Source organism: Accipiter gentilis, chromosome 16 (genome assembly GCF_929443795.1).
Source record: "Accipiter gentilis chromosome 16, bAccGen1.1, whole genome shotgun sequence".
NCBI classification, from domain to species: domain Eukaryota; kingdom Metazoa; phylum Chordata; class Aves; order Accipitriformes; family Accipitridae; genus Astur; species Astur gentilis.
Window position 1 is genome coordinate 27,252,273 of NC_064895.1, and position 52,620 is coordinate 27,304,892.

At 50.3% G+C, this 52,620-nt stretch overlaps 3 protein-coding genes and 6 non-coding genes across 9 annotated transcripts; 6 read left to right on the forward strand and 3 right to left on the reverse strand.

Moving 5' to 3' along the window:
* Nucleotides 1–2,950: 2,950 nt before the first annotated feature.
* On the reverse strand, nucleotides 2,951–3,022 carry TRNAW-CCA (transfer RNA tryptophan (anticodon CCA)). Its single transcript has one exon. It is a non-coding gene; the product is annotated as a tRNA-Trp (tRNA).
* A 680-nt stretch (nucleotides 3,023–3,702) lies between these two features.
* TRNAW-CCA (transfer RNA tryptophan (anticodon CCA)) lies at nucleotides 3,703–3,774 on the forward strand. The gene has a single exon. It is a non-coding gene; the product is annotated as a tRNA-Trp (tRNA).
* Nucleotides 3,775–4,718: 944 nt separating this feature from the next.
* TRNAR-ACG (transfer RNA arginine (anticodon ACG)) lies at nucleotides 4,719–4,791 on the forward strand. The gene has a single exon. It is a non-coding gene; the product is annotated as a tRNA-Arg (tRNA).
* A 983-nt stretch (nucleotides 4,792–5,774) lies between these two features.
* TRNAR-ACG (transfer RNA arginine (anticodon ACG)) lies at nucleotides 5,775–5,847 on the forward strand. Its single transcript has one exon. It is a non-coding gene; the product is annotated as a tRNA-Arg (tRNA).
* Nucleotides 5,848–6,721: 874 nt separating this feature from the next.
* Nucleotides 6,722–6,794, reverse strand: TRNAR-ACG (transfer RNA arginine (anticodon ACG)). Its single transcript has one exon. It is a non-coding gene; the product is annotated as a tRNA-Arg (tRNA).
* A 944-nt stretch (nucleotides 6,795–7,738) lies between these two features.
* Nucleotides 7,739–7,810, reverse strand: TRNAW-CCA (transfer RNA tryptophan (anticodon CCA)). The gene has a single exon. It is a non-coding gene; the product is annotated as a tRNA-Trp (tRNA).
* Nucleotides 7,811–14,591: 6,781 nt separating this feature from the next.
* Nucleotides 14,592–16,897, forward strand: LOC126046567 (gallinacin-11-like). Its single transcript, XM_049819134.1, has 3 exons — nucleotides 14,592–14,649; nucleotides 15,618–15,746; nucleotides 16,770–16,897. The coding sequence occupies exons 1-3, from the start codon at nucleotides 14,592–14,594 to the stop codon at nucleotides 16,895–16,897; spliced, it is 315 nt and encodes a 104-aa protein (XP_049675091.1).
* Nucleotides 16,898–20,397: 3,500 nt separating this feature from the next.
* On the forward strand, nucleotides 20,398–21,289 carry LOC126046545 (gallinacin-12-like). Its single transcript, XM_049819088.1, has 2 exons — nucleotides 20,398–20,530; nucleotides 21,141–21,289. The coding sequence occupies exons 1-2, from the start codon at nucleotides 20,398–20,400 to the stop codon at nucleotides 21,287–21,289; spliced, it is 282 nt and encodes a 93-aa protein (XP_049675045.1).
* Nucleotides 21,290–27,100: 5,811 nt separating this feature from the next.
* Nucleotides 27,101–28,687, forward strand: LOC126046633 (gallinacin-13-like). The gene is made up of 2 exons (XM_049819306.1): nucleotides 27,101–27,253; nucleotides 28,410–28,687. The coding sequence occupies exons 1-2, from the start codon at nucleotides 27,196–27,198 to the stop codon at nucleotides 28,529–28,531; spliced, it is 180 nt and encodes a 59-aa protein (XP_049675263.1). The 5' UTR covers nucleotides 27,101–27,195; the 3' UTR covers nucleotides 28,532–28,687.
* The last annotated feature ends 23,933 nt before the right edge of the window (nucleotides 28,688–52,620 follow it).

Consider the following 52,620-nt stretch of genomic DNA (forward strand, 5'->3'; position numbering starts at 1 on the left):
GGCTGGGCAGGAGAAGCTGAAAAATCCTTGACTTTAGTGTAAACATTACTTAGCAACAACTGAAAACATCAGTGTGTTATCAACATTCTTCGCATACTGAACCCAAAACATAACATTGTACCAGCTACTAGAAAGAAAATGAACTCTATCCCAGCCGAAACCAGGACACCCTGCTCTACAGTAAGGCAGGGATGAGCCTTAGATGTAAATAGGGATAGGGATAAGAGCCTCCAGGGATAGGCCTGACCAGAGAAAACAAGAGACCCAAAGCTTGGGAATTAGATCTTACCAGATTCCATCACTTCTCCAGCAGCCGTACCATTGGTGATTCAGATATTGAGAGAAAAAGGGACTAAAGACCTTGTTATTGTCACCAGTGCCTAGGACTTAGCCTCCCTTCACAAACAGGAGGATCTTTATCCTTAAAAAAGGTCCAGTAGAACAAAAATGACCTTACCTTGATTGCTAATAGGGAGATGTGACCTTGTCCTCAACTTAGACACCGAGCCTTGAGTCACCAGGGTGGAGGGAAATGAAAATGAAACTTCAGCGTCCAGCGCAGCCATGGGATCACGCTACAAGTGGGCATAGCCTGGTGACACAGGAGTGGCACACATGCTTATACAGCCAGAAAAAATTCTCGCTGCCTGACAGTATATTTAAAGTATCTGTAATTATTTTCACCAGACACAGAAAATCCAGAGCTGGTCTCAAAATAATACTTCTAACCAGAAGTATACCAGAATAATACCATTCTTTCAAGTGCTAGCACTCCCACCAAAAACATCTAGCAACCTGTACTATGTTGTGTTTTTTTCAGCTGTGGAAGATCTGCAAAAGGAAATACCTGAGTTTCTTCCCATTCAGAGCAGTCAAAGGGACGGAAAATCACATTACAGAGACAGAGTAGTGGTACAAATCTTGCCCCTGGTTCAGCAGCGATCGCAGCTGAGTGAATGCACCCAGCACATAGAGGATTTGGCATGTACAGATTCCAGCTGCAGTGTTTTCCCCCATGTCACAGCTGTGTGCATTTGTCAGCACAGTCAGGAGACATCTCCCCTGCCTTCGGGTGCTCCCCTTGCTTATTCGTTTTTGGAAGAGCCGGGGACATCACACAGCAGTGAGGTAGCGACATCTGGAGGACAGCCACCAGTGAAATCCTCCTCTCGCTCAACCCACCGGTGATGCACCGGGAATTTTGGGACATGGGAGAGAGGCCCTTAGGTCTACGTTCATCAGATAAGTGAGAATGAGAGTCACAGAAGGAGCTACACTTAGGGTTTTTTGGCACAGGGCTAGGAGCAGCGGAAGCACCCTGAGGACCTTGCCCTCCTTGGTTCATCAAATTCTTCTGCCTTCTGTCTGTGGCTGTGATCCCCAGGCAATGTCAGGCTTAGGGCATCCCCAGGGCTCTCTAGAGCTGTGATGCCCAGCCGTGGGATGGTCTGAGCCCAGGGGTTGTCTATTTTCCCCTCTGCCCCCACTCCCAAAGACACTTGTAGATGGTGCCAGGCAAGCTATAGGCAGAAAGGGGGTCTCCCAGGGCTGGGTGGTCAGACAGGACAGCCTGTGTCCGGTAGATTAAGCTCCTTGCACTTTCAGGACAGCAGCATTGCCAAAGCCCATGTGCGATCCCATCACCCATGAATCCATGGAAATTACCTTTTTGAGACACTTCATCTACCAGATACCCTGAACTGATCTTCCTCACTTGCTAAATAGCTACATGAGCTTCTGGAGATGTTAGTCTAGTACTACGTTCAGATATCAGCATTCAGCTGTTGTCCAAAACATCAGGAACGCCTGAGTTCATTGGAGGTGCGAGCTCAAGGCTGCCTTGTTAGGTGAGTCCAACACTTGCGTTGTTCTCACAGACTGTTGGTCAATGCCCTCCTCTGTGTGCAGGATGCAGAACTGTAGGACTTTGCTTCCTGCTAAATGCTCGAGCCTGGACCTGCTGTGGGAGGGTGCACCCCTGGTGTGGGTACAGCAGGAGAAATGCCCCCCCCACACACTCTTTTCTTGCTTTTCTCATCGCCCTATTGTCTCTTTTCATTATATATCCTGTTTATGTCTTTTAAAATTCACCTTCAAAGAGCCCTTAAAAAGTTCAACTACATCTAATGAACTATAACTCATAGAAGGTCATTCCCATAGCTCTGAGTCTCCTTGTTTTCCAGCCCTCCATCCCCTCTGTCCATCTCACCAAGAAATGCATGGGGAGCCAGGAAGAGAGTAAGTAGAGAGATAAAGACCCTGATGACTAGTCCTGACAGCTTGGTTTCAGTTGCCCACAGCCAGGTGTTTCAACAGAATCAACAAAAAGACACTGACGTAGAAAAGCAAGTCCAGTGAAAGCCACCAAGGTGACGGGGGACTTGAGATATGGAAAGAATCGGGTTTATTCAATCTGAAGAAGAATACGCAAAGGGATCTTATCCCAGCTTTCAACCACTTAGCAGCAGGTTATAGATGGACCTAGACTTTTCTCAGAGCGCACAGTGATTAGATGGGAGGAAAAATCACAAACAGCAACAAGGGAACATGTTGCCATGGGGTGCCAGCCTCGCAAGGGCCAGTGCTGCAATGGATAATGTGCCCTGCTAAAGAACAGGAGACTGCAGGCTGGGGTTTTTGTAGAAGTCCTCATCTGGAGTCAGATGCCCTTGCCCTTCTGGAGGGGGATTTGGATGAGAAGAAGTGGTACCCAGATGTGGAGCCACAGATGGGATGGCAACTAATCCTATCTCCTTTGTAGACATAGGACGAGGGAAGGCTGAAGCTATCCAGATACTTCCCAACACTGGTCCAGCAAGGAAAGACCACTCTGCCGTGGCTCATTTATTGCCCTTCACCAGGGCTGTAGGGTACAGAGTGGGAAGGCAAAAACAATGGCCCACGAGATGCCCATCTCACAGTGCTACCCGTGGAGGTGGGACATCTCTCCTGACCCCGGTGTGATTTGAACACACAGCCTTCTGATCTGGAGTCAGACGCGCTACCATTGCGCCACGAGGTCAAGGCTGAGAGATGCTCTGTCCAAATGTCATCCTGGACTTTATGGCCATGGCCTGTTCTTTGAGGACAGGTGACTTTTGATTCACCTGACAGAGGAGTGGGAGCATTTTTGCCAGTCGCCTTGCTAAGCCTGCAAAGAGGGCTCTAAATGAGGAACTTCGGAGGAAGAAGGCCAAAGCATGACCATCACCCAGAGCAGCCCTGCAGGGCCTCTCCCAGCAGAAACAGGCTCCTGAGCGTGGTGTCTCCAGAGGGGCAGGAGGGATGGTGGCCCACCAACTCCCTGGGGAGAGACGCCCCATTCACCCAGCAGATGCACAGCACCCACCTCAAGCCCCGTGGCAGGAGGGACCCTCATGCCTTTTGCACAGCCTGGCTGGGGTCACCTTCCCCCTAACAAGAGAGTGGAGTGTGCTTTGAGTTCAGCTGCCCCCACATACCCTGGACCCATGCTGGTCATTCCGTGCCTCTGCCCGACTCCTCCCCTGGCTTTCACCCTCCAGCAGGGTCACCGTGCTGTGGGGACGACTTGGCCGACCTCTGTTCAAGGCCTGGCTCTGTCTTCTCTACCTCCACAGCCCTTCTCTTGGGGTTCCTGGCCACCCCCTGGCCACCCCCCTGCAGAAGACATCCTCCCTGCCCAGACCGGGGCCGGGCCAGGGTCCAGCACCCCTCCGCCCCGACCTCGTGGCGCAAGGGCAGCGCGTCTGACTCCAGATCAGAAGGTTGTGTGTTCGAATCACACCGGGGTCAGCCTGGCCGCAACGCTCCGCACCCTCCCTATTGACTCTGCTTTTCTCGGGGGCTGCTCGGATGGAGGGGCACCTCGGGAACAGCTCAGAGGGGAACACGACGCCCAGACCTTTCCTTTCGCACAGCCTCTGCTGCTTGCAGGTGATGGAGCACGAGCAAAGCACATGCCAATGCAGCAAGGTCTTGGGCTCTGCTGCAGGTGGCCTCATCAGCAAGATGAAGGAGCTGAACCCTTCCTCAGGAAACTGCAACAAGATTCATAACTGCATGCTCACTCGCTCCGGGGGGACCTGGACTTTTCAAACCTCAGGCAATATTTCCCAAAAAGGGTAACATGAGGACTTCTGGAGGGGAGCCAGGGCAATTACTCAATGACAGGTCATGGCAACAGGGACAGGTTTCCGAAGAACAACATGACAAGTTTTTTCAAGAAGAGTCAGGAGCGTCTGGGGAGCTCTAATCTGCTCAGCCTCACTCACCTAAGAGCCCGCAAGAAGGCAACGGAGGAAATACTCCCCAAAGCCATGCCCAAATGAAGGAAGGCTGTGATGATGACTGCAGACAGACACCATGGATTTACCAAGGGCAGACCGCTCTTGGCCAACGTGACGGGTTTCTTCAAGGAGATGTCTTCCTCGGTGTTCAAGAGGACACCAGGGAACATCGTTCATCTGGACTTTGGTTTGACCTCTGACAGGGTCTCCCACACTGTAGCGGGACGCGGAGACGGAGCGCCTGAGCCGAATCACAAGGCAAAGCCCAGTGGCGGGACCAGGGGGCCGAGGGGGCGGCTTGCGGTCAGCGCTTGGCGGTCCGGCTGCCGTTCCTCACTGCTTGACGTCGCATTGGGTGGTGTTTGGTGTCTTGGTGCTGAGCCCAGAGGGTGTTCTGCAGAACGAAGGGGGCGAGCAGCCTGCGGGGGGCACAGGGGTGGCCAGGGGCTGGGGCCAGTGGCGCAATGGACAACGCGCCTGACTACGGATCAGGAGACTGCAGGTTCGACTCCTGCCTGGCTCGACATTTTCCTGCCCACGGCCTGGCCGTAGTACTGATGGTGACAGGGCACCTCTATTCTCCATGGTGGCCTGCCTTTGCCTGGAGTTTCTCCCTTCTTGCTGGGCTTCCTGCACAACAAAGCTTCCCTTGCATCAGGGAAAGCTCTGACTGGATACACTGGCAAAAAAATTTCACCACGAGGGTGGTAAATCACTGAAAGAGGGGCCCAGAGAGGCTGTGGACTCTTCATCTTTGGAGTTATTCAGAGTTCAAGCAGGCAAGACACTGATCTGAATGTCATAAGTTGAGCAGAAATTTGGACTAGAGACCTCCACATGTAGTTTCCAACCTGAATCACTCTATTATTCAATGGGAAGTTCCTGCTTCCATGTTCTTTTGCTGCTCCATCCCATGTTGTCAGACTCATGGGCTTGTCACCACCTCTGTGGTACCTTCACGCTGCATGTGGCTTGGAAAAGGAAGGTCAAAGTTGCCCATGTACTGGCTAGCCCAGACCAATTGGCCATCAAACAAGATCTTGCTACCCACAGCTCACCTGCTTTGCCCTCTGCCATCAAGCAGGACTAAGTGGAGGACAAAACTGGTGGCCTTGGGCTGAGCTCAACCCTCAGCTGTGCACCGCAGCTCCAGAGAGCCCTGGGCTGCTCCAAGCCCTGCGTTGGCTGGGAATTGTAGCCATACCTCCCATGGGGCAGGCAAGATGTCACCTCCAACCCACCAGAGCAGCTGAGGGGCTGCAGACCACCACCTGCCCTTGCTGCCTGGCCTCCTTGGTGGGGGGTGCTTAGCACAGGGACCACTTCTCCTGCGTGGTAGGACCAGTGGGACCAATACTGACCTCTCTCCCATAGATGAGTAGGGCAAGGCTGTCATGGATGGGGCAGGAGAGAGCTAGGTGGGGTCTTGCCACTTCTCTTTGACCACCAAAACATCCAGGGGGTACAGAAAACATGGGGGGGGGCACCAGGAGTGACCAGGGGCCGGGGCCAGTGGCGCAATGGACAACGCGCCTGACTACGGATCAGGAGACTGCAGGTTCGACTCCTGCCTGGCTCGCCCTGAAACTGTCTGGTTGTTGTGGAGGTGACAAGGGACAGCTGTCTTCATGAGATCCTTCCCTTCCAGGCTTTTGATCCAACTGTCTGGCATCAGCATCACAGGAATGTCATTTTTGCAGCACGCTACATCAAAGCTGCCACCTGCTTCAAGAGCCAGCGCTCCTCAAGTCCTCTTTGGCCTGACCTGCTGATTTCTTAGACTACCGGGCAGCAAGATTGCCCCTGAGGTCTCTGAGTGTGTGTTTTCTTCATAAGCCCTGTGCAGATCTCCTCTCTGTCTTCCTGAGCACCACTGAGTAAAAGCTGCCTGAAGTCTCACTAGTAACCGTGGGTAAGGGGTGGGTGGAAAATGGTCTGGGATATTGGCTTGAAGGGGCTGGAAGGGCAAATGGTGGTTAATTGCTCCTAGCGCTCCTCCGGGGTCAATGCTGACACTGATGCTATTGGACACCTTCATTGACATACTCAGCAACAGGATAGGATGAAACCTATCGTGTTCATGGAATTTTCACCAACGACACCAGTGGGGAGGGAAGCAGCTGACACTGGCAGACACAGCTCATTCAGAGTGACCTGGACAGGGTGAAAGAAGTTCAGCAAAGGCAAACAGCACCCTGTATCTGGGATGGGATAACCTCATGCAGCACTACAGGCTGGGGGCAACCGTCAAGAAAACAGCTGTGCAAAAAAGGGCACAGAAAGTCCTGGAAAACAACAACTTGAACAAGAGTCATCAGTATACCCTTGCACCCACGAAGGCCAACTGCGAGGATATAGCCACCAGCTCAAGAGGAGGGATTATTGCCATGGACGGATGGTGGTCAGGAGGAGAAAAGCCCTCGCAGAAGCAGCCGCCTCCAGGCTAAAAGTGTCGAGCCAGGCAGGAGTCGAACCTGCAGTCTCCTGATCCGTAGTCAGGCGCGTTGTCCATTGCGCCACTGGCCCCGGCCCCTGGCCACCCCTGTGCCCCCCGCAGGCTGCTCGCCCCCTTCGTTCTGCAGAACACCCTCTGGGCTCAGCACCAAGACACCAAACACCACCCAATGCGACGTCAAGCAGTGAGGAACGGCAGCCGGACCGCCAAGCGCTGACCGCAAGCCGCCCCCTCGGCCCCCTGGTCCCGCCACTGGGCTTTGCCTTGTGATTCGGCTCAGGCGCTCCGTCTCCGCGTCCCGCTACAGTGTGGGAGACCCTGTCAGAGGTCAAACCAAAGTCCAGATGAACGATGTTCCCTGGTGTCCTCTTGAACACCGAGGAAGACATCTCCTTGAAGAAACCCGTCACGTTGGCCAAGAGCGGTCTGCCCTTGGTAAATCCATGGTGTCTGTCTGCAGTCATCATCACAGCCTTCCTTCATTTGGGCATGGCTTTGGGGAGTATTTCCTCCGTTGCCTTCTTGCGGGCTCTTAGGTGAGTGAGGCTGAGCAGATTAGAGCTCCCCAGACGCTCCTGACTCTTCTTGAAAAAACTTGTCATGTTGTTCTTCGGAAACCTGTCCCTGTTGCCATGACCTGTCATTGAGTAATTGCCCTGGCTCCCCTCCAGAAGTCCTCATGTTACCCTTTTTGGGAAATATTGCCTGAGGTTTGAAAAGTCCAGGTCCCCCCGGAGCGGGTGAGCATGCAGTTATGAATCTTGTTGCAGTTTCCTGAGGAAGGGTTCAGCTCCTTCATCTTGCTGATGAGGCCACCTGCAGCAGAGCCCAAGACCTTGCTGCATTGGCATGTGCTTTGCTCATGCTCCATCACCTGCAAGCAGCAGAGGCTGTGCGAAAGGAAAGGTCTGGGCGTCGTGTTCCCCTCTGAGCTGTTCCCGAGGTGCCCCTCCATCCGAGCAGCCCCCGAGAAAAGCAGAGTCAATAGGGAGGGTGCGGAGCGTTGCGGCCAGGCTGACCCCGGTGTGATTCGAACACACAACCTTCTGATCTGGAGTCAGACGCGCTGCCCTTGCGCCACGAGGTCGGGGCGGAGGGGTGCCGGACCCTGGCCCGGCCCCGGTCTGGGCAGGGAGGATGTCTTCTGCAGGGGGGCGGCCAGGGGGTGGCCAGGAAGGGTGGCCAAGGACTGGCTGGAGAAAGGAGTCCACAGTGGGAGATAAAAGTGCAGAATGGGATGGGGTGTTCTGCAGGGCCAGGAGTCACCCAGGTGTACGCACCCAGAAATAGCGGTGGACGGTGTGAAGAGCAGACAGCCCATGGGCTCAGCCCAGTCGCAGATGGACACTACAGCTCCTGATGTAGGTAACCAAACCCTGGTTTAGCCGGGAATGGCAGCTGGACCTTCTGCAAGGAAGGCAAGAGATCTCACCAGTGCAGGCAAAGTTCACCCCCAGTTCTGGCTGTCCAGGCCTTTCCCCATGGTGGTCAGTACAAGGTTGTCATGGACAAAGGTGTCAGAGAGGAGACGAAACTTTCCTTCTTCCTCTCCAACTCCATGCCCATCCCAGCATGCTGGAGGAAGTCTGCTGGGTACCAGGCTGGCTGGGGCAGGGACGTAGTGGGGGCATCATATGGGCAGGGGGCTGGGGCCAGTGGTGCAATGGACAATGCACCAGAAGACTGCAGGGTTGAGTCCTGCCTGACTCGACCTAACCCTGCCCACAGCCTGGCCATGGTGGAGGTGATGGGAATCAGGTTGTCCTGGTGTCCTTCTGGAAGTGGTGGGTAACAACCTTGGGTATTGCCCTGGCTCTGGCTTATTCCCTTGCTTTGTCGTGTATTCTGCCAGCACTAAGACATTTTTCTAACAGAAATCCATCAGGCATTTTTCTCAAAACCAGCTGTTGTTACACCTTGTTCATCAATGTCCCATTTCATCTGGACATCCTGCAGGACTGGATAGAAGCAGGGTCGCTGCGCCTCCATCTCTCCCATTCCCTTTCTCTTTCAGAGCATGTTTTTTTCTGCTCAATCCATCTTTGCTTTGCTCCACCTCCATTTCATCCCGCATTGTTCCTCACTGCTCTACCTTCTGCCTAGTGTCACAAATTCTGACATCTTTGCACTCAGTTCCTGCTTGCCCCAGAGGTCATGTTAAAAATCTTAGAGGTCTGACACTGTTGCTAATACATGTCTTTCTTTTTAAAGAAAATAAACTATTTAATATAAGTGTACAAGTTTGTGATGCAAAGCAGAATTTAGTGTTGTTATTAAGAATGATCCATTTCAGAAAAATCCTTGAGAAATGAGGACAAAAACTGAGAAAATGGTTTATTAATGCAAATGAAAATTACAGCACCCAAATGAGGAATGGCATAATTGATAGTTTAACAGATTCATTTATTTTCTGCAGTGGATATAGTTATCTAGCAGTTTGCTTGAACTGCATAGCCAATGAGCTACTCGTCCACTATCTGTATGTATTGCGTACAAACATGAGATATACGATATTCATTTGGAGGGAAAGACCACTGCTGAACTTTATTAGATTTCTGTTTGTGGATAATTGTTTGGGAGCAAGTCACAGCACTCTCACCTGGGCTAGTGGTAGTATACTTTTCTACATGGAAACGTTCTTCTTTTGTGAAAAAAGGAATCTTGGCAGAAGACTCTCTGAAATCCTGCATTTTCAAGCTTTTAAAAATGAGTTTTATTTAAAAAAAAAAACAAAACCAAACTGGTATCATGTGGTTACTGCTGTCTGACTGTACAAGGCAGCATTGATTAGCAAGGCATGAAGCACTAGGGGAAGGTCTCCTGGGGTGGGATGCTGCTTTAGAAACTTGGATGTGTCTACAAGGAAGATACCTGCCTGCGTGCTAGGCAGCAGCGCTCCCATTCTTACCGCAGTTACAAAGTTTTTTAAAGTTATGTAAGTGATATAAAATCACATGAAGTTAGAAAAAAGTTAACTTTATAGTGACACACTTCTCCTGGATGTGCGCAACTCACTCCAGTCCCTAAAATTGGATGCCTGAAACCAAACCCCATCCCTGCTCCTCAAACTTATTAATAATTGTCCCGCATTCCCTCTGTGAGTTATCCCTGCTGAAGATGGAGCAGAGAGGCAGTCACCTATCTGTCCATCACCAGAAGGACCTTGCTGTCCATTCCTCCTCCAGCCTCTCTTCCCGCAAGAGGGAGCCATGAACCAGCCCATGGGCTCCACAACCCGCGAAGCCAGGCTGGAGATGCGTTTTGCTCAGTGAAGGACCCTCCATCCCTAGGCCAGGCTGAAAATTCAGCTTGTTCCCTTCCTGGGAATACAGTTCTTTCTCCACAGCCCTCACCACTCCTTTTTTTTTTTTTTTTTTTTTTTTTTTTGGCTATTCAGTACCACTGGTCTCTTTTAGACTTTCTCCCCACCAGCCCACAGTTTTGTAGAAGTGCAGCCTCAGATGTGACCACGGGGAGCTTCGCCTTCTGCCTGTGCCCCTCTGACCACCTCCCAGTGTCACCTCTCCTCGTCTATCCCACTCTGGTACTGGCTTAATTTCCAACTGCACGACATAACGGGAGAGATTCAGCTGCCTAAATTCAGGTGTCTAGTGTTGTCTCGTGGGATATGCTGCCTGGTCTCTATTTGCCCCCTCAGAAACATTGAGTATCCCACAGATCTCTGTCCCTTGCAAATATCTTGGATGTTCTACGACATCTATAGTGATATTATGTTCAGGCAACTGAATCCTGCCTGAGGGTGGGAGTCAGCTCAAAAATTTGGCCATTTAAAGTAGGTGTCTCCGCACAGGTGTGTATTCGTGTGTTAGATAGTTGATAGATTACTAGGGACATAAAATACCTTGAACAGATGCAGGAGATATTTCTGGATGCTTGGCTTTGCTGTGCTCATTTTTATTTTTAAGCAGAATATATTGATGTCTGTATGAGATCAGTTTGATAGTATATTGAAATTTTCAAACTTCTCAGCAGAACACCCCATTTTCCCCCCAATACACCTTTCCAATGCCTTACAATGTTATAAATAAGGTCAGGGTTTTCAGCTAGTTCAAGGAGCACTGCAACCCAACTGCAATCAAATTCTGCTGATTTACATTGCCATAATGCAAATCTGTATAAGTTCTTGGGGGAAGCAGATGTTTCCCATAATTTTAGTGTCCGAGGTTACTTCAGAGCTGTCCCAGGCCCATTGACTGAAAATTTCAAAATGAAAGGGGAGTCCTCCCTTCTCATGCATACTCCCTTCCTCATACTCTCAAAGGGATGGGAGTCCCAGGGAAAGATTCATGGTTTTCAGAATAGACAGATTCAGAAACAGGTCGACTTTTTGCAATTTAAAAAATAACTTTGCAGAATTAGAAAGCTGAGTTCCTGCTCCAGTCTGACAACGTACAATGTTAGGTCCTGTCTGAGAGCTGAGATACTCCCCTTGGCTTCAGTGGGAACCTGAACCAACTGAAGTTTTCTTGTCAAGGTCTTTGTTTTATCCATTTCCCTGGAGTTCCTGAAAATGGACACAAATAGCTCTCTGACCACACGGCTGCCCGGGACACTTAATGGCACCTGTAAATTTGAAATGAAAAGCTAACAAAGAAACCAGAAAGGCAGAGAACAATGCACACTGACTAAAGGCGAGGTTTATAGTGTTGATATCAAGGCCACTGGGTCAGAACAACATTAATAAATATCACGTATAGGAACAGGCTCAAGTGACGGTGGTTTCTTCTGCTCTGAAGGAGAACCTGTGCTGTCAGCTCCCGTTTCACTATGGCTGCTGGTAGCACAGTTCAAACACTGTACAGACAGATCCTTATGAAAACTGTGTCATCAATCTCACTTGTCCTCTGCTCTTTGTACACCTGCAAAACTGAGAGTGCTGCTCATGATATCTGCAAACTCTGATGCTCTGCGCCTCATGTATGACCCTGCTGTATGTCCTGTGATGCAACACTGATACCCAAGAGAAAGCAACAAGGGGTAATGGGCAACACATCTATAAAAATAGCAAATAATTTTATTTTGTTTTGTGAAAGGTGTTGTAAAGAAAAAAAAAAAATCCTTTTTGTTTGTCAAACAATCCTTGAAAAAAACAGAAAAGTGACAAAGCATTTCCTCAGGACTCCTTGGAGCAGAGAGTGGACAACAACTCATTTCTAGTTTATGGGCATCCCTAAAGCATTTGAGGTATGGTATTGGTCAAGCCTCATACCCACGGGTGCCTGAAACATCACTAGATGACTACCTCGTGGCCACAGAAATCCCCTACCCACTGTTGAAAACGGGAGCTCAGACACCTAGATTATATTGAGACACCTATGACCACGTGGCTGAAACCCACCTCTGTTTTCTGAGCCATGCCCTGCACTTTTCTTCTTTAATACAGAAGGAACAGCAGGAGACATCACAAGAGACTTGCTCCAGAAGAGCCTGATGGCTAAGGCAACCTCAAAAACTAGCAGGAGAGAGTTATGGACCGAAGTCTGCCTGAGGGCTATCCCAGAGTAGACCCAGGATCCTTTCTTAGTTAAGAAAGAATAGTTTGATGCTTGCGTGAAGTTTGCAAGGATCTGGTCCCAAAGTTGTGAGGGGATCTGCAAACTGTTTGCAGATATTGTTTACATTTATTAAATAATTCTGGAGAGAAAATAGCATGGGTGATACTTCAGTTGGAGATGCTGACTGTTCCTCAGCTGTTTTCTGGATACAAAAGACAGGCTGGAGTTTGGTTCTTTCTGCTGCTGAACAGCCTGGATAAAACTAAGGCAGCACCACTTCATGAGGGGGTTTCCAAAGACCCAACTCTTATTTCCTTTGTGTCTTACACCTGCACAGCGCAAAAAGTTTCATTTCAGTATGAACACAACTTTTCACGTTAAGTGAAGTAATTTTTTTTTCCAATGGCAATTTCATAGCAGTAACCTGGAGAAGTCCCAGTTCACTTAAGTCCAAATCAAAGCCCTTTTTGTTTTCCAGCTTGGTGCATCACTCAGAAGTTCAGCTATGCATGCAACACAGGCTGTAGGTTAGGAAAAAACCTAAACCAGCTGGGTATCTAAATCCATACACATTCAGATACAGGAAACTAGATATCCAAGCATGGAAAATTAGGGGTAGGCTTTCTCTTTACAAATAAATTTGGATTTTGTTACACAAAGGCAAGTTGTAGATGCAGCTTACATTCACTGCAACAATTCATACGGAAGACAGACTTTTCAGGGCTGTTTCATACAACACTGCTGGATAAGAGGACATTATTATTTCTTTTGTCTGACAGCTCTGTAGCTAGGATATGTGAGACCTAGCTCCAGTTCTGTTTTTCCCTGGGGTCCTTAAATCCATTAGTGCTCCTTTTCAGACTAGCATGTACTAAAGAAAACTGTTCATTTTACCTTCTTTACCCTGTTGTATGTCGTATTAAAAAAAAATCATACATCTACTGGAGTGGGGACAGTACCCTGGGTCTCCTGCTTACACGGGGAGTGGTCTAGCTGACACAGTGGTGTTTCAGAACAGGATTCCTTGCTACTAGAAGTACTTGATTTTGTATCAAACCTTTTGATTATTGCATCACAAAGCAGGACTTTACAAGCAATTCTATAACCTTCTCTTTTTTTCTTTCTTTTTTTTTTTTTTTTTTTTCCTGCAAAATAGCAACAACCAAAAGTTCACAACTGAGAAGAACGTTTAGGAATTGGCCCGGTTGCACAGACATAGAGACTAGAGCTGTTTGAGAGGCCCTGTGGCAATAAAAATATCGATGTCTGCCTGAGGCTGGCAGATATCATGCAGGAGCTATGGGGGATCTGCACCCTCATGGAGCAGCAGCCGGAGGCCAGATGGGATCCCTGAGGCATCTGTAATGACAATAGATGCTCTTAGCTCTGGACTCGGCCAGCTACGTAAAACTATCTACAGTGCAGGTTTCTGCACATGTGTTGGCTCCTGAGGTCCCACTGTAGCTAAACAGGTGATTTGAGTCCTAGAACCACTAATTAAACATCTCATTCCCATGCAGCCACATCCATTGTAGTTGCCTACATCTCGGTATCTGAGTGTGGCACGGACCACCACCACTGAGCTTCAGTCAGTTGACCACACGTGAGTGTCCAGTGCCATTTTAAATAAGTTAGACCATACACATGGCCATCCATTTGCCCCTCTAGTCGTATGCAGATTGTCTCAGAGGTCCTGTGTCTTACCAGGTAGTCCCATGAGATTCTTTGGATACCCTAGGGCAGGCACAGGAGTTAGGCCTATATATTTGGGCAACTGAACTGAGTCCATAATATCAACCAACTAATATTTTCAGAAAGAAAGTTGGTTGTTTAGGTGGTTCAAGGTTTATTTTTCAATTTGGGAAATGATGCAAAAAAAATAATTTCTTTGCATGGATGAATGGAGACTGCAAACATTGCCGTAGCACCTTGGACCCTCTGCTATACTCAAAATCAATGACAGTCTTCTGATACTCCCAGGTGCCTTCTCTCCCACCAGAACGATGGCTAATTGTCTCTGGGTGGTCCATTACCAACCACCCTGATCTTTGAAGTTACAAGTAACGATGCTCTCTGGGTGGGTCAGTATTGAGAAACAGCCTTCCCAGTGGCCACGTAAGGAGATATAGTTACTTCTCGGCTTGGTTTTGTGACCCTCTGCCATTGTTCAGGTTTAGCCGTGTGCAGCGGTCAAGCTGTCCTCATTGCCTTCCGCACTCACCACTGCCAAGGTCCCCTGGCGAGCCAGGTCTGTTCCCACAGCCCTATAAATGCAAGAGTGCTCCCTCCTCCCCTGCTCAAAGGTTCTGGCGTCGTGGCCCTGTCTCCACACTGCAGCTGAGACCTTCCACCATGAAGCTCTTCTCCTGCCTCATGGCTCTTCTCCTTTTCCTCCTCCAGGCTGTTCCAGGTAAGGGGCAAGACCCACGCTGGGGTCTGCCTGTGTAGGAGGTACGGCTAGCTTGTGCGGTGGTGCAGAATATACTCCTCCGTGCTCTTCAGCTCCTTTCGTTAGAGCTGTTCCCTATTTCTCAGTCTAGAAGCAGAAGTGAAAAAATAACCTATGGTGAGCAGATGTCAAACCAGAACTTCCCTACAGAAGCCACTACTGGCTGTTGGCTCCATATGACTATTTGAAGTCTCTTTATGCCACTTTGTGGCACTACTGGAAGATGGTACCATGGAAATTATCTGCCTTTTCTTACCCCAGGGTCATAAATTGTCTCCTTTGTGTACAGTAGAAGAGTGGCAGAGGTGTTCCCTTGTATTACTCAAGTTGAACTACACCAGTGAAGTTTACTTAAGCTCTCTGGATATGCTGGTTCCCCTTCCTCAGCCCTCCGGCTGCACTGACTCATATACCGATTGTGGTTTTAGCCTAGGTTTTCTTCATGCTTAATGAAACTCCCCATCTTGGATTAAAGCTTTCAGAGAAGGAAGGAACTGGGCAAACCGTTTGTCCCTGTTAACTGGGCCAGATCCCAGCTTTTGATATTTATTTTTTTAAAGGCAGTCATAGGTACATCTCAGGGCATACAAGCATCATGCTGTCTCTTGCATGACCGGCCTGCAGCATTGCAGTCCAGAACTCAGAAGCGTCCAAAGGCTGGGCTGTCCCTACCCACTACAACATGCATGCCCAGAGGATGTTCAGAAACTTGCCATCAACAGCTACATTTTTCTCTAGTTTTACAAAGGCTTTCCTCGGAGTCCTCTGAGTTCCCATGAGGCTTCTCAAACCTTTTGGAAAAGCTGCCTTGGGCTTTGGGGGTATTTGTATCAGAGCCCTGATTGGGGTCCGTGGGGTTTCAGCACGAGGAAGACCATGAGAAATGGACTGATCCTGCAGCACAGCTGGGAATCCCATTCTTCCTGTAGGTCTCGGCTTGCCCAAAGACACCTTACGTTGTGTTGGATACCATGGTTTCTGCTTCCATTCAAAATCCTGCCCAGAACCATTTGCTGCTTTTGGAACTTGCTCTCGGCGTCAGAAAACCTGCTGCATAGGTATGTGTGGCAACCCTGCCCAGGCAGGCAATGTTGGAGAGGACATTACTAAAGTCAGCAAAACACGCTCTTACTCTCTTTGTCTTCAAATGGCCTAAGCCATCTCCTCCCACCTACAAAGATGGACCTGTCTGTTCCTCCACTAACGTCGGCACGGAGCACAGGAACAGAATTGCCATTTTGGGCTGGCCAAATACCATGTAGCCCAACATCTTATCTCCAACAGAACAGATGCCAGGGGAAATAAAATAAAAATTGTGATCCACACGGAGTCTTCCTTCCGTGATATAACTTCCCATAATCATCTGCTGGGGGACTGCTGGCTGCATCCACACTGCTATGTTTAATAGGTGCTGGCTGACCTCTTCCTTGTAAATTTATCTAATTCTTTCTGGACTTGCTTATTTTTGGAGTTCCTCAACAGTCAAAGTATATCATTAATCAATATATGCTTTATAGCCAACTGTGCTAATCAGACCTAAGGTTCATCTGATGCAGCATCCTGTACCTGTCCATGGCCACAAGTGGATGTTTCTATACAGTTACTCTGTGTGTGTAATGGGACTATTAATGAACATCACAACCATATAATTACACGTCCTTATATATTCTTCTGGCTTTCATGAATTTGCAGCTCAGGATTTTTAGATTTAGGCATCTTTGTGTTTGTGTTTAAAAGTCTTTACTGGATTTCCCCCCTTATTAGGAAGTCCTTGTTTGTTTTAAAACCTCTTCCCACATAATTTTATTCAGTACCACCTACGTCTGTACTGCAAATGAAATATAGTCATTCTGCATCCACCTTCTTCATACCTTTACAATATCCCTCTCAGTTGTTTCTGTTCCAAGTTGGTGGGTCACAAATTCCTCTTTTAACAGAAGTGCTCTGATGACCCCCATAGTCCATCTTTTTGTGTCTCTTGGAGACACAGTTACCAGAACTTCATGACACTTTCCATGTATGAGCTGGTTTAGATGGTGGTGTAATGTTTTCTGTTTTGACTTAAATTCTTTTCATTGCAGACACGACATCAAACTTCCATACTTGTCAAGATGAGGGGGGTCATTGTGTACCTCCAGCAATCAAATGTCTGCAAGAACAAGTGGGACTTTGCCCTCACGGAGAATGGAAGTGCTGCACAGAAGTGTAATAAAGACCTCACGGAACTGCAGAAAAGTATACAAACAAGTTTTCTTCCTCATGTTGTAGAGAAGATGTCTGGTTTTCTCAACATGCAAAGTGTATAATTAACTAGAGGTGACATGTTTCTTTATGTAACAAAGGCAATAAACATTAGATAAACAGGTCTAATAGCCGTATATATAGGGAAAGAGGCAGAATGTCTCTCTGTATTACACCCACACACAGAAATCCACAGAAACTTTGCTGTAATGTCCTTGGAAGCCACATCCCCTCGTAACGCAAACTTCACCTCCCTCCCTTTTCTGTCTTCCTTTCTTCCTTCCTTCTTTTCCTTCCTAACAGAAGGAAAGACAATGTCTTTTCCTTCTATTAAAGTGATGGAAACAAGGACTGTCCAACAGGCATGGTCAGACCATGTCCACACTATTCAGCTCCCATTCTCCAAAGCAGGGTGCCAGTCAACTGCTCTTCCCCATCTCTCTGTTTCTCCCAATAAACTGTACCCATTGGAGCACAGGTACTACCTATGGGAAGTCTTCATGTGTGACTGGGCAAATCTATCTAAAACCATTTTATGCAGTCTGTGCTTCCCTCTGTGGTAAGTCTGAATTTATTAACTGCAGAAGTTTCATTCAAAATGTAGATGAAAAAGTGTTTGCTTCTGAGCGTCATCTCCATGTGCTCCCAGTCACGACTGCTGGCTTTCTAATTTCTCCACTTGAAGGCTCAGTAGCTGGACGTCTTTGCAGAGGAACACGAGGAGGGGTAGCATTCACCTCCCAGCCATCTAAAAATGACCTTTGGAGCTCAAGCCATGGCACCTTCCTTGGATGGGAGGATTTCAAACCCTTCCCACACAGGACAGAAAGCCCCTAGCAGCAGCAAACTTCCATCATCCTGTATCTCAACAGCTGAGACATCCTTTCCTCTGGCCTGAACTAATGCAAATGGCTTGTTCACTTCCCCAGCACACACTTCAGAAAGGTCATTCTCTAAGCCATTGTTTTAACCAATCTCAGCCAGTCACCCTATGCTGCTCTTCTGAATGGCGGAGAGGAACAGATCCGCTGGCAAGGTCATTGCACTCATCCCTCACCCAGTATCTTGTCTTTGCTGCCCCTGTTTTCATAAAGAAACCTTTCTCCCCAGCCCAGCTACAAAACTGAGCATTAGCAGGCCCTGGAGTTAACACAACGGTGCATCTGCACTAACACGTTGGTCCATCCCTTGCTCTGCAGGGAGATGTTGGGCACTGGATTGTCTGTACTGCATTCATAATCATTTAAACCCCGTTTCCACTCTGGAATGAACCAACAGTTTGTGCTTGTGTGTGGAAAGGCACACGCAGAATCCCACGCTATGGGGAGGAGCCTGTCCACATCACTTGGCCCAGGGAACACAGAGAAGATGCTATTAACGGCGATAGTACTTACACATCCACAGCTGTACAGTGTATGTGCGGTGCACTATAAATCCACAGCATACATGTCCGTGGGAGAAGGCAGTTTTGAAGATGGCCACGCTTTAGGCAGGGGAATGGACTGTTGAAGTCCCCTCAAATCTGATTTTTAACTGATTCTAACAAACTGCGGGTATGTGTGTGCTATCAGTGGGACAAGTCCCTTCTGGGAAAAGCCAATAATTATTTCACAAAAGCAAAAAGCAAAGAGGTGAAGGGTTCATTTTTTGCAAGACTGCAATATGTCCTGGCCCCTCCATCCAAGCTTTTGTCCCATCATTCAGCCACAAAAGATGCCCAGATGTACACCATCTTTAGATCAAAAAGCACCTTCCAAACTCTCTTTGCAAGGATGACCTGACCCACACTGTCATGGGCCACAGGCAAGAAAGTTCTTTCAGTTCCAGGGTTGTTTCACTTCCCTGCATCCTTAGTGAACGGACCAGTATGTGGGGCAGCATGCAGTGGGTCCTGACCTACCACGCACCTCCCAGTCTCAGAGACGGCAAGGAGCAGCAAGCAGTCCTACAACCCTTCCAAGAGAGGATTCATCTCACCCTCACCCAAGGGAAATGAGGATACAGGACACAGCGATGTGTGGGATCAGCCAAGCTTTGTCATCAGTTATAAGGCATGAAGAGGATGAGGAGAGGGGAGCAGTGTTGCCCGGGAGAGGGCTACAGGGGAAAATCAAGCCCACACCCCTTCGTTGGAGGACAAATGCACTGAAAATGCAACACATCAAAAAAATGGCCTGGGGAGAGGAGGTAGAAAAATACTCTCCTTTGCAAAATCTGAGCAGGGTCACCTGGAAATTATTATCAGACTGCAGCAGGCATATGACCCTGCTGTTCTGCTGAGATCGGTGTCTCTTCTCCCAAGTAACAAGTGATAGGACAAGAGGAAACATCCTCAAGTTGTAACAGGGGAGGTTTAGATAGGATATTAGGCAAAATCTCTTCACCAAAAGGGTTGCCAAGCACTGGAACAGGCTGCCCAGGGAAGTGGTGGAGTCACCATCCCTGGGGGAATTTAAAAGACGTTTAGATGTGATGCTCAGGGACATGGTTTAGTGGTGGACTTGGCAGCGCTAGGTTAACGGTTGGACTCGATGATCTTAAAGGTCTTTTCCACCCTAAATGATTCTACGATTCTATGCTGGGCTTCCAGAGTGTCCTCCCTGTCACCATCACTCACACAGAAATCCCCAATACCTATGCATCTCTCAAGGGACATAAATCAAGATTTTCATGCCTCCTGATCCAGGACAGCAAACTTTGACTCTATCAAGTGCATATGAACTACATTTTTTGAGGGGGAAGGGAATTTTTAACCTTGATCTTTCAACTATCCGGTTTAGGATGTATTCATACAAACAGTTATATTAACACAGCTGAAGGGACAGCAAACAGCAGGACCAGGCAGGGGCAGCAGCCGGGCAAGGGTAGCTGGAATGTCACAGGCTGATTTTACAGCAAGAGCCGCGTTATCTATCGCATAATTACCACCAAGCGGTGCATTGCTGAGCTAATCGGCTACCTCCTCCACCAGCGCTCTGTGCTCGTCCGCTCAGGAATGAAGCCTCCCAAATTCCTCAGAAGCCAAAGCTGGAATGGCCTTTTTGGCAGGAAAAAGTCACACCCCGGTTTCAGCTGGAGAAAAGAGTCACACGAGCTCAGATAAAAAATGAACCACTCCTAGCCCGCACCGTTCTCCTCCCTGCAGCTCCTCAGGAGTCTTTCCTTGCAGGTTGCCACCCTCCCACCCATCAGCTCCTCGGGGACTTTGCTGGCTGCAGGTGAAGGGCAGAGGATCCCCCCGAGCCTCTTTTTCCACCCAGCTGCCTGCAGCTGGCAATCTACCAGTCCAAAAATGCCAACTGCCAGGGAGAGGAATTGGGGAAGTCGATAACCAGCGAACGCGAAGCAAGTCAACGCTGTCGGAGCCGCAGCACTGGGTCAGAACGACACGGAGGGTTTCTCAGCAGCAAAAGTTACTCCCGACACTGGAATATAATTAACTCCTGCCTACTCCCTCCCTCTTCCCGGATGCCATCCAGCATGCCAGCAGCACACAGAGGCTTCTGCAAAATCTCACGCTCGGCCCTGCTATTTTCCAGCAGAACTAAAGCAATGGGGATCCTTTGGTTCATTTTAATCTTCGTCTCCCTGACCAGTCACGGTAAGACCAGGAAGGCCAAGGGTGGTAAGCAGAGCTGTCTGGGAGCAGGAATAATATTTCCTCACTGTGTAATCAAATCAAAATACTTTGGGTACTGAGGGGGAAAGGTGCCCTGAGGTTTCTGGATGAGATAGTGGGTCAGTTTGGCAAAATGCTTGATTTAATCCCTTAGGGTAATGCAAAAATGAGCAGGGAAGAAGCTGTGAAAATGAGGCACCTCACTGCCTTTCTAGGAGCAGACTGGTTGGAGAAGCCCCAGAGGAGATGTCCTGTGCTCTGGGAAAATGTTTCTGCCTTTTCTCAGGCTGCAGTTACCTCCTTGGTAGGGCGAGGACAACCGCTCTGACCTCCCATGCATGGCCTTTGGCAACGTCCTGAAAAAACAACCGCGTGATAAAATGTTCCTTGAGCGAGGTTGGCTCTGCAGCTCGGGTTTTTTAACACAGATGTCGGAAGCTGTCCTTTGGGACAGGGATCCCGGGTGTGCTCTTTGCAGCTGTGCATGCCCAGGATCCATACACGGCTGCAGTGCTGGCTTGGCTGACCGGGCACACGGTGCCAGAGGAATCCCGATGCTTTTTATGCACCAACTTGCTGCTTCTTTGTACAGGAGATGCTCATGGACCAGACAGGTGTAACCACGAAGGAGGCTTGTGCCGAGTTGGAAACTGCGTTTCTGGCGAATATCTGGCTAGGTACTGCTTTGAACCCATCATTCTCTGTTGTAAAAGTTTATCACCCACTACTGCGAAGAGCTGAAGATTTCCAAAGGAGCAAACTGCAGCACGTGGAGAGCTGCAGGCTCCGCTAACAAGGAACGAGCTGCTGTTGGGAAGGAGATGTTGTGCCTTTCTATGACTGTTGCTCCCCTGGGAGAACATGGCTGTGGATTCACTCCTGAACTTCTGAACACATTGCTTTTTGCTTTTGCTGTGACTTTCTAGGTAACACTGTGACAAGAAGAAATTGGAGCCACCCAGACTGTGTATCGCCCCTTTTGGCATCTGGTTGTTACCTGTCACGCACAGGTGAGAAATCGCCTTTCTCCTTACCTGAAAGCAATAAACCTGAAGTTTAACGGAACAACAAGTGCCCTTCTGTGACTCCTGCTGACACTCAGCAAAGCTGCCGGTGGTGGGATGCACGGTCTCCCACTAACCAGGAGTGAACACAGCAGCCCCCACGTTCCCAGCAGAGCAGGGTGGCTCTGCCTCTTTATTTCCCTTCCCAGAGAAAACAGTTACAATGGGGCAGCCTTTTTCCCATCACTTTTGCCGGTTTGAGATAAAGGCGAGTGTGGTCTATGTTTCTCAGGCAAGCCCCCCCCCCCCATATCTATTCTTCCTTTCCCGGCTATGCCAGGTTCTTACAGGCACTGGGAAGGACTGGCCGGACAAATAAGGCACAGAAAAGGAGCAAGGATTCCCCACATGCATACAGACCCCTTTGCCCATGGGGTTCACAGCAGGAATGTGCTGTCCATCAGCCATGCTTCCCCCATGGAAAGCCCAGCAGGGTTGTCCCAGGTTCATCTCTCTTCCCCGATGCAGCAAGACCAAGGAATAGCCCAGGCGTGCTTGTTTCAAACATGCTGGGGAATGGGTCTGAAAGTTGTGTACCATCACCCTTGACAGGCTGATCTCCTCATCCATGCGCTGCATTTCTGGTGCTCTGTAACCATCCAGCGTAATCCCAAAGCAATTAGCGTGTTTGCACCTAACAGCTTTCTGCCTGTGAGCTGCATCAGCCTGAATCCACTAGCTGTCCAGGTCCACTCTCAGCCCTTCTGTGTTTTTTCAACATGAAATTTTGACACTCCCCTGCCTTTGTCAGTTAGCTCTTGGTCTCCCTTTCCAGGTAAAATATTTATCTCTGAGTCAATCGTGTCTGTGAAAGCAAGAAAACAATGATGTAATGAGAGAGCTATGCCAATTAGCTGAGGCGTTGGGCAGAGCCAGGGAAAAGTCCTCCCTAGGAGATGAAATTCTTGCTGTGATGAATGAAACGGGAAAATTCCCATTGACCTCACCAGGGTCAGGACCCATCGCCAGAGGTCCAACAATTAATTCATCCGAGCAACTCCATTCTCCCGCAAGCAGCCCAGCTATTCTCCTCGGGTCATCATAACACAGTCCAGGACACCAAGGCACGCAGGGAGATGCCAGTGCTCCCCTGGAGATTCCCTGCAGTTGGATGAACCATGAGGAGAGCCAGATTACCCAGAGCCTGCTGTCGGCTTGGGAACCGACGCTAAAAACAGAGACGGGGCTGAGCCCAGAGCCAAATTCCTCCCTGGATCCAGCCCGTCTCTCCGACGCACGCTGATGTACGAGCACAACCCAGGCAGGCTTTTAAATCAAGGCACCTTTCCAAATCAAACAGTTTATTTCTCACATTCGTCCACAAGGTTTGTGATTCGCGCCTCTTATCTGGGAGACGCTTAGCCACCACACTTATAGCCCAGTTTCCCAAGAAAGTGAAACATATGGGCTCATGCAGGTCACCTTGTGAATCTCCCTGCCCGTTGCTGAGCCTTCTGCCACCTCTGCATTTTGGACCTGTTGACCGGATTTCAGTCAGGGAAGGTGGGAATGCTGCTCAAATTAATTACCCCCAGGTTGGTGTATCCCGTAGCCCCAGAGAGGAGGAAGCACTAAACTCCTCTGGTGGAGTGACCATGTTCATCCACTCAGGACAGAGCTGTTCACCTGCGTGTTTTCATTCACCATGAGACCACGCTCCTGCAGGCCCTCAAACACCATTTGCCAACCTTTATATCCAAAAGCCAAAAAATACTCATTGTTTGAGGCACTCAGTAAAAGTCATCCCCGTGTGACCCTTTGCTACATCCAGAGGACTTCCACCCATGACTGCTAGTCCTGCCCAACCAGCACCATTTCCCAGAGTGTAAACACAAGTGAGGTCAGGGGAGTTCGTCTGAATCCATCCTGTTACCTGCAGGGCTGCATGTAGGAACAGAGGGGACAGTCAGGTCAGGGGGAAGCCAGAACAGCAGAAGAAATGAGAAGATGAATTCTACCATCCCTTAAGAGATGCAGGCTAGTGAGAATTTAAATCAGAATAGTTTTCCACTCTGAAAAGACATTAGGTTTTTGCCTTGTGGAAGAAAGCCAAATGAGGAAGACGATTTTTGTGGGAAAGGCTTGGCTGAGCCTTTAACTTCAGCTACCTGTACCTGTCAGAGCTCAGGTGGCGACAAAAACAGGGATTCTTCAGTAATACCCTCGCAGATCTATACCAGCTCCTAAAGGAGACCCAGAACCATTCAGGCATTTGGGGATGTATATCTGGGGTCTTTGCAGCTGTACAGACAGCCAGGGTAGAGCCCTACCCTCATGCCCAGTCTGTCAACCAGCACAAGCATCATGAATAACTGGAGACGTTAATTCGTCAAAGCACAGCGTGAACATCCCCTTCACTGGAATTGGTTTGCTGTTCCCAGGCAACAGGCCAGTGTTTACTTGGCAGAGAGCACCAGACGGAGACGAAATCCTCTGCTCATGCCCTAAAAATGCCATTGTAAATGTAGCTGTGTAATCAGAAGCAGAACAGCAGTCGGATGGGCTCCTGTTCGGGGAAGCTGAGCTCTCATAGACTTGGCCCTTACATCTACATCTTATGAGCCTGAAGACCTACGTGTTTTAAGGGATACGTATGGCCCACCAGATGCCCGTGGGCCTGAGCACGCATAGGGTTTGGGGATTATCCACAATAATTTCCCCTGGGTTCATGGGGGACCTAGGGACTGGGTGGGAGGCAGAGCCTGCTGGGCAGAGGCTGAGTCCAGAAGGATCTCGTGCAAAGCAGGACTGGCATCAGGTGGTTTAGGGGGGGATACGGCAAAAGCCTAGAGGATCAGGAAAAATCTGCTGAAATGTGCTGAAAGTGAATGGAGTTAGACTGTTCACAGTCTCGTCATGCACTAGAACTACTGGGAAACTGGTGGGAGACACATTTAAAACAAACAAACAAAATTGTTCTTTTATGCAACCGGTTGCAGACCTATGAAACTGCCTGTCGAAGGATATTACCATGTAAGACTTCACTCCTCAGACCAGAAAATAGCCTGAGGGCAGGAGAAAAGTTGAGATAAATACCACAGACATGCTGTGCTTACTCAGACCTCCCTGTATGGCCACTGTTATAGGCAGGAGGTGGATGGTCCCACGGGCTGGGTGAAGACACTTGTACTGCAGTCTAACAAAAGCCTGCCCATGGCCATGGGATGTTTCTGGACCAGAGCTGAGCCCAGAGCTAAGCCTACGGTCAATTCTTCACCGCCTGAACTGCAGGGCTGTATCAGTGCTTGCTTGGCTCGGGATTCAGTAAAAAGCCACCAGTGGGATGAGGAGGTAGAGGTGGCATTGCAAGCTGGCAAGGGTTCAATTGCCAAAGGATCTGCTCCTGCTGGCATAAATTTATCCCAGGCTGCATTTAAAAATCAGGCTGCTCGGGTCCTGACCCGAAGGCAGATGAAGTCAGTGGAGACATCCCTCCCGTGTGAGGCCATGGGGCGGATGCAGATTGACTTGACTCCTCCCCAGCCTCAAAACCTCTAAGGCACCCAAGAGCTAATTTCTGTGCCATGTGTCGCTGAGCACAGATCAGCCTTTGTGCATGGTGGGCTCTGAAAAAAACCATCTGGTGGCAGGTTGGGGAGCAAAGAAGGGCGGGAGGCTGCTGGACCAGCCCCAGTAGGCTCACCAGAGCTTGAGGCCAACACGGCACAGGGACCACGTTGGAGGGAGCAAGCCCAGCTGCTGTTCGAGCAATCGCCCAAGGGACAGAGACTTCCTTCCCCTGACTTCTGGGGGAAATCTGGTTTATGTTGGCACTGTCTGGTTTTGGCTTTCTTTCCCAAGGCACGTTCTGCAACTCGACCCATGCACCACAGCTGGAGAGCAGGGGCTTGCGGTGGTGTGGAGGATACATCCTGGCCACCTTTGTGTCTACCCCTGTGGAGCCTGCAGCCTTCAGACAGCTCCAGACACAGCTCATCCTCTGAGATGGTGCTGCTCCCATCAAGGGAGAGCAGCTGAGCTAGAGATAAAAGAGATAAAACGTGGCGTTTTGCCATCCATCGTTGGGAACACCATGGCCACGTGGTACTCTGGCTCTGCGCTAAACCTCCTCTCTAGAGCACGTCAAGCCGCCTGCACACACATGTTCAGGCACGTCAGGTCACATACTCAGAGCAGGACGCTCACATGAGCACACACACGTTCCTCCCTGCTTGGGCTGTAGCTCAAGAACTGCAATCTCATTTCTGCTACATAAACTCTGCCCCAGCCCCATTGCACCACCGCTCACGTTGAAGATGCCGATCCTCAGAGGTACACGGTGGGTTATGGTCTTCCACCCACTGCACCAAGGAGTACCACCAGATATGCAAAGCACCAACACTTGTAGAGAGGGTCTACACGCATCTTTGCAACCAACCCTCCCGCAGATGGGGTTACAGACCCGTTTTCTTTCCGCAGGCTGTGTGTGGACAGTTTGCACGACACCCTGTTTAAATGCTCCGTGTCCTGTGATCCAAAGTCCAGCTGGTGAAGGGCCCCCTTATCTGCACTGTTTGATGAAGGTGATCCTTGTTCTGTTCAAGCAGCCTGAAGGCCATCAATTTTACATTTTCCAGCAGTACCTGGCAGCCAGCCTGCAAATAAAAAGCCATCAAGGTAACTTACTAAGGGAAAATGGATGACTTGGTGATGCCCTCTGCTGTGTCATTGCTGTAAAAAGAAACCTTTATAAAGTTTTTATTTCCTCTTCCTGTATTTGTTGCTGGTTGGAGGAGATTTCTGCTTGTTATTTGCTTTGTGTTGTTTTCCAAAGTTGAAACTCAGGTCCCACCTCTACTGATTTCCTGGAACTGACCTGGAGAACTAGTACAAACCAGAGAGCCTGCCAGCTTTCCTGGGAGAGGTGTAATACACAAATTTTCCTAATACTCCTGCTCCTGATAATTACGGAGACGTATCCCAGCTTTCCCATTTAAAAAATACATAAATGAATAAGATGCTATACTACCATTTTTCTTGACAACTGTGAACAAAACCTTGACAAACAGTCTCTTTGCAGCCTAGAAGTTGGGAAATAGAAACAGATCTTTGGTTTTTAAGGATCCCATGATTTTCAAGCCAACTTCATGTGTTGGGGAGTGCTGAGGAGGAGACTGGATTTTTTCATGCTTGACTGTGTCAGTGTTAAACACAGAGACTGGGAGCTGGAAATAAAAAAAAGAACTTTGATACTGCAAACACTTGGACGGAATTTTAATATCACATGCTCGAGACTACAAACACAAGAGCCAGACTGGGTCAGCCCCAATGTCCTGTCTCCAGCAGCAAGCAGTAGCAGACTCCCCAGTGCTCAGTGCAATTTGTTGACAAATTCCTGCCTTTTTTTTTTCTTTTTTTTTTTCTTCCCCCCTCCCCCCTCTAACATGGTGTGTCCAAGGGTGGGAACATCCCAGTGCAACTGTTTGCTGTCATGTTGAAATACATCTGAGATTGACAAAGTTCCCTCCACTCCAGGAGCGTTACACAACCCCCTGGGCATTATAAATCCAGGAATTCCCTCTTCTCCATCTTTTTACAGCCCTTCACTCCTCCTCGTGGTGGAACTTCCACCCGCATTCAGCTATGCGGATTCTCCAGCTGCTCTTTGCAGTCATCATTCTTCTCCTCCAGGACTTTCCCGGTAAGGACAAAATACTCCCAGGGGTTTCTGCAGGACTGTGGAGAGAGAAAAGACAGGCTCCTACTCCGAGGTAGAAAAGGACAAGACAGGGCTCTCAAGTCAAACCAAGTTGAGGCTGGCCCGACTCTTGCTTCCAAGGAACAAATTCCTTCTGAAATGGTCTCCATGAAGTTCCTGGATGCAGGTGTCCCAGGTTCATAGATTGTACGTCCCCTCCTCTCCATCCCCTCAAAACCCACCCAGAAATGCTGAGTCTAAGCCAGGAGCCTGAGCTCTGCTCCTGACCAGGATACGAGCCTCATCCTCCACGAAACAAGGAAAACGCCATGAAATCAAAAGCATCTTTCAGGGGAGAAAAGTGGGGGGGAAAACTGCTAGTTTATTTTTTTGTTTGTCTGGTTTTCTTCTGGGATTCTGTTTTAATAGAAAAACCTTCCTTGGCTCGGCTTTTTCACTGGTTGTTTGTATATATGTTAGGAAATCAGGTTTCATTCAGCTGTAAGGTCACTATGATGTTACTAGGACTATTTGGATATAACTTTCACAGAAAACAAACCTGATAACCAAGAAGAGGTTGCTTAGCCTGTTTATGCTCTCCTTTATCTAACTTAAGTCCTAGGGATAAAGAGGGGAGAGAGAAGGGTTTACCCACTCCACTGATGGTGGATACCCACCAGTGTATCCCTCCAGAAACCCCAAACTTGGTGTTCCTGGCGTGTGTAAGAGAAGCAGCACATACCCTTTTTGTCAAAACAGGAAGATTTAAAACAAACAAACAAACAAACAAAACCCTGAAACACCAAGAAACCAACAATCACAAACCCCCCAAACAAACCAATAGATAAATCACCTGTTCCAGAAAGACACTTCTCTGGCTTTTGATGTTGCCCGAGGGATCCACTTCACCTAACTCATCTAACTTAACTTAGTCAACACAAAACTGGCCATCTCACCAAGCCTACTTGTTAAGGGACTCCCAATGCTTGCTGGAGGGAGGTGCTGCTCCCAACCACATCTAACCTTCACCATGAAGCCCAGCTGAATTTCCCCATTGCCGGCAGCAAGCATCTCATTGCTCAGCCACCGACACCAGCCGAGCTCCGAGTCGGGTTTGCAGGTCCCCTAAGCAGGTCTCCCGTCCCCTTTCCCCCTGCAGCAAGAGGCCTTTCAGACAGCCAGCAGTGCAGAAGCAACCACGGCCACTGCCGGAGGCTTTGCTTCCACATGGAGCGTTGGGAAGGGAGCTGCAGCAACGGCCGCCTGCGCTGCTGCCGATGAAAGCGGCCGCGCCGGGATGGACCCCAGCACTCCAAGGGGACCAGCCCGGCGACCCTGCAACCACGGCTGTACGTAGGATCTGCTCTCGGACACCTCCGCACCTACACCCGCACCTCAGTTTGTCTGTCACCAATAAACCTGTTGCTTTTACATGTCCTTCTGGGTCCGGAGTGCAGCCGTTGTTTCCCTCTGAGATGGACCATCCCGCCTAACGCTTGGGGTTTGATGCTGCTTGAGATGCGCTGGGGTATCCAAAATGTCTGTGCAATGCTGGCAGATGTGGCACAGGACCAAGGGGACACCAGGGTGGCAGCAAGAGAAGGATCTGCTGGGCTTGTCCAAGCAGTTATGAAGCCTCTTTCCTAGCCCATACCTCTCTCTCTGTCACAGCCTTTATCAACCTCCATCTCTTGTTCTGTCTACAGAACAGACCACAGCAGGATCCATCCTCTTCAAGGAGATGGATCCAAGACAGAAGTATGATTTGCCTGCCAGAAGTGCCTCCTTGTCCCCTATAACAACAACAAGGTGAACCTGGGTGGATGGCACAGGTTATCCACTCTCTGAGATGAGGTAAAGGTGGGTGAGACGGAGAATTCCCACTCCCATGGGCAAAACAATTCACCCGGTGGTCACAGCGAGTGTGGTGGGTTCTGCATCTGTCCTGCTCTTCCATGGAGCCATTCTCATGTGAAATCTTACTTGCATAGTGCAAGGTTTAAATAAAAAGAGAAGCTGCTCATGAGGCTGATGATAGAAGCAAAAGGAGCTTTTCTGGCCTCACTGCTCTTTGCTGGTGAGGAATACCCCAGGCTGAGTGTGGTTGTGGGTCTGGGGGCAGAAGAAGAGGACTGAAGCAGCCAACCTGACTTTGGACGGGTCCTGAATGCTGACATGTACCAAGCACTTGCTTTTGGGGTGGGTGTAAAATAGCTGAAAAAATGCTGTTTGCTTAGTGGGGAAAAAAGGGAGCAAATTCTTGCCAGAGAGGAAATAATAAACGTGCATGTGAAGGAAGAGAAGGAGATATCAGAGCCAGAATACCACTGCCCTGGCTGGGGAGCATCCCTCCAAACCCCGCTAAGCCAGGCACTCCCCTCAAAAGGGAGGTTTGGGACACATGTCAGGAAAGGGAAAGGGAAAGGGAAAGGAAAGGGAAAGGAAAGGAAAGGAAAGGAAAGGAAAGGAAAGGAAAGGAAAGGAAAGGAAAGGAAAGGAAAGGAAAGGAAAGGAAAGGAAAGGAAAGGAAAGGAAAGGAAAGGAAAGGAAAGGAAAGGAAAGGAAAGGAAAGGAAAAAGGAATTGCCCACCATGAAGTGCTCTGGAGCAGGACCCCGGGAGCACATCCTCACCTGTGAAAGGAGGTGGTGCAGGGTGAGCAAGAATAGAAAAATGTCTTGGTATTGTGATGAGAAAGGGCGTGAAGGGATATGAAAGTCTTCTCAAGAGAAAAGCTGGAAGGTTCATCTCTGAAAACCACCCAGCATGGTATCTGGGACATGCAAGCAATGAGGTGGCCAAAATTCCCACCCAAAAGCTTTCTTGAACTGCAAAACACCCCGCTGCGTACCTGGCTTTAACCTAAACCCACTCTGCTATCTACCCCAGAGGGACCAGTCTTGTCCTGGAGGAAACAGAGGGAAACCAGTAAAACCAGTGACTCAACTGTGCCGGTTGACACCCAGTGGAGATCTGTCCCATCTCTGCCTGGACTTAGAGCAGGGAGAGGTTCCCCCACTCCTCCTGCTACCATGAATTAAACCAGTGAGGGACTGGGGATACCTCTGTCCTTGCTCCTTTCGCTCTGCAGGCTGCAAACACGGCGACAACGCCTCCTCGCAGTCCCATCTCCTGGATGCTTCTCCTCTCCGTTGAGTGGCAGTCTGGCTCCTCAGGGGCCTCGGAAAGCTCAGCCAGAGGTTAGCAGCCACTCCGGCTCGCATGAGCCATCAGTCCCATCGAGCAGATAAGGCTCCCCTTGATAACAAGACCTGCCAGAAACGAGCCTCCAGTTTTTCCACCTTTTTGAAGTCTGGCCGGTGAAGTTTTGCAGAACTTTGTCTTTTTGCCAAAGTAACCAACTTCCAGCTCCAGCCTTCGTCTTCCCTCCTTTTCCCCAACCTCCACCCCCCCGCCTTCCCTCTTCCTCCTCGAATCCTCCATGCGCACGCCTCTCCGTGGGGCTGATAGGGATGCTGGAGGGGGGGGTGGACGACGACGAGGGGGTGATGTCATCTGTTTTTTGGCCTTGCAGAGGAGCAGGCGCTGCCGGAGGAGGCAAAGGTTAGACACGTCTGCCTCTACCCAGCCTGGCGCCGGGAGCAACTGGGAGCCTTCCTTTCGCAGCCGCCTCTGCGCCTTATCAGGGGCAGGATGACATCTTGGGGATGGGCTGCCGGGATTGCAAGGGAAAGGAGGTGGAGAGCCCCTGAATGTGAGCCTTGTGAGAAGCGTGCACGCCTGGGTGTGCACTTGGATATATGTGTGTGTGTGTGTGTGCTCACTGGCAGGAGCTGCGGAGGGAAATTGCTCCCAGCAGGATGGAGCCGGCTATCAGCCGCCGCGGAGAAGAAAGAGCCTGTGTGATGAAGCCCAGCCAAGTCAAGGGCGATGCTGTTGCCCAGCTCCGCTCCTGCTAAGGCCTGGGAGAGTTTAACCTCTCCCATCCCAGGCTGGCAACCTGGAAAATCCTGCATGACTGTCTGCAAAGGATTAAAATACTTCCCCCCCCTGCCCTTGCTGTCAAAGGAGGAGGTGAGGGCAGAGGCAGGGAGGTGAATCCATCTGCCCCTTACCCAAAGCTTGGGGTCAGGAGTGATCTCAAGCAGGGCTGACTACAAATTTACTGTGGAAATGGTTCTGAGATGGAGCATTGGTCCTCCTCTAAATGTTTTTTGGCAATTTTTCTCCAATTTCAAATGGAAAACCTTCATTCTCCGTAAAACAGCAATGACCCCTAGTGCCACCCATTCTTTTCTTCTCTCCCCTAGAAAAGTGGTTTGATCAGAAAAGAACAAAATATTTTTGGCTAAACCTAGAAACAAACTGTGCTTCCTATCTCCTACAACGCAGACCTTGGGAGAGAAAAGCCTTGTAGGACACATGAGCTGCAGCCCAAGGAGAGAAACAGTTCCCTACAACAGTGGATTTTTAATATTTTTATTTTATTTCATATTATTTATTAATGGTATAAAGAATATTTTCTTCCCCCACCTCAATGGATTGTCTTGCTCACACCCTACTTTGGAGACCAGTTTTCTAGAGGAAAATGGGACTTTTGAGACAGGAACGACAGCCGCCGAGGTGTGGGGCAGAAATGTAAAAACTGAGTCGTTCTCTTTCTAGATGGAAAATCCATAAAAATGATTTTTTTTTTCTTGGAAAAAACAAGCTTTTCTTTAAAAATCTCTCACACTTGTTTGTAATTACAGTGAGAAAACAGATACTGAAAAACTAGGAGTGCTATAAAATCAGGGTCACCTTCAGGGACTCTTTCACACCTAAGCCCCGTTTCAGATGAGCCCCTCTCATCTCAGGCAGAGCCAAGCCCAGTCATATTGGGTAAGTGATTTGAACATCTGTGAATCAAAGGTCTCCATCTCCTTGGCCTCCACAGCTCCCTTGAGAACTAGAGGAACAGGCTCTGTGCAGCAAAAAATAATGTCTTACAAGGGTTTTCTTATCTCTGCCGATGGTGAAGGGACCCAGGGTGACCTGCCACCACGGAGACACTTCTGTTGGTCAAATGAACCTCCGCCAGCAAACTCTTGGCAATTTTTTTACATGAATAAATCAATGTCCTGTATGTACACCCCTACAAGGGGACTAAGAAAAGGCACAACCACGGCGACTGCCCCGTGCTGACCTCGACCGTTCACGTCAGAGCGAAAGCCTGGCAGTTGTTCAGCCCTAACATCTCAGAGGCTGTGTAATAAAGTACATTTTTTTCTAGGTGTAAATAAATGATTTCACCCTTCTGGCTAGGTGCTCTGGGCTCTTTCAGCAGCCCCATGCAGAAGAACAGCAGCCCCCTTCTCCCCAGGGAGGGAGCGCTGGCTGGTGGGGATGCTCCAAAACAAACACCGTGGTGAGCAGCTGCCGGGCTGCTCCCCAGCACGACGGCAAAACCACCTGCAGCCAAAAGCTTCTGGCTCTTGGTTTGGAGACAGCCCAGGGATGCGAGGCAATGCTGAATTTGGGGAAAGTGCAGGGGAAAGGCTTTGCATCCCAGATAAGGGAGGGTAAAGGATCCCTTTCCCCTCTCCGTCCTCCTCCCTAAGGCCAACACTTGCCGGACCGTTCCCCAAGCCGTGCGAGCGTTCAGCCCTTCCTCCAGGACCAGGTTCCCGTGCCTGGGACAGACACGAAAGCTGTCAGGAGGCTTTATTGTCCAGATCTTTGCGCCGCTATCAGCAACTCCCACACACTGGAAGTGAGATATGTGTGACAACATTTTTTCCATCGGTGAGCTTATCTTTGCTGAGAAGAGGGGAAGGGGCTGGGGAGGGTGATGGGGAGGATGGGGAAAGGAGGAGAGGTGTATGGGCATGAACACCCGCCTACCCCAGCCTTCACACACCCCATCCTTCACCCACCCATGCTCCCCCAAATCTATGAAAGAAGGACAGGAAAAACATGGTTTTTTGGAGGAATGTGTTGGCAAAGCAGTTGTGTCAGACCTACAGCCTTCTGGCCCAGTAGAGACAGTCTTAAATTCCTTGGGTAAGATCCGAAAACACTCTTCCTGAAAACATATCTCTTAATTCATATGGGTGTATGTAAAAATGGAGAGACCTTCTGCAAGGATGTTGGCTGGGCTAGCAAGACCCCAAGGGGTACGACCCCTCCTTGGTGTCAGACTGATCCTTCCCAGGACTGGGAGAAGCTCCAGCCAGCAGGAATTATATTAATACAGTAAAAAGCTCAGCTATATCAGACATGGACAGAGCCATGGGGACCCCATCACTGTGGCTGCAGTTGTCAACTGTGCATTGCATCTCGCTGGGTTTTTGCAGTGGTCATTTTCATCAAGCCCTGTGAAGGCAAGGTCTTGGCCCACAACCCTATTTTGCAGAGCAGAACCTGAAACCTGGCTTTCTAGGTCTTTGTCCGGAGAAGACGGAGGCAGCAGAAGTAAGGCATGGCTCTTCAAGCCTGGCAGTCCATCCCCAGCCTGGAGGACCTGATGCCGTGGTCCTGGGGCACCAGGTTTGTGCAGCTGCAGGAGCTGCGGGGATAAAACCAAACCTACAGCTTTGGGAAACTACAAGACTTGGTGAGTCTTCTGATAGAGGTCTGGAGTTGGCAGCACTTGCAATGTCTGTCAGATCTGCAGGACAAGGAGCTGAGGATACAGGTGTGATTTCAGGGGGTCTCTACGTTTGCTCTGGAAACCACTGGATTTATTCCAGGGTAGGCAAGTTCAAGCGTACCCCAAGTTTGCCATTAGCCTCTTTCTTGCCAAGCACGGGGTTTCTGCTTGGCCCATAGCAGCCCCTTGAAGCAGCCACCTCAAATAAAACATGGTTCCTGGCATGAAAACAAAATAGATTAAATAACCTCTCCTGCCAAGCTGCTGCTTGCAAATAAAGCCCAAGACAGCGCTGCCCTGGCTTTACTGCAAGGTGAGAAGTTTGGCAATGCTATCTTGGGACCATGGGGAGGTAATTGCCCAAAGGAGCCATCTCTGAAGGCAGAGGTGAAGCTGAGGTCCCCCTTGCTGGTATGTGAATATGTTTATCTCCCCAAAGAGGACAGTTATGGACTTGCCTGTTAAGCCCATTACGGACTCTCCAGGCTGGTGTTTCCAAGGATTGGGCTGGATGACAGTACAATCTTTTAATGTATGGTCCACAGTCAAGGTGCAGCCCTATCTGAGCACCAGACATCTCCTGACACTGAGCACGTGGGAGAGAAAATGCATGGAAGCTCCTGGCAGGGGAAAAATAGGCATGGTTTGTCTGCTCAGTGGTGATATTACTTCCAGTAGCTGGTGTGGGGAGGCGGTGGCTGTGATTCCGTGATCGATGGGAGGTTTCACCATCGGCACCATCGCTCCCAGGCTGACTTTTCCTTGGGGAGCTGCTATCTGCTGGGAGATGATGGTCTTCAAGCACGGTTCATTAGGAGAGTCCTTGGGGGGTGACTAACTGTGGTGCGTTAAGCACGGGCTGGAAAAGGGTCCCTTGGATTTTGTGAGCTGACACAGCGGGGGATGAAACAAGGTCCTGCTGAGTGTAGGCAGAAGCAATTTTGGCTCAAGCTAATCTGGTTATCCACCCCCACAACAGCCCTGTCACTCTCTAAAGTCACGTGGTGAAAGCCTTCAAAATGCCTTCAGAGACAGGCAGAATCATCCCACCAGCTATTGACAGCCCCCAAGCCACCAGCTGGACCATCCTGAGATAAATCTGAATCTCAAAATACGTGTGGAGACCTTCTGTGACTCGAACGTGGGACAGAAACAAGTGGGTGTCTCATGGACGAGAGCAGCAGTAACGCTCTCGTGAGGGCAGTGGTCATTCTTAGACCAATAAATGAGGTTGGTGAAGGAAGGTGGAGTTATAAGGCCTACAAATATCCTCCAGTAGGGTGGGAGGGGGGGAAGGTGCCTTTTTTTTTTTTTTAATTTTTAAAATTCTCCTGTATCTGTACATAAGCACAATGCATCCACGTCCATGTTGCGCTGCTCTCAAGAACAGAAGAATTTTCCCGGATTGTCCTTTCACCATCCAGGCAACTGAAGGGCTGAAGAGCTTCTCTTAGGCACCCAGGGTCACCAAAGTGGGGACAACCTGCTCTGGAGGGGCGGTATCTGCACCATGGAGGGAAGGTGAGCTAATGGTACTGGAGGTAAGGGCCCCACTGCTGGGGTCATGGGTGAGATGACACAGGCGAAGCATGGACCAACTTGTACGGACAAGGAATTAGGAACAGGACAGGAATATATTGGCCACGTGTCGGAGGACAAACCACCACACGCCATCAGGAACAGAAAGAAGCCAGGTCTCGTATATAGCAAAAGAGCAATCCCGTTTCCTTGAAGAGGTGGTATTTTTCAACCTGCCGTGCTCACATATCTATGAGAGCTGTCCCAAAGGGTCACATCACCGGAGCTGGCAGCTCTACTCCCTGTGCCTGGAACTGTCCTTTGAGCTCAGGAGGTATCAGTGGACATCTGGAGGGCATTAAAGGTGATGGAGGAGAGACAGCAGACCTTTTCTTTCTCCTTTCCTCTCTTTTTCCCCACAGAAACAGGGCAGTGAGCACGCAGATGGGCTTGTTTTGAGGGATGTGGGGAAGGAAGGTCCTCCATTACCCAGGAAAGCCCGATGTAACAGATGGTAAAGCCAAGGCATCCATGCACTGCAAAGCCTTTTGGGAACACGTCTTTGTGGGCCTGTCCTGGGTCAGGCAACCACTTAGCAAGAGGTTATGAGGCTGCAGACCCAATCCTGCGTCGTGCAGAACAAGCACGAGCAAAACCAGGGTTCCCTCTTCCCTCCATAAGCAGAGGTGATACAGAGAGTCAGGAGTGCCTGTGTCACTGCTTTGCCAAAATCACACAGGGCATCGCTGGCTGATGCCGACGATGTGGTTCTGGAGGCAGACAGCTCCCAAATTAACATTCAACCATGTATTGCTTCGTTAGTGAAACCATTTGCACAAGCCATGGGGGGAACAGAGAGGAGGCTTCCCTCGATGGTTTGTCCTCGTTGAGGAAACCAAGTAAACCAGGTCTTTTTGACTCATTTAGCTCTACTGTCAAACACATGCAGCACAACAGCTACCAACAAAGTCTGCTTTCAAGGAGGTGTTGCCTGTCTGGATGAGTGCATGCACCGGTCCAGAAATTTCCCTTGTGTCGGATGGTCCTCCCAGGCAGAGACAGAAATGCTGAATCAAAAAATCAGTATTTTTTTTCTGGGCTGAGCCTGCCTGAGCCAGCATCTCAGCAAACAGGAGGTCACTAAAGGCTTGCTGTGGGAAACAACCTTATTTAAGGTTTGGCACTTGTTCAGCTTCAGGGTAGAGCTTTTCCTACAGCATGTGACCAGGCACGTGGAGAGCTGGTCTCTGCTCCTGCCTCTGAACAGCTTTGAAAGCTTTCCTGCCTCAGTTTACCCATCTGTAAGATGGGGGCAAAGATGACTCTCTCTCCCAAAGGTGAATGCTGGAGAACAGCTCATGGAGACATGAAATAACTGGGGCTGGGTGGGACCTCAGGAGGTCTCTGATCCACCCCCTGTTCTAGCCAGGGCAACTTAGACCAGGTGCTTTTGGGGAAATCTGAAGGCGGTGTCCCAGGGTGTCAAACACCATTTATTAGATTTTTAAGAAATATCTTAGAATATGATCTTTATAATATCCTAAAATATCTTTATAATATCCTAAAGGCTATCTTGGACCATTGAGTGTTAGAGACATCCATACTGAAGAAAGTGATTTTTGGCAGTATTAAACCTCCCACAGAAACAACCTGTGACCCTGATACTTTTTTTCCCTTGTGCAAATTGAAAAGCAAAAGCATTCAGCAGGAAAATTCCTCCATATACTGTCCAAAAAAAAAAAAAAAGTCTAACAAAGCAATTTTCACTTCTTACCATGAAACTTTCCTTCTCGGGGGTGGCAGAGGGGGTAAACCCATTTCCCCCCCCACCCGGCATCCCCAGAGAAGATGGATCAGTGGGGGGGGTCACGCAGCCCCCACAAGCAAGGCAGCCCAAAGCCATCCGCAGGGATCTCTCCGGGGTGAGCCCCCCGGGCTGCCTCCCCCTCTGCCAGTCCCCAGGGTACCCAGCCGTGCCTGGAGAGACCGTGGGAGTTTGGCTACCGCTCCCCGGCTCTTATCGGCACTCATGTGCAGCCTGTCACCGATCCCACTTAGCTCAGCCACCGCGCGCCCACCCCGGGGCCAGCCCCGTCTCCAGGGGACCCCCGCTATCTCCGGCACCGGCTAAGGCCTTGGCAGGGGTTTGCGGTTTTCTGACAGCAGAGGAGCTGCCCCAGCTCCCCACCCTATCCCACCGCCCCGCTTCTCTCCGGCCCCTGCCACCGCCGCGTCTGGCACGGGCTCGGCTCTTTCTTGCCGACCGAAATAGCAGCAGAGATAACCGAGCCAGGCAGGGACCCAGAGACAAATTTCCATTCAGAAAATCGTCCTCCCCATCACCTCGAGGAGGACAACCAGGCCACCTCTACGTGGTGTGGACCCCTGTTCTTCTCCCTCTTTATCTCCAGCCTTGCAGGCAGGGGAGCGGGGACGAGGTGATGTGATCAAGGTCACACAGCAGAGCTGGAGGCTGATGGGTCACCAAGTGCTCTCCCAAACCCAACGCCATTCATAACGGTGTTGCTGATGGAATTTGGCTGTGTATGGAGGAAGCAAAGATGCTGCACGGAGCAGACCATGCCTTGGGGGCTGGCTTCTGCTCTCACTCGTTTCCTTCTCCCTTCCAGTGAAGCTGCCCTTTGGGTGGCTCAGCAAAGCAGACAAAACCAGTCCTGTGCCCAGCAATTCCCAGACAGCAGTCCTGGAGCCGGCCCAGCTTTGGGCATTGCCACTTCCATGTGTGGAGTTACCCAGACTTTCTTATTGTTGGCATCTTACCACCTAACAAGCCATGAGGGAGTCTACCCTTCCCTCCAAAGGCTTTCTGATCAGGCCTGGAGAAGCTGGTCCGGCCTCCTTGGCCAAGAGACCACAATGACATGGGCATTATGGGCATGACAAGGCATTGTATGTCACTCGCTTTCTTCTTGTTATGTTGGAAAGGAAAAGAGGGTCTGCTCCTTCGTGCAGCCCATGCGCAAACAACTCACTGAGCCCACCTTTCTTTCACTAACTAGATGCAGTTTAGGATCATGGTTCTCCCTTGCCATGGCCCATTCCAGACACCACCTTCTCACAGCCTTCCCTCCATGTCATGCCCATGATGTGATCACATGTCCACCTGCAGACCCATCTGGCAAGGATGCATGGTATCCATCCCTAGAACATGCCTGGAGACATCCAGAGCAGCAGTAGGATGCTGAGGGACAGATCACACAGCCCCCAGGGCTCCCTCATTGCTTTCTCCACGTGACCTGGCTGGGCTTTACCACCAAGCGTTTGTGGTCCAACCCTGCCCCGCTGATGCCAGCTAGACACCTGCCAGTAGTACCACGAGCACAGGCTCGGCTTCGGCATATCACTGATGGTGGTGGTGGGATGAGGTGGACTGTCTCTAGGGAAGGCTTGTGGCCAAGCTCTTCCTTTGTCCGCTCTTCTCAAGGCTGCCCGAGCCATGCCTGGAAATGCCAGGGTAGTTTGGCTACCATTACCTAGCTCTTATCACAACATGATATCCCACCCTGCACCAAAGAGACGGGGACCCCAGGGGAAACATGAAGAGAGGAATGGAGGACAACCCTGTGGCACAAATGGAGTGATTCAGCCCTCAGATACCTCACCTCCCTTCCTTTTGGCCCATGTCCCACATCCTAGGTGTTAGAGGAACTGGTTCAGCCTTTGGTGGACACCAGCCACGCCCTGGCCAAGTCAGCCAGTTCCCTGTGTGCTCGTGGTTGTCACTCTCAGGTTGGGATTTTGGTTTCCAGCCCCAGGACCATCAGTGATGGCTCCTGGATCAGGTCACTGAGATCATTCTGCTTGGGCTCATCTGCCCACATCCCTCGTCTGGCACCGCCGGAAGGTGTGCTGCATCCCACCTCATCACGGGGGACGCAGTCTCCCTGTAGGTCTCTTCAACCTCTGGTGTATCTGAAGGATTGACCTCTTCTCTTCTGGGGTTATCATCTACCAGACCCTACTGTTGGCAGGTTACCTTGGCAGGACACGGATAATCCCTCTTATCAAGGAGGGAATTAAATAAGTGCCTTTGTCTACACGTCTAAATTACTAAATCCTTGCTTTTAACGCTGACCAGTGAGCACTGAGCTAAACAAGCCCTGGGCACAGTTTGGCCACCAATATATTCTCAACAAGCTCTTCTGCAGTGAAGAGGTCTCGGACCTGGCCTGCTCCCGGGAGCCTGTGGGTAGAGAAATGATTCTGAAGGGCCACCAGGTTAGGTGTGCCTCCATTGCATCCATCTGTTTTGGGAAGGGTTACACCAAAGGTTACCGCCATAATCAGGATGGAAGATGGTAAGCACCTGGATCGGGGTTTTATCCATGCAGGTGTAGGAGAAAGGCTGCGAAAGGGCAAGATTTCCATTTGCCACTAGTAAGACTTGCTCAAAGGTGACACCGAGAGCATATGCCTGAGTGATCAGCAGGAAAGTGGTGGTGTCTTCAGAAATCAGTCAGAGAACAGGGCTGCTATGTTCTACCACAGTAAGATTAAACACCAGGACACCTGCAAAAGGAACCCTGAGGCAGGATAGACCTGCGACATGGACACAAGCGATATGTTTCATCCCAGCAGGACAGCGAGGTTTTGAGTTCACATCAAGTCCTGTCCCCAAGACACTCCTTTTGTCTATCCCAAGAGTAAGGCAGTGACTTGGTTGCACCATGACGGGAGGCGTGCCACTAACGGAATAATTAGCAGTGCTTCACAACAAGCTAATTAACAGTTTCCCACAGCGCTGCGCTTGGAGTGTTCTGCCCAGGTACAACCCCACAGGTGTGTGACAACCTCCTGCACACAGACCTGCTGGAACATCCCCAGCTCCCACCTCGCTGTGAGGCTGAGACCGATTTCCTAACACGACGAGAAGGATTTTTCTGGGCTGCCTTTGTCGCAGCAGTTTCCTCTCACGGCACGACGTCTGCTGCAGGAGAAGCCGTGATCTTCGTTTCCCTCCTACCCTCCATTATTCCTCTATATTCCTCTTCCAGGGTCTTTTCCTTATCTGCCGCCACCTTCCTGTTTTTCTGCCTCACCCAAGCACCCTCCAGCCTCCCTGGCTCCTGGACCATCGGCTCCTGTCGAAGTGCTTCCTCCTTCTCTGGCTGATGTCCTCCCAGTGATAGCCCCGAGCATCCCGCGGGACCACGGGCATCCCGCAGGGCCCCATCGGGAGAAGGTGATGGGGCTGACCCCGCGCTGAAGGAAACAGCACTGGGAGGAAACGACGGCACTGGGCTCCCAGAATATTTCCACAAAGGGTTGCCCCAGGGATGCAGAGATAAGCAGAAAAAGCCTCATTTGGGGGGGTGGGAGGGGAGGAGGAGGAGGTCAGGGCTGTTCATCTGAGATGTTTGTGCGTCTTCTGGCATAAACACCAGGCTGGGCTTTCCCAGCGGGCGCCAGCATCCTTTTTGGAACAGGGGCAATTGTTTATTCAGCCTCTGCTCACCTTGGGACGTGCAGCTCAGCACCACGGCGGCAAGGAAGATGCTCAAGGCCGTGGGGAGACGACGTTAGGAGGGCCAAGCCCTGACGCAGCAGCACCCAGGAGAGGGTCCCCTCTCTTTTGGGTATTTGTTGCCTTGGGTGGGTGCCAGTTCAGGGTTAGGATCTCACTGTGCCTCATGCTGGAAAGACTCAGGGCTATCCCTTGCCCCTCAGGTGGGACCTGCTTGGTGCGCACACAGTGACACAACCCATCCCGTGGGATGGCCGCCTGCCTTCTGAGGACTACCATGGGTGATGTCTACCATACACCTCAGTGGGCCAGCCTCAGGAGCCTGTGGCTCTTGCAAACACCAGCACATAGTATTTGTTGGCTACAAGTCTTTGGAGAGGCTGCAGATGCTCCTTGTGCTCAGAACACGCAGTGAGGCCCCTCTGGGAAGACCTGATGGTGCTTCGTCAGCCCTCAGACACTGAGGTCCATCCCCCCAGTGGGTGACCGGGTTCCTCAGCATGGTGGAGGCTGCAGCCAGAATCACCACCACCTCTTTCCCCATCCCAAAGGCTCTCCATCCCAGGAACCTCCCGCAGCCAAGTGATGCCCCAGGATGGGGAACAGGACCGAGGACCTGGGGGACAGCCCCTTGGCTCCCGCTGCACAAGCATGGCTGGAGATACCAACAGGACTGTGCACAAGGGCTGTGTGTTGGGACAGCTGCCTCCCTTTTCCCAGGTGAAGAAGGCCACCTCATAGCTAAAGAAGACCCATTTCAATCTAGCTGACTTGCTACCTCATCAGCTAGGGCAAAAAAACCAGCTGCCAACTTCCCCTCCAAAACTCGAGACTTATCCAAAGTCCCAGAACAACATAATTTTATGCTTAGATCTCAGTTTAAATACACGGACGTGACTCCGTTGCAATGAGTACGAAGCACGCTCGCTGTCTCAGAGCCAGCTCCATCCGCTCTTCCCAAGCTGAACCTGCTGCCTTCCTCCTGCTATATTTATCAGAATGATTTAGCTGGTTGGAAAGTGCTTGGGGAGGTAGTGGGGGTGGAGAGACTTTGGAAATCAGCCATGGGAGAAAACCCGCAGCCGCCTCCGTCCTGATGTGGCTGTTGCAAGATGCTCTCACATCTCCCTCGGGGTAATTCCAGTGTAAAGCTGGGAGGCTGCTCATCATTTGTTGAGTTACTCATGCTCTACAGATGATTTTTAAGTCTTTAGCACCCCTGTGCATGCCCAGATGGGCTCGGGCTCCTTGTCCTTGTGCTGGAGACCTGCTCGCCTCCTAAACCTTCACAATCCTTATCAACTGGAGATTTTCAGGATGAGCTGGTACCACTTTTCTTCTTCCTGGGAGGTGGCCCAAAGCAATTTGCCCTTCCCCTGTCCCTCAGTGCTGTCCCTCTGAAACCACAAGGATAGTCAGCCTAAAATGGGAATTCTTGCTGATGAAAGCAAGATTGGTGCGCTTAAGTACCTAAAAAAGTTTTAACACCTCCACGCTATCCTGTGGCAGTGAGACCAGAGGAGAATAACCTGTGAAACCTCTCCAAAACCCCCACAGTGAGAAAGGACAGCATGCAGCTGTCTTTTACTCCTCATTTTTTTTGTATCTGTTCCCAGCTGGAAGCCCTGCCCATGCCAGCCAGGAGTTACTCGCTCAAATCTCTGCAGCTGCAGATGTTGAGCAAGCTTCACAAGCGATTTCTGCTGCACACCACAGCACATGGACTCCTCTTGGGCAACCAGCCTTGCAGCAACAGAGGTTCAATCCCCTTTGCCGTGGAGATTTTTATGGTGTTCAGCTTCCCGCTCGCTCCTGAGGCACACACCCCTTGCATTTCGGTCTCTGATGTGTTTTTTTCTTTCGGTGCCACGATGAAGCAGGGCTCTGCAGTTGCTTTCTTTAGTGGCTGGCAGGCACTTTCAATGCTCCCACCAATTTCCGTGGGGATCAATACTTGCTAGATGCTGTGCAACAAGGCTCTTCCAGCCTGACAGTGGTGTCATCGGGCTGGGACTTGATTTAATCTCTCCTGTAGACACAGATAAGGATGTTGCAGCTCCAGTTATCTCCTCACCTCCGGAATTTCCTCACCTCTGAAGGGGATCTGCCTTTGTTTCATGTAGGGAGGGGCAGAAAGAGGAGGGGACCACCTGAGCCTGATCTGTGGGGACACAGGGCAATGACCACATCTGGAGAGGGTTGGGGCTGAAACTGGGGTGAACCTTCCCTGCTCATCTCTCCCCATTCCCTGGGGTGAGGGACTTTCCCCCATAGGAGTTTAAAATGAGATGGGGTGAGATAGCCCAGCTCCCTAGAGGTGTTCAGGACAGCGATTCCCAAACAGGCATGGGATGAGGTGGTGGAAATCACCCTCCAGGAATGAGGTCTGCTCAAAGTGATGGGGCCAGGGCCAGTTTTCAGCTGCAGTTTTCTGCCTAGCCAAAAATATGCTCCACATAACCCTTTGTAAAGCCTTCCCGGACCACAAGATGGCATCAAAACCCAGTGCAGCCTGGAACAGACTGGTTTCCTCTCTGCTCTGGGGCGGGGGGGTAGAAACCGAGAGGTCTCGAGTGGGATCTTGCTGGGATGGATGGTGCAGGGTGTCCCTCCTCGCAGGGATGTCCCTTCTGCCCGTGGGAAACTCCCCGCTGGCTTCTTCGTCCTGCACATTTTTTTCTGAATAAATCAAAATGAAATAAAATGTGCTTCCAGTTTCCCCCATATCCAAAATAGATCCAGGCTGGCTTTTAGGTACTCGTCTCATCCCGTGTATCGTCCCTTGCTGCTGACGCTCAGAAAACCTTCCCAGCACTTTGCTCTTCCTGCCCCAGCTCCTTACGAATGACCCTGATTTCCAGTCCCACCAGTCCTCCTCCTGTTTCCATTTCCCCCCTGAGGCTGATGTATAAACAAAGCAAAGAACAGAGAAAAACAGGGTTACCAGGAGAAAATGGGTCCCGGGTGACTGGTGGTGCGCGACAGACCCTCACACGTCACTGGGTGCCTGGCACGATGCCTGATGAGATAACCTTTCACCAGAGCACCAAAAACCACCCATTTCTGAAGAATCTTGGGATGTTTCCCTTCCTGCCGGGAGCCAGCAACCCTTCTAGCTTTGCAGGCAGGTGAAAGGTGCAGGCAGCGTGGCCACGTGGTTGCAGCATGGCTGCCCGCGGGCCAGGACTGCTGCTTTCTCCATCTGGGCTCACCGTGGGATGGACCCTTTATGCCTCAGTTTCTCTTCTGCAAAGTGGACGCTGATAACAGCTCTGCAGTGAAACTGGTATCTCCCTGAACTGAATTCTGCATGCACAAGACACAGCCTCCACCCCTACCATCTATCGAAACCAAACACAATACAGAACAAGTATTTTGGCCTAAGGACCCCCCCCCAATGTGTGTTCCATGCTGTGAGCAGGAGAGATCAAGAGATGGAGATAAATTCAGTGACACAGGTAAGGGTCTGGAGGTCTCTTTGAATAGACAAGGGCAAGTACAGCCCCATTCCTTGGCCAGCTGCTTTGGGAAAACATCTTCCCAACTCTGTATTGGGAGGGAAGACTCACCTGAGTGCAGGAGCAAGCCCCAGCAGCCAAAAGCCCAGGTGCCCAACTTGTTCAGGCTTTTTTGCTTGGCCACGGACCACCTCCAAGCTTGCACAGAAAGGCAAAATTGTTAAACACTTCCCCAAAAAGCTGTGCCCAGAGCTCTCCCTGTAAAGTCAGGATGTTGAAGTTGCTCTCGGTGGAAGGCACTGACATGCTGGTCCTGAGTAAGAGCAAAGTACAGGAAAGGGGTTTTTTTTGCTTTATCCATCCCTCTGTCCAGCACCCACAGAAAAATGCTCTGGATGCAAAATTTTGTGGTGTGCGTCAGTGCCCCGGCTTCTCTTTCACTTCTTCTTTCCAGTGGATTACCTCTTCTGAGGCCAGCTGGAGGTTTATTTTTGAAGCACAAGAGCTGTCCCCATTCTTGGCTCTTCTTGCGCAAACCTGTCATCTGAGCGGGAGGTGACCACAGAGGGGCATGGAGGGGAAGTCACATCCCACTTTCCGTCACGAGCTGGGACAGACAGACAGAGAGCGAGGTTCAAAAAGCATGATGAGCTCAGCAAGTGATGGAGGGAGGAGATCAGGATCAGGTGCCCAGGGAGAGCAGCTGAGATCTGAGCACTTGCCACCGTTCTTGAATTTCCTGGAGGTTGGGGTATAGTAGGAGCAAGACCAAAGTCAGGCATGTACCACAAAGGGAAATGAGGCCACAGCGTCTGCCCCAAATTGTCTGAACCTGTTTGACACCTTCTATGGAAAGCACATAGGAAAGGTTCCCCGGGTGTTTCCCAAGAGGGACGTCTTGGTGTACCTGGCACCCTATCAGCTACTGAAGCTCCAACCAGCCCCACGCTGAGGGGGGGACAGCACTGGGCAGCTGGCCCAGCCCAAAAAGCTGAGGAAGAAGCCCCACTGCTGGAAGACAGAGTAGATGGGAAAAGTTCCCGCAGACTCAAAAATCAGCCAGAGTCATGGAGGAAAACAATCAGTCCTGGACTGCTAAACACAGAGGTCCACCTCCAGATCCAAGAGTACCACAGGTAAAAATTGCTGAGAGAGCTGGCAAGAGAGGTCTGGCAACACTCAATAAATGAGCAGTAACATTCACACCTGGATCATAGAATCATAGGTTGGAAAAGACCTCTAAGATCATCAAGCTGAACAGTAAACCTAGCACTGCCAAGTCCACCACTAAACCATGTCCCTGAGCACCACATCTACACGTCTTTTAAATACCTCCAGAGATGGGGACTCCACCACTTGGGCAGCCTGTTCGAGTGTTTGACAACCCTTTCCGTGAAGACATTTTTCCTAATATCCAATCTAAACGTCCCCTGGCGCAACTTGGGACCGTTTCTTCTCATTCTATCGCTTGCTACTTGGGAGAAGAGACCAACCCCAACCTCACTACACCCTCCTTTCAGGTAGTTGTAGAGAGCGATCAGGTCTCCCCTCAGTTTCCGTTTCTCCAGACCAAACAACCCCAGGTCCCTCAGCCGCTCCTCGTCAAACTTGTGCTCTAGACCCTTCACCAGCTTCGTTGCCCTTCTCTGGACACGCTCCAGCACGTCAACGTCTTTCTTGGAGTGAGGGGCCCGAAACCCAACACAGTAGTCAAGGTACAAAGGTCTGTCTCAAACCAGATGTAGGATGAGTTTTGCTCTCAGCCTCTCTTATACGCCAGACATGAAGACAGACATTTCCACCTTTGGATGAGAGCAGTTTGGCAGCTCCTTGGGCACAGCGTAGACTTAGCACAGCTGATTGTGTTTGCTTGAAGTCAGAGGAGAGGAGACACCCCAGGAAGATGAGATGGATGAAGCAAGGGAACCAAGGAGAGCTTTTCAATAGAAAATACGGAAACTGCTATTAATGTTTAATTTAGACAAAGATTTTGCTTTGCATCGGAGCCAAGAATCAACCGTGTCCTGCAGCCCCCTTTGTTCAAACTATGGTCCTGGCAGCAGCAACTGGAATAAACTGGGAAGGGAGGTCCTGAGTGGTTTCTTCCTTCATCTTCCCCCCTGCCCATAGCCAGCGCTGCACAAAGGGACATAAACTTTGCAGGAGCAAGTGACAACCCTGCCATTGCCTTCCCACACCCAGCCAGGGCCAGCACGCTCTGCCCTCGCCATCTCTCTGCTCACCCAGATCTGGATTCGATTTGTCCCAGCAATGGTGGGAAGAAGCTTTTTGCTTATGTCACCCCTTCCTGAGTCACCTCCCAGCAGTCACCCGCTTCCTCGTGAGCTCAGCTGAGTCACCAGACGCTTGTGTGCAGGGTTGCCTAACCGGAGTTCCCTCTTTGCAAGGATTTGCAGGGAACCACAGTGCCTTGTTTGCAAGGATTTGCAGGGAGCGGCGGGGGGGAGGATGCTGCAGGATCCTCCAGATCTAGAAGGGGCCTTCAGTCTCTCAGGGAGCATCGGTAGCGTAAGGCAAAAGGGGGGCACAGGGGTTGGAGACACCAAGACCCCCCAACTTTCCACCTGTGTTGCTGCATGGATGGAAATCCAGGCTCGGTGTTGGGATTTAGCTCTGCTGATGACTTTATGGCACGGCCAAGCGCTGCTACCTCCCGCTCGGCCAGTTTTGGGCTAGGTACGGACCAAAACTACAAAGGGGAAGGAGCAGAACTGCAAAGCCAGGCTCTGCCCTCAGAAGAACCCTTCCCATGTCTCCCCCATGGCTGGGGAGCCATCCCCGTGGCATTTTGGCACTTTGCTTATCTCCCACCCACAACAGGAGCACGCAGCCCCCTCGTCCAGCCAGCAGCCAGGACAGCCTGGCCAGCCTCTTGCTCAATGAGGGCAGCCCAGCTCATTTTCCATCTGGGCAGAAAAATATGGTCAACAAACACCCAGCTGCCACCGGACAAGCCTAAATCCAGCAGAATTAGCCAACAGCCAGGTCCAAAGCGTGTTTTGGTGAGTTTTTAAAGCCACGTGCTCCAGCAGTAGCTCTGGCAGCCGTTGAAAGCTTTGAGAGCGAGGATTTGAACTCGGGATGTCCCAGCTGCGACAGAGAGGTGACAATTACATCGGTGTCTAACCCTTCCAGCGAGGATTTATCAGGCAGGGTTATAGCTTTATAAAATCCTGCTTACCAATTGCCCTGGGCGAGTTATTTGCTTTGGCAGCTGATCCAGCTGTAATAACCGTTATTAACCTCATCAAAGCCCAACCGATGAGTCGTGAGAGATGTTCTGCCGCTGCAAGGGTGCGCAAGTCAGCTGCAAAATCTACAGATGTGATAGATCGCTGTTAGGGACACAGCTATAGCTCACATTCAAACCAATTAGTTTGCAAATTTGGGTAAAAGATGTACATCTGATGCACCTTTTCAAATCACCGAGACACCGGTTTTCTGTTTTACAGATGAAACCCCCAGATGTTGGCTAAAATGACATGGGTGACCACTCTAGGCTGGCTAATTCTCAAATTAAAGCGATAAATGCTGATACACACCCTTGAAGTAATGTCTCTTGGGTCAAAAATGCATTTTTATTTCATTAATTCCGTTGTTTCCATTTATTTCCTTTATTTCCTGAATGTCTCATATTGGATAACCTGCAATATTTTGTAGTTTAGGTGGTTTAACCCCCAATGACAAGACAGCTGGGAAGAGGAAAACTGGCACTGAGAAGGGCAGTGTTGACTTTTGAGGAGGAATCGTGATGCTTGAAGAGGGACACGAAGTCAAGAATAAAAATGTGAAGGGACAGGCAGAGGGCAGGAATATTGAAGACCTTGAAGAGCAAATTCTGTAGTGTTTTGGTAATAAAACTGCAGTGTTTAAAAGTGGCTGAAAAAGGTGAATTAGGAAAAACCTGGGTGGATGCACCCAGAAGGAGGTCTGGCAACCCAACTGTGTAGCACAGGCTTTGGGGTCAAGGAGGAGCATGCTTCACTCCTATCCTAAGCCAAGCCAAGCTATTTGCTTATTAAATAAATCTGCATTTCATACCCTTGTCCTAGGCAATCATGATTTTAAACCCTGGAGATGAAAAAAAACCCCATACCCATGTTATTTAGGACTTTTTTTTTTTTTTTTTTTTGGTGGGAGATGAATAGACATAGAAACTTTTTTTCTTAAGCTTAGAGGTGTTGGTCCTGCAGCAGCTTCCTTAGGAGCTATTTGCTGCTAATGTTGAAGCAGGGGCACCACGAGTCAATCAACAGTGATTTAACAAGAAGGTTGCCCAAGACCTCCTGGCTGTTTTCCTTATCTCATTCCTGTAGTTGTGGATTTTGCTCCAAAGGCTGAAGCTTGCCATGGCCTGAGCAAACACCATTTATTTCTCTGATACACTACAAAATCCTGCAAAAGCAAAAAAGGGGGTTGTTTCATGCCTGCTTTGGGCACACAAGGGATTTACAGGCTCCCTGGAGAGCATCTCTAATGGGGAAACTTTCCTGGCTGCATTCAGCTTCATATATAAAAACAACTTATCTCAAAAATTGGCACGTTTTTGTCCCAAACCAAGTGAAAAAGGGGTAGCAACGTCAACACTTCCCCGAAGAGAGCAGAAAGGTCAGCAGTCAGTGCAAAGTTTTAGTTCTTACTTTCTGTTCTTGAAAAAGCTGCAAAGTATTTGTAGAAAAACAGGCGGCTGCTGCTCCCGCGGACGAATGGCTGAGGAGATCGGCATAGCCCGACGGATGGGATCCGTGATGCCCCCTAACAAACTAAAAGGTGTTTTGTAGGACTGCACAGGTTTAAAATTGCTAATATGCAACTTCGAGGCAAAAAAACCCATTTGGAAATAAGGAGGTATTGGGGATGAAGGGGTACATGCAGCAATTGCTGGGAAAAATGAGCATTAGTGATGTCCTGACCCCAGGTCCCTGGAATCACATGCCGTGCCCGCAAGGCTGGTGGCACCGAGGACTTCTGAGTCAGGTCGTACAAAGGGCAGGACAAAAATCGGGTTCTTTTGCCTGTGTTTTAGGTCAACAAAACCTCACAGGCAAGATGGAAACCCACAAAATCAAACAGTAACGAGCAGAGCGAGGAAGTCCTGAGTGAGTCAGAGATTAAGGAGGTTACAAGTGATTTATTTACTTTCTAATTATTATTTTAATTGCCAAAGCATAAATAAAAACATAGTGAAGGGCTTTACTCTTTGTTGGTTAAAAATTATATGTAAAGGCAGGCAATAGTCCAAGGGCCTTTGCACACAGTGTATTGAAGCATAAATACATTTAAACACAGCAACAGCATCTCCAATTTTACTGCACAAATACCTGGGTATACAGTCAAGTGTATTAAATATTATTTTTCCAATTTTTTTCATTGCTTCACTAGGAAGCCTTCTAAACCAAAATCAATCTTTAAAATGTGAATGTGACCAAAAAAAGATTGGATATAAATAGCAGCAGGGGAAAAAATGTATACTCACTGATTTTCTAGAGAAACTAACAAACCTTCCAAAAAGTAGAACGCAAATGCTAAACTGTATGTAAAAATATGCATATAAAGCACACTGCTTGTAAAAACCCAACAGAAGGAGAGGCATCTCACCAACTGCCAAAGGATGCATTTGTTACCTTGCAGAAATGCTCTCAGGTGCCTGGAGAGTTTGGAGCAGCCTTGCCCAGGTGCCACAGACGAAGCTGGGAAGAAATAAGGATTAATCATCCGCTTATATTCCATCTCGCTTCCATCTGCTTGTGTCCTGCCATAAATCCCGAGCTCCTATAAGGCACCTAAACCTTTCTGAAAGTCTAAAGAAGCCAGTCCGTAGCACTGCATCCCTCTGACCTTTGCAGACCCGCCCTTCTGCTCCATCGGTGCAGCACCAAGCACCACGGACCGTCCCTGCTAAGGAGTCCTCAGGGTTCCCCTTTTCAACGTCTGAAATAAGTCCCAGGTGATTTCCTTTGCCAAGCTGTGATTTTCCACACTGGCAGCCGGATGTCTACACTTTTGATCACTGATTAGTTATTGTTTTCTATTCCAGGCCAAATGGTCTGTCCATTTCTGAGGGTGGTGGGGAATATATTTTATCCCCTCCTTCTCCCAGAGAGGGGTGAGAAAAGAAAAAAGTGGATGGTCTTTCTCATTAAAGAGCACCTTTAGCATCATCGGGGTTTAGAACAGGGCTTGAAAGTGGCTCTTAAGATGACTTTTTTGTGTGTTCATCCTTCTTCTGAAAATCAGCCAAAATGAGGGGGAAAAAAAGTCACGACACAGTAAAAACTTGCTGGACTTCCAGATGAAAAATTCAAAGGTTGTTGGCGGGATGGAGGTGGGACGGGCAAGGGATGGAGACAGGACGCAGGAGAGAAGCAGGCAGGATGGAAGCTGGCTGGAGGTGGGAAACAGTCAGGATGGAGGTGGGATGGAAACAGGATAGCGGTGGGATGCAAGCAGTTTGGAGGAGGAAAGTTAGGTGGGATGGAGGCAGGATGGAGAAGCAGGATGCGGGTGGGATTAAGGAGGGATGGAGATGGAATGAAGGTGGGATTGAAGAAGGGAGCAGGCAGGATGCAGGCAGGATTCCGGAGGGATGGAGGTGGAATGCAGGTGGGATTGAGGAGGGATGCAGGCAGGATGCAGGTGGGATTGAGGGGTGGAGGTGGAATGCAAGTGGGATTGAGGAGGGATGAAGATGGAATGCAGGTGGGATTGAAAAGGGGAGCAGGTAGGCTGCAGGCAGGATGCGGGTGGGATTGTGGAGGGATGCAGGCAGGCTGGAGGAAGGATGCAGACGGGATGCAGGCAGGACTGAGGAGGGATGGAGGTGGAATGCAGGTGGGATTGAGGAGGGAGGCAGGCAGGCTGCAGGTGGGATTCAGGAGGGATGGAGGTGGAATGCAGGTGGGATTGAGGAGGGAGGCAGGCAGGCTGCAGGTGGGATTCAGGAGGGATGGAGGTGGAATGCAGGTGGGATTGAGGAGGGAGGCAGGCAGGCTGCAGGTGGGATTCAGGAGGGATGGAGGTGGAATGCAGGTGGGATTGAGGAGGGAGGCAGGCAGGCTGCGGGCAGGATGCGGGTGAGATTCAGGAGGGACAGAGGTGGAATGCTAGTGGGGTTGAGGAGGGATGAAGATGGAATGCAGTTGGGCTTGAGAAGGGACAGAGGTGGAATGCAGGTGGGATTGAGGAGGGATGCAGGCGGGCTGGAGGAAGGCGGCAGGTGGGATTGAGGAAGGCTGCAGGTGGAATGCAGGTGGTCTTGAGGAGGGATGGAGGTGGAATGCAGGTGGGCTTGAGGAGGGATGCAGGCAGAAGAGGAGGGATGCAGGCGGGCTGGAGGAAGGCTGCAGGCGGGATTGAGGAAGGCTGGAGGAGGGATGCAGGTGGGCTTGAGGAGGGACGGAGGTGGAATGCAGGTGGGCTTGAGAAGGGATGCAGGCAGACGAGGAGGGATGCAGGTGGGATTGAGGAAGGCAGACGAGGAGGGATGCAGGTGGGATTGAGGAAGGCTGGAGGAGGGATGCAGGCAGACGAGGAGGGATGCAGGCAGTCGAGGAGGGATGCAGGTGGGATTGAGAAGGGATGCAGGCAGACGAGGAGGGATGCAGGTGGGATTGAGGAAGGCTGGAGGAGGGATGCAGGCAGACGAGGAGGGATGCAGGTGGGATTGAGGAAGGCTGGAGGAGGGATGCAGGCAGTCGAGGAGGGATGCAGGTGGGATTGAGGAAGGCTGGAGGGGGGCTGCAGGTGGGATTGAGGAAGGCTGGAGGAGGGATGCAGGCAGACGAGGAGGGATGCAGGCAGTCGAGGAGGGATGCAGGTGGGATTGAGAAGGGATGCAGGCAGACGAGGAGGGATGCAGGTGGGATAGAGGAGGGATGCAGGTGGGATTGAGGAAGGCTGGAGGAGGGATGCAGGCAGTCGAGGAGGGATGCAGGTGGGATTGAGGAGGGGTGCACACAGACGAGGAGGGATGCAGGTGGGATTGAGGAGGGGTGCACACAGACGAGGAGGGATGCAGGTGGGATTGAGGAAGGCTGGAGGAGGGATGCAGGTGGGATTGAGGAAGGCTGGAGGAGGGATGCAGGCAGCCGAGGAGGGATGCAGGCAGCCAAGGAGGGATGCAGGTGGGCTTGAGAAGGGATGCAGGCAGACGAGGAGGGATGCAGGTGGGATTGAGGAGGGATGCAGGTGGGATTGAGGAAGGCTGGAGGAGGGATGCAGGCAGATGAGGAGGGATGCAGGTGGGGTTGAGGAAAGCTGGAGGAGGGATGCAGGCAGACGAGGAGGGATGCAGGTGG

Excerpts from the sequence above, each read along its gene's own strand:
- LOC126046633 (XM_049819306.1), top strand. The coding sequence starts at position 27,196 with ATGCGGATTCTCCAGCTGCTCTTTGCAGTCATCATTCTTCTCCTCCAG. Across the intron at positions 27,254-28,409 it reads TCTCCTCCAGGACTTTCCCG|CAAGAGGCCTTTCAGACAGC; the intron begins GTAAGGACAAAA and ends TTCCCCCTGCAG.
- LOC126046545 (XM_049819088.1), top strand. The coding sequence starts at position 20,398 with ATGCCATCCAGCATGCCAGCAGCACACAGAGGCTTCTGCAAAATCTCA. Across the intron at positions 20,531-21,140 it reads CGTCTCCCTGACCAGTCACG|GAGATGCTCATGGACCAGAC; the intron begins GTAAGACCAGGA and ends TTCTTTGTACAG.
- LOC126046567 (XM_049819134.1), top strand. The coding sequence starts at position 14,592 with ATGAAGCTCTTCTCCTGCCTCATGGCTCTTCTCCTTTTCCTCCTCCAG. Across the intron at positions 14,650-15,617 it reads CCTCCTCCAGGCTGTTCCAG|GTCTCGGCTTGCCCAAAGAC; the intron begins GTAAGGGGCAAG and ends TTCTTCCTGTAG. Across the intron at positions 15,747-16,769 it reads TCAGAAAACCTGCTGCATAG|ACACGACATCAAACTTCCAT; the intron begins GTATGTGTGGCA and ends TTTTCATTGCAG.